This window comes from Bacillus rossius, chromosome 1 (assembly GCF_032445375.1).
Source record: "Bacillus rossius redtenbacheri isolate Brsri chromosome 1, Brsri_v3, whole genome shotgun sequence".
Taxonomy (NCBI): domain Eukaryota; kingdom Metazoa; phylum Arthropoda; class Insecta; order Phasmatodea; family Bacillidae; genus Bacillus; species Bacillus rossius.
In genome coordinates this window covers 228,236,564-228,308,652 of record NC_086330.1, presented here as the reverse complement: position 1 = coordinate 228,308,652, position 72,089 = coordinate 228,236,564, and the positions used below count along the sequence as shown (strand labels likewise).

The window sequence follows — 72,089 nt, the reverse complement described above, 5'->3', positions numbered from 1 at the left end:
TTCTTAACAGATTGATCATTTAAGGCCTCACAGTAAACAATGTTTCCTTAAAGTTTTATACTCCAAAGCATGAGGGAAAACAGCTATGCCAGAATACTTGAGAAAACGTAAGGCTATTAATTAGTTAACATTAACACATTTTTCAACCTCAAAGCCAGGCAAAAAAAGAATATTTACATTACTATTTAACAAGTATATACAAAAGATTATTCAATATTGATTATCTACAAACTTACGGACAATTATCCATAAAAAAATATAAAATGTCTTATGACTGAAGGCAGGCCAAAATCCGCCGTACACCGTGGTAAATCTTTAGGAGGTTATCAACGGAACACACCGCCGGCCAATGTTGTTCCAATGCTGAATATCGCAGCAAGTGCCATGAGTTGCTCCTCCGGGTTGTTGTCTTCTCCCGGGGCCTCGTACGTCGAGGTGGTGCCTGCTCCAGCGAGTCTCCGCGACAGGAACAGCGATCACGGCGCTTCCAACAAGTAGAGGAGCCAGTTCGCCGCTCGCAAATACCGGCGACCCAACCCGGCACACTAGTTCCTCGAAACAACACCTCCCTACAGGTTCACAAGACTCGATACGAAGTCAAGCCTTGAAACTACTATGTAAGTCTCTGTCACCTGCAAATTCTACTCGCTGTCTGCGGCTATACCGAGGCGTAAATGTTACCGAATACAAAAGACGTATTTCGTTTGTTGCCTGCACCTCCGCCGGGAACAATGCTGAATCCGACAAGGTCTGTTGTGGTTTGATAGCCTGCACCTCGTGAATCTCACCACCGCCGCCAGCCACTCGTTACCTCAAACTACGTAGTCACTGAAGCACTTGGAGGTTTGGTAAACGAGTTTAAATTACCACTCGTTCCTCCTTACTTCCCACAGGCTCCAAAATTCTTAGTCGTTTCTCCCACTAATCACGACCAGTCTATTTGTTTAACTCAAGCAAAGTGTAGGCGACGAGGCTCACCGGAGTCACCGGAGTCACCGGAGTCACCGGAGGGGCGGCGACAGCGAGGAGCTTGTTGACGGTGTAGCTCGCGAGGAGCTTGTTGACGGTGTAGCTCGCGAGGCGTCCCGTGTCCTCCCTGGGCGCCTCCTGCTGAACGAGCTGACGAGGGGTTTATAGCTCGTCGACACATCCAGACCAACCTAGACAGTCGCCATTTCAGCTTCCGATGTTTTTTTCCTAACCTAACTAAAACTAAGTGTATTTTGGAGGGTCCGGGTTAGGGGAGGGACCTAGGTGCGTCTCAGGCCGAAGCCTATACGCCTAGTCATGCTGGGATCAACCATGCAGAGAGAGGGTCTCATGCATCGTGTGCTAGGAGGGGGTTGGCCAGTCATGGCAGCGATTAATGCCATGACAAACTCCCCTCACTCATAAATCTAGGATATAACTAGAGATAGATTGGGCTCAGGTAAAACCTGCATAGACACAGGGAAATCCCCGAGCACAGCCATGCGGGGTGCAAGTTTGCATGCAGTAAGTATAGGAGTAAACAGGAGACAGAGGATGGTCTCGATGAAGAGTTGGACAGAAAAGAAAAGAGTCTGCCATGCGGGGGTTGGACACATGGACTCGTGGTCCGCTTTATGTTTTGTCCAGTTCTAGGTTTCGTAACCAGGGGCGCGAGCGCTCCTGGTGGTGAGTGGTTACACTGACCACTCACTCTGCTGCCAGTCAGCACCTAAAACTAGAGAATAAGAAAGATAAGTACAACTTACACTTCACTGGGCGGGAGTTCCGAGGATTGTCGATGTTCCCCGAGCCCCGACGAGGCGACGGCCGCTGCAACAAAATAGCCCGCGCGCTCCGTGCACGGCAGGACAGTAGCACAGGTTAGCAGGGACTCACACTTATTACCCGTGACATAACTGTCAAAGCGGTGAGTGGTTGATATTTCCTGACTAGTGGATTTAAATATGTCCTGCGTCCAATTACGTATTCACACGTAGTACTTAAAAAAAAAAAAAAAGTGTAGGCCTATATAATATGAAAGAAAGCTTGTTGACATAAGATGTGGCCGATAGTTCTGAAAGCATATATTAATCTGATGTTAGCTTCAAGCGTATAAGTCAAGACGAGGTCAATGATATAGTAACTTTATGCACAAGCCAAGGTATTCAAAAAGCTTAAAATCCTCGATAAAATTTTACATAACATAAAACTTTTATAACTAATAAAAATGTATTTGGAACCAAACAAAACCAAACCGCCTCTCTTAGAATATAAATTAATAAATAAAAAATTAGAATCATATAATCTTATAAACAAGTAATTTAGAACATTCATTGCTTAGAGTAACATAATTTCAAAATCTCACATGTAAAAAACATATATATAAACTACCTTTATTTATAAATCCATAATTTTAAAACTGTCATTGATTGGGAGCAACGGACTTAAACTATCACAAGCTATAAATACAGTACACAATACAATCGAAATACAGAAGCACAAAGATATAACTAACAGCAGCCTTGGGAATCAAGGCTCGACAGCAGGACAAGGAGTATCGGCTCGCAGCTATTGTGATTCCGGGAAGACCGTTGTTGGTGTTGCCACGCCTCGACGTCAGCGCTAGTCTGGGTCGCGACGGTTCCGGGAACCAGAGGCTAACCCGCGCCTCTCAGAACAGGAATATCTTTCTCCCGCGCTTTCCAGTCCCGTCCATATTTCTTGGTACCGTGACGGCACGAGGTGGCTGTTCAATGAACATTTACATTCTGAGCCTAGCGCTGTGCCAACACCTACGCCATGGTGCCTGCCAACCTACTTCTGCTTTCTTCCCGATAAAGCTTGTGGTCGATTCTGAGACAACATTTAAAATACTAAGTTATTTCCGGGATTTTAGAACGTGTTTCAATTATGTGCGAGACCGGCAGGGGACCATGTTAAATATTTTGAAGTAGTATAGGAATGGGGCCCCGAGCGCACGGCGCTGGCGCGTGGTGCCGGTGCCGGTGTCCGCCATATTGGATTGTGACGTCACGGTGGCCATCTTGGATGGTTGTGACCTTGACCTTTGACCTTGACCTTGAATTTGATCCCCAAAAATCGCCAAAATCCGCCAAAATTGGGCAAAATTTGCCCAAAATTCCTCAAAAATCGCCAAAATTTCCATTTCTGTGAAAAAAGTTCCGCCAAAAATTCGCAAAAAATTCCTCAATTCGAAAATCAGGATTTCGAAAATCCTCAAAAGTCGTTTTGCCCTAGAAAGAACCCTAATTCCTAAAACTGGCTTAAAACTCCTAAGAGATAGCCGCTTATAAGCCATTTCTAGGAATAAGGATACCATGACCGCCATCTTGGATTATGTCGTCACCGATGCATTTTTCGTTACGGCCGCCATCTTTAACTTTTTTATTTATTATCCGATTTAAACGATTTTTTTTTAAATTTATAAAAAAATTCAAATAATAAAATTTTAATAAAATATTTATAAAAATCATACATTAACGACACGGAGTTCGGAGTCCTCGGTTCGAACCCGGTGAGGGCAAAAAAAAATTAAAAATGGCGACAGGCTCCTTCCTTAATGGTGGCTGCAGGCAGACTGACTCCCACCACTTTTCTTAAAGCAGATATATCGTCACCTAGTATGACGTCATGTCCGCCATCTTGTCTTCGTTGCTGGAGACCACCATCTTGTTTTCGTCGGCGAGAGTGCGCAGATGCCATGTTAGTTTAGTTCTTATCCGCTAGAGTGCAGTAATCATTTATTACTAAGGTGCCCGCCATCTTGAAATTCGGACGCCATATTGAAAATCCGTAATTATTTAGCTAGAAATTCGGGAAAAATTTCTAAATTCGTTAAATAAATCACTCATTAATTTACATATTGATTCGATCCACTCCTGTCCTTGGTTCGATACTTGATCGATGCAATAATGTTTAATTTTATGTAAAAAATAATAATTTCAATAAACCATGTTCAACATTCGTAAAGAGACTCTAAATCCTCTACGACCACCATCCTATCAGACATCAAGACCACAATATTGGAAATGCATAATTTTAATGCTAGAGATCCGGGAAAAAGTTCAGAAATCATTAAATAAATTTCCGATCAATAAACTGATTAATTAGATCGACTAAGGTCCTTGGTACGATCCCAGGCCGATACAAAACAACTTTAATATTTTAAAAAAGCACCACTAAAGTGTAAGGTTCGAGGAATTAAACACCGCAAGTTCTTTTACAAACATAATATTTATTACATAATTTCTATTCTACTACAGGATCACTTACGAAAGCCAGCAATCTTATAATCATTTAGTTCCGCAGCGGTGTGAAATGACTAATTCTTAGCTCCAATCGGTTTATACTAGACAGAGTCCAGCCAGAACCTTTACAGACATAGTCCACTTCTTCTTGACAGAGTTTCTGGATACCGTTTTTAACAGTTTGCTTCACATCGTTAGAACTGTAAATTACTGCAGCCGATGTCTTGAATGCACACTTCTTCACTTTGTCATCGAACGGATATGGCTTTCCATATATACAGTCCAACCACAAGTTATATTTCAAAGGTCCGTTTGTTGCTACATCATCAGTAAGCTGATTGATTATCTTCTGTCTGATATCGTCAAGAAAATTACAAATGTCCTTCGACTCACCGAACGTATTTAGATAATAGTAGTCTTTCAAAGTTCCACGAAATGCAGACTGCGCCAAGTAGAAGCCATTATCGTTCACTTGTAATGCTCCGAACACAGTCTTAGGTTTAGTTCCATGTTCAGACGTCATAACAATCGGTTGCTGGGCATCTGTTTTTTTGGTTGTACGCTTTCGTGTCTCCAATCTAAAGCGAGGAGCCGAAATGTCGGCAGGTAGTTCAGCAGTAGGAGCACAGACTCCACCTTTACATTTTTTCGCATGATGTCGCAAACTGTCAATTCGAGTAAACCATTTAAGGCACTCATCACATCGAAACTTCATGCGAGAAGGATTCTTCGTGCATTTGCTCCGCTCATGTCTTCGTGCATCATGGGAAAATGCGAACGACGTATCACAGTAGCTGCAAGGATACCGTGGTGATGAAGACGATCCTTTCAGACCCGATCCAGATACAGACATTGCAACAGTAGTACCATTTCCAGGCATTCTCTTATGCACATTGATGCATCGTTGTTGCGCCGAAACCTTTACTTTCTGCCGCACAGCAGGACCTTTGCATGCCTTCATGTGCGTTTTCATATTATCTTTTCTGGCAAACTGCTTATGACATTTCTCGCAAACAAACATTTTACGATATAGGTTCTTGGCACATTCGCTCCTCTCGTGTCGCCGAGCATTGCTGTTGTTTGAGAAAATCTTGTCGCAGTAACAGCACCGATGTTCGCTAGTTGTCAAATCAGCATCCATTGAAGTCTCCATCGAGGTCGTATCATCGATCGTCGTCGTGGTTTCCTGCACATCCAGCTCAGTAGTCATTAAGCTATCTTCTGCTGGTGGTATCACATCTGTTGAAATCTCCTCCAATGTCGACGTCGTCGTCGTTGCCAACGGGATCTGCTCCACCATTGTCGTCGCTGACGTCAAGGTTCCCGTAGACGATGGTACAACGTCCATCGAGTTCGGCGTTAAAGTCGGTAAAGATGCCATCGAGTTCTCAAGAACAGGTAATTACACGACTTATGCACCAGATGAAATAATCTAGGTGATCCTTACACCGTCGACGACAGTAACAAACTGAGCGACCTGCTGTCTAGGACTCGCTTATATACATGCACCGGATGGAATAATACGCAAGTCAAATCAAGAACCATTTACTATAATACTAGAGTCAAAACAACATTAAAAATAGAAGGACCATCAACGAAAAGGCAGCACATTTGGAAGCACCGACAACGAAAAGGCAGCACATTTGGAAGCACCGACAACGAAAAGGCAGCACATTTGGAAGCACCGACAACGAAAAGGCAGCACATTTGGAAGCTCCATCAACAAAAAAAAAAGGCAAAAAGGAAGCACAAGTTACGAGATCTATGTCTTAGTTAGAAATCAGAATACAAGAAATAAAAACATTAAATTCTTATAATTAAAATTATTTATTTTATCGCTTTACACTATACAAATGTGCTGCCTTTTCGTTGTCGGTGCTTCCAAATGTGCTGCCTTTTCGTTGTCGGTGCTTCCAAATGTGCTGCCTTTTCGTAGTCGGTGCTTCCAAATGTGCTGCCTTTTCGTAGTCGGTGCTTCCAAATGTGCTGCCTTTTCGTAGTCGGTGCTTCCAAATGTGCTGCCTTTTCGTTGTCGGTGCTTCCAAATGTGCTGCCTTTTCGTTGATGGTCCTTCTATTATTTAATGTTGTTTTAACTCTAGTATTATAGTAAATGGTTCTTGATTTGACTTGCGTATTATTCCATCCGGTGCATGTATATAAGCGAGTCCTAGACAGCAGGTCGCTCAGTTTGTTACTGTCGTCGACGGTGTAAGGATCACCTAGATTATTTCATCTGGTGCATAAGTCGTGTAATTACCTGTTCTTGAGAACTCGATGGCATCTTTACCGACTTTAACGCCGAACTCGATGGACGTTGTACCATCGTCTACGGGAACCTTGACGTCAGCGACGACAATGATGGAGCAGATCCCGTTGGCAACGACGACGACGTCGACATTGGAGGAGATTTCAACAGATGTGATACCACCAGCAGAAGATAGCTTAATGACTACTGAGCTGGATGTGCAGGAAACCACGACGATCGACGATACGACCTCGATGGAGACTTCAATGGATGCTGATTTGACAACTAGCGAACATCGGTGCTGTTACTGCGACAAGATTTTCTCAAACAACAGCAATGCTCGGCGACACGAGAGGAGCGAATGTGCCAAGAACCTATATCGTAAAATGTTTGTTTGTGAGAAATGTCATAAGCAGTTTGCAAGACAAGATAATATGAAAACGCACATGAAGACATGCAAAGGTCCTGCTGTGCGACAGAAAGTAAAGGTTTCGGCGCAACAACGATGCATCGATGTGCATAAGAGAATGCCTGGAAATGGTACTACTGTTGCAATGTCTGTATCTGGATCGGGTCTGAAAGGATCGTCTTCATCACCACGGTATCCTTGCAGCTACTGTGATACGTCGTTCGCATTTTCCCATGATGCACGAAGACATGAGCGGAGCAAATGCACGAAGAATCCTTCTCGCATGAAGTTTCGATGTGATGAGTGCCTTAAATGGTTTACTCGAATTGACAGTTTGCGACATCATGCGAAAAAATGTAAAGGTGGAGTCTGTGCTCCTACTGCTGAACTACCTGCCGACATTTCGGCTCCTCGCTTTAGATTGGAGACACGAAAGCGTACAACCAAAAAAACAGATGCCCAGCAACCGATTGTTATGACGTCTGAACATGGAACTAAACCTAAGACTGTGTTCGGAGCATTACAAGTGAACGATAATGGCTTCTACTTGGCGCAGTCTGCATTTCGTGGAACTTTGAAAGACTACTATTATCTAAATACGTTCGGTGAGTCGAAGGACATTTGTAATTTTCTTGACGATATCAGACAGAAGATAATCAATCAGCTTACTGATGATGTAGCAACAAACGGACCTTTGAAATATAACTTGTGGTTGGACTGTATATATGGAAAGCCATATCCGTTCGATGACAAAGTGAAGAAGTGTGCATTCAAGACATCGGCTGCAGTAATTTACAGTTCTAACGATGTGAAGCAAACTGTTAAAAACGGTATCCAGAAACTCTGTCAAGAAGAGGTGGACTATGTCTGTAAAGGTTCTGGCTGGACTCTGTCTAGTATAAACCGATTGGAGCTAAGAATTAGTCATTTCACACCGCTGCGGAACTAAATGATTATAGGATTGCTGGCTTTCGTAAGTGATCCTGTAGTAGAATAGAAATTATGTAATAAATATTATGTTTGTAAAAGAACTTGTGGTGTTTAATTCCTCGAACCTTACACTTTAGTGGTGCTTTTTTAAAATATTAAAGTTGTTTTGTATCGGCCTGGGATCGTACCAAGGACCTTAGTCGATCTAATTAATCAGTTTATTGATCGGAAATTTATTTAATGATTTCTGAACTTTTTCCCGGATCTCTAGCATTAAAATTATGCATTTCCAATATTGTGGTCTTGATGTCTGATAGGATGGTGGTCGTAGAGGATTTAGAGTCTCTTTACGAATGTTGAACATGGTTTATTGAAATTATTATTTTTTACATAAAATTAAACATTATTGCATCGATCAAGTATCGAACCAAGGACAGGAGTGGATCGAATCAATATGTAAATTAATGAGTGATTTATTTAACGAATTTAGAAATTTTTCCCGAATTTCTAGCTAAATAATTACGGATTTTCAATATGGCGTCCAAATTTCAAGATGGCGGGCACCTTAGTAATAAATGATTACTGCACTCTAGCGGATAAGAACTAAACTAACATGGCGTCTGCGCACTCTCGCCGACGAAAACAAGATGGTGGTCTCCAGCAACGAAGACAAGATGGCGGACATGACGTCATACTAGGTGACGATATATCTGCTTTAAGAAAAGTGGTGGGAGTCAGTCTGCCTGCAGCCACCATTAAGGAAGGAGCCTGTCGCCATTTTTAATTTTTTTGCCCTCACCGGGTTCGAACCGAGGACTCCGAACTCCGTGTCGTTAATGTATGATTTTTATAAATATTTTATTAAAATTTTATTATTTGAATTTTTTTATAAATTTTAAAAAAAAATCGTTTAAATCGGATAATAAATAAAAAAGTTAAAGATGGCGGCCGTAACGAAAAATGCATCGGTGACGACATAATCCAAGATGGCGGTCATGGTATCCTTATTCCTAGAAATGGCTTATAAGCGGCTATCTCTTAGGAGTTTTAAGCCAGTTTTAGGAATTAGGGTTCTTTCTAGGGCAAAACGACTTTTGAGGATTTTCGAAATCCTGATTTTCGAATTGAGGAATTTTTTGCGAATTTTTGGCGGAACTTTTTTTCACAGAAATGGAAATTTTGGCGATTTTTGAGGAATTTTGGGCAAATTTTGCCCAATTTTGGCGGATTTTGGCGATTTTTGGGGATCAAATTCAAGGTCAAGGTCAAAGGTCAAGGTCACAACCATCCAAGATGGCCACCGTGACGTCACAATCCAATATGGCGGACACCGGCACCGGCACCACGCGCCAGCGCCGTGCGCTCGGGGCCCCATTCCTATACTACTTTTTGAGATTTATTTTAAATGTTTGAGTTTACCCTGAGAGTAAGACTTTTGTTTTTTGTAACAACTAATTTCTTTTTTATTTGTAAATACATTTTATACAATTTAATAGAATGCCTGATATTGACTGGCTGGAACAAATATATTCCCTTGATAAATGATCTCGAGATTCGGTGTTGAATTCATTTCAAAGAAACAGTACATATATAACAATGATTTTAAATTTGCATTAATGCCTGAATCCGCGAGGGAGTGTTTCGGCTTTTATTTTAATAGTTTTTTTACTATAGACAATTGTAAAATTCGCGCTGTGATTTGGCGACAGAATCACAGACGTGTAGCCTTGGGTTGTGGAGGAGGTGAGGTGGAGGGAGTCCGGAATAACGAAACCTCTTTTCCCGAAATATTTCGAAAATAACAAGTTGTATGATACAAACTCTGTACAAGACTATTAAGTCCACCAAGGATCCCACTCACAAAAAAAAAAACACCGTATTCAACACCCCCCCCCCCCCTCCTTTTTATTCTACCAAAACCGGAAAAAAGCTCAAATCATCTTGGTGGGAAACTATTGAATTGGCAATTTCTTTTTTTTTTGTTTTAATAAAAGGTTTATTTTGTAATTAGTTTTCCTTACCAAAGTGTCAATCTCCTTCCCTTTTTATGACTTTACATTGGCATGTATTTGTTTAATTTGACATTTTTACTGTTTTACTTTTGAGAGGAATTTAAACAGACAAATTCACAGCCATGCCTTACTCGGGACTAGAACCCAGAACGCCTCGTACCGAAAGCCTGTATGCGACCGACTGCACTACAGAGGTTGACTCTCAGACGTGTCCCCCCTCATCTTAGTTTAAATACATACCAGATATTTTATTTATTCCATTATCAATTATTATAAATAATATTTATTTAGTTAACAACAGTTTTTATCGAAATAATTATAATTGAATACAGCAGGCTGAGGTTCAAGGCCCATGCTCAGCCAGAACGACATTACATGCTTTTTAAGAAATAAACATTATTAAAAGTATTCACAACAGCCGAAACTTGATTGGTATGAATGAACAAGGAAGTGATGGGCTACAGAGTGGCACTTGGGCCCAAAAGGCTTGAATGCATGCAGGACCACGAGGCCCGTCTATTGCAGTGATGACAATATGGTTGGTAGCATGGTTTTAGATCGGGAGGGGAGGGTGGGGTGTGTTCAAGAAGCCCCTCACTGAGGGGTCCCGTTTGCGCTTGCAAAATCGTGACTGTGAAACGAGGTTGATAAAAGTAAACGTCATAACTATATTTTATGTAAAGTTTTCTGTATATTTTAAAGTTGTCTTCTTATTGTATGCATGTATGGGCAGTATACAACATACAAGCACCTTCTCCAGAGATGACTTGTGTCGCGACTCTCGGGCCGCGCGGGTCCTGCAGATTGGCGCTCCTGGTCGGTAGCACACCACGCAGAGGCAGGCGTTGGCTCACGAAGTGACCAGTCACAACTCCCCAAACATTAACAACGACCGAGAGAAAAAAAAACTATCTTGGCTTTCGAAGTTGAGAGCCGCAGTAGTGGTAGATTATACCGACGTTTCGATCTGCGTGCAGCAGGCATCCTCAAGAGACAATCAGCATTGGTTACAGATTGTCCATGGTTCTTCGTTAACCTACGGATAGGTATATTTGTAATTGTACGGGTATTGAGTTCACTTACTCTCGACATGAACTCGCAGAATGCATTTTGGAGATAGAATAAAAACCTACCAAAGCTTGTTAAGTCTACATAAATACCCTCTTCATCCTCCACATGCTCGCTTACTTCTTTCCTTGTTTAAAAAGGCACAGAACGCAGTGTGTTTCTACGAGGAAACGGTTATTTGGAATTATGAAGAGCCTTCGTGTATATGAACAGCTTTCATAATTGGAAAATCCGTTTATTTATTGTAATTTTTTAACAGTGTACCACTTCAACGCCTCTTAACCTGGAAAACCAAAAATTTTAATTGGAAAATGGCCTCTAAAGGCAAGACAGAAATAAAGCGAACCCAGTGTCGCTGTGGAGGCGCCGGGCAGTGCTCTGAGGACTTCCGGGTCGTACAAATGGCAGGTCGGAGAGAAGTAATGGTGCACTTGGTCTGTTTGCAAAGTATTCCTACATATAGCGTAACTGTTTGCAATGTGGTTCAATTATTGCCCTGCCAAATCCCGTGATTTTTGCTCATGTCAGAGTAAGAATTATGGTTATTGTTTGGTAAACATGCTACATATGTAGATTGTTAAAAATTGCAGTAAATCAACCCACTTTTCCTAAAACAATGCACCGGAAATAATGAATAGTTTTTCGTATATCCAGAGGGAAGGATATTCATTGAAACTACACTTTAAACTTTTACCTAGTTCTGAATTCCATCCAAGACTGATTAAACATGCTCAGTGATAAAATAGCTGTTTCAATTTTTTTTTTTTTTACTGTAGAATAAGTAACATTTCGTGATAATACTCCAAGATGATATTTGTGCGTGTATGTTTCGAACAAATAATTTCAGTTTCCTTAAACTTACAAAATATACTATTATACTTAAGCAGATTCATGGATAATTTATAAGATTGGTTTTTCGTAATTTTAAGGTGATAATGTCTAACAGTGTACCCTTAGATTTGATGTTATTTTTATATGCCTCTATGGATTCTGACAATAGCTTTACATATTATGCTTATTTTAAGGTTATGAGTTTCCCAATTTCCTCATGGTGAAAGTCATATTCTGACAATTATCGCGGATAAAAGATCGAGCCGAGACCACTTCAAGGCCAAGTGAAATCCCGCTAAAGTTCATCTGATAAATTACTTCTGTTTCCATGCCGCAAGCAAAGAACTAACTACACGTGGCTGCTACCACTTTGAGTTACCTTATCTTCTAGGCAGTCGCCACCAGTTTAATTATCGTACCATGCACTCTATTACGGTTCCTGCCATAGAAAAGCATGCGTGCCAAATAAAGTAAGACAGCCAAACTGTCAAGCCTTTGCTATAGGCCATAACCAAAACTTTTGTTCCACACACGATCAGTCCAGCTCGCGGTTCCGACGGCTCAGTGTGAACTGACATTTTGGGTTGAATTGATGCCCTTTGCACAGTTCGAACTGACAGTTTGGGCAGAACTGAAGCCTTCCCCACTCACGATCTTAATCTGGAGTCAAAATCAGGCCCCAATCTTCATATAAGCAAACTGGGCATTTGTCCAGAGCGCCAATTTTAGAGGGGCGGGAGAATTTGAGGTGTGAGTAAAATAGGACAAAAAAAGAGGGACTGGAATAATAAGTTTTTTTAAAAATGTACGGTAATGATTTGATTGTCAAAAAACATGTAAAATACTACAACTTAAAAAAACAACAGAAAGGCACGAAATATCCTCGCATTTGCCTTAGAACACATAACACGTTGCAGGTTGATAACCTGATTTTTTTGGTGGTTGGTCGTTGAGGGGGTTTAATGGTCGGGGTAAGCCAGGCGAGTGGAGCAGGGAGGGGAATGGCAGGGCGGACAGCGTGGTGAGTTGTTGCAGTGGAGCGGTAAACACAAACGTCTCTGTCTCATTCCCACCCTGTCTCAGTCCCTCTTCTTTAAATTCTGTTCCTCTGTTCTAGTTCCGACGCGTGTCGCATGTGTGCTTTATTTGTTGTACTCTCGTTACAAGTTTTATTGATTTCGAGTCTGTTTTAATGGGTAAACGGTAAGTGGTCCTGAATAGTTTTTTTTTTACTTCGAGTTTGACTCGTTCAAACTCATACTTTGAGTGTCAGGACGCCTCACTGAGACCATCGACTTCGTCACCGACCCCGTTGAACTTTGCACAAGAAGACCTGCTAGGGACACAGACTGACCAATATTGCGTTAGTGTAAACATTGATGACGAGCCTGAAGTTGTCCAACAACAGCAGTACGGAAGTAACTCACATTTAAAGGCAGAAGTGGACCTACCGGGTACCTATTTAATTTTTTATAGATGATCCTGCTACTTGGAATATCAAGTCAAACATAGTCATTGACTAGTCTTAAAAAAGTCCAAAACAAAACTTAATGATGAATTTCTCGAAATCTCGGCCAACTTACAATGACGACAAAAGAACTTTGTCTCGAGCTATGTTTAAAAGCACTCATCCTAATAGGTACCCTACGTAGTTTTAAGAGTATGATTGTTAAACTCACATTCAACTGGTAACATATTATGTACTCTGTGCTGTATAAATCAACCATTCAATGCAAAAACACATTTTTCCACCGGTTTCTATGACTGGAAGCACAGCTACAAACACACCCATAACAGTCACATGACCATAAGCGTAATATTCTTACGTACATCATGGTACAAAAAGAATGAATGCAAGTATATAAAATTCTGATTACACAGTTCGAAGAAGTTAACTACAGGCGAAGTGTATTAACAAGAATAGTTTCTGTTGTTTAATTTTTGGCAGTTGGTGGTTTACCATTCCAAGGAGATAATGAAAATTAAAATTTTTGATCAACATCAAACGGTTTATTTCTTGGATGCCTTGTTAATTAGTGAATATGACACATTCCAAAACCAGTAGATTGGGAAGTATTGTAATAAGAATTAAGGGCACACCTAATACCCGTATTCTCAAAAATGTACAAAATTTATGGAAATTATGGGTAACTGTGTGCTTACAACTGTAGTTGAGGAAGTGGAAGAAGGTAAATACTAAATTGGACATAGATATTTGGACACCTGATTGTTCTCAACATTGGCCAGTTGATTATCTTATGCTATAAATCTCAAACGACTCAAACAGAACCAAAACGTGTAGGAAGACTTATTAAGCTTCTGCCTGTAATATCGCATACATATTCCAGCATAGAAAAAGCTACAGTTGGCTGTCTTGACAGTTTTGATATCAATATCGAGAATTGTAGAGGCCAAAGTTTGACAATGCCACCAACACAATTAGGACCCTATTCAGACCTTTAGGCCCGAATATAGCAGCACTGTTCCCTTGCTGAATACATACTGTGTGCTGCACAGTCTTTTAAATATTGTTGTCTCAGCTGCCGCAGAATGCTGCACTGCTACAGAAGTATTCTTTGGTTTTGTCCAGAAATTGTGTTATTACATTTTCATTCATAGGCGTGCGCACGGTAGGTGCCACAGGTGCCTTGGCACCACCATTAGGGTTAACGTTATTTTGTTTTTTACAAGCAGAAATAATACATACTTACAAAAATCCGTATTATTTCCAAAAAAAAAAAATGTTTTCCAATCGTGTCGAGTTACAGATGTGTGCTCGTCTTCAGAAAACATATAAGTACGGTTTTTCAAAGCCACCAGCATGAATTCCGTGCAAACAATTTGTGCAATTTACTTTATGGCTCAACAAAGCTTAAAACTGTAAATAGTTTAGTAGTTTTCCTGGTGATTATAACGTTCAAAGCCATAATTTGTCATAAAGAATGTTAAAATTTTTACATCTGTGTATTTAATGTTTTTTGTTCGGAAACACCTTAAATAGCACCATTTTCCGCTTTCAAATCCAAATTTTTCCGGGGGAGGACCCCCCCCACCTACCGCTTTAGGCTCGGGGCCGTGAATGATAGAGCTGTTGTGTAATCTGGCACCACCAATACTAAAGTCCTGCGCACACCTATGATTTTCATGTCGACGTACAGATGAAATATTTTGAAATAATACTTGGCAAAAAACCGTAAACCTGTGGTAAAATCCTTGTCAGAAACAAGATGGTCTGCAAGAGCAGATGCTCTATCTTTAGTAAATGATTACGAGATACGAGAATCATTGAGGCAGCTATCTGAAGACCCCAGTGTAAAACCTGCTTTTTGACTTGAAGCACAAAACCTTGAACGAAAGTTTCAGTATTTCGAGAAACAATCACGGAAAAAATCTTCTTTGTAATGTTAAGAATTACTGTTATATGTAGAGGATTTCAAATGAAGTTTTAGGCACTGAACTGGTCCTAAAATAAGTATTTTCAATGTTAACTTGGAGATTTCTGCAAATAACTTCTTTATAACTCTTAACATCCCAAGTTATATTCAAATCAACATTCATATGTTACTTTCATTATTTGCGCTTCAAATATTATTTATTTACTCTCCACATATTTTTAAAACAACTAGAATACTTTATTTTATATTTTAGTGTCACACTATATATGAACTTTTGCATAGTTGTTTATTTTATTTTTAACCTACAAAAATGATCTTTTTTCAATGGAGTTTAGAATAAATACAAACAAAAATGTCGTCATTTCTTTTAGAAAACATTTGCATAAACAAAAAAAAAAATATTTTTTTTCATTTTGTTTTCTATTTTTTGACGTGACGTCTAATAAATCGATGAACGCCGGCTGCACGCACGAAAAAGTGTCAGTTACGCACATTGTTCCGTTAAGCTGTGTCCCGTTACGCTCAATGTACGCTTGCGCCGCATCTATCTCTCTTCCACTCGAATGTTTATAAAGTGAAGTGAAAAGTTAATGTGGTTTTCATTGCTTATTACAACAATTTCGGCAATAAAGGTTAATTATTCTTGCATTTTAAAAATCTGATTACTAGTATAATTTCAAGTATTTATTCTTTTATTATTAAAATAAAAATGATTCAAATTTTCATAAAGTATGCAATCATTTCATCAATGTTTTGTTATGACGTCACGTTAAACTATCATCCGTAAACCGACTTTACAGACAACCAATTTTTTTTGTAAAAAATTAAATTTGTTAGCCTAGAACAGCCGATGTCTTTGAAAAACCTTAGTATTTTGTTGCATAACGTGGTTTTAAAACTTATAATAAATAAGCTTATATTTGTAAAATTGTGGATACTTCAGGGGAACTGGAAAGGAAGGGGGCGGCTAAAGATTATCTGCCCAGAGCGCTGGCCACCTGGAATCGGGGCCTGGCCACCATGCCACGTCAGACACGACAAATCCGAACGGACGTCGTACATCGTTCCAGCACAACAGAGCGTATGGTCATAACACGACGAACTCTAATATGACTGTCGGCAAATCTTCCAAAGCCAAATACGTCCATAAAAAGCAGTATAGAATGTGTTAAAACAGTGTAGGCCCTGTAGGATGTTCTTTCCTGTTCACAGTTGAAGTGCATAAAAACGCAACATTTAGTTGCTTCTAGTACGAAATGGGCAAATATTTTTTTTTTTTTTAGACACAAAGAATAAAGCTATAGATATGTTAATAAGTAACAGGAAAAAAAAGAGTCCTGCAGTTAGTTATGCAAAGGATAAAAAATTAAATCTTGTTTGAATGTAGAATAATAACGTTAACCATAAACCCGACGATAGCCTTTTACATAAACAGTTGAACGCGTATTACAAAAGGTTAAGTGTAACCACACAAAAGCGAAATTTCGTTTTTCAGCATTAGGATTTACAAAGTAGGTAATTTTTTTAAGTTTAGTTCTGTAATGTTTCCGTTTTGATTTCCGTCGTGCGGCACGACGCGACGAAAATAATAACATAATCTACTTCTTGCAGGCCGTCGGGGCACGTTTCATTGCCTTCATTGCGTTGTCACAGCGACCTTGTGATTCCTTGGCCACTGGGCGTGTCGTTTCCATCGTGACATTGTGACTCCAGCTTTATGGCTGCTGTTTCGTTTCATCGTTGAATATGGTAGAAACTTTGGATATCGCAGTTTAAAAAAAAAGGGGGGGGGGGGGGTTAGTAAAGTAACCAGAGTATCAAAAAAGATGTCTAACACAACACTAAGCTGATGAACTGATAGTTTGGACTAGCAAGATGCTGTTCCCACACCTGGCAGTTCAGACCGAGTGCTCTCGACCCCACGGTCCGATTTTATGGGAAGACATTAGTTCCGACTTATCAGTCTACCGCCTTTGCTCTCACAGACTGATCGTTTGTGGAAACTTTATTCGCGCATTAACTTTTAAATATTCGTTCTAAGAAAAAAAAGCTCCCAATGCTCGATTTTGAAGTATAATTTCAATTAAAACTATAAAGTTTTTGATACTGTACATATGAAGGGACATGGTGCTTCCCAAGTGGGGAGGTGCTAGCACACTTGAATCCACTAAAATCCACACAAATTGAAAAACCTGAGATTAGCCTACTTGAATAAGGCAAAAACAATTTATCTTCTTACTTCAGCTTCTTTGGGTGGTAGCTGAATAGAATACACATTTCAAGAGAAACGCTCGGCGCAAATTGCTTTCCGTCAACGAAGCGGGAATCCCCAAGTCGTAGTCTACGTTCCTGTAAACATATTCAGGCTAGTGATAAGAGACGAACATTGCATACCATCACTACCCAAATATACTGCTCTGCAACACAGCAATATTTGCTCTCTGCAGGTAAGATGCTAACAGCTGCGAGTGTATAAATGTCAAACTCAATGAAGCTTGCGTTTCGCAGTTACTTCCGAGAGTTCGGACAGGACAACCGCCCCTCACACGCCTCTAGTGATTACGGCCATCCGGGCCTAATATTCACTTTAACTCCTTACACGCCAGAGTTTAAATTCTCGTCTGGAGATATAAAATTTACTCTCAAGACACTCAAGTTACCAATCAAAATCATGAAACACCTAAGGAACCCATGTAAATATGGTCGAAAGGCTTCTAATTCTTGAAGACTTAATTTTAATAACAATTTGCATGGGTATGCCTAAACGAAATAAAAAAAATATAAATATGGGACTGTACTTTGGCAGCAGGTACGTAGCCCGTGGGGAGATCTATGGGGGCCTCACCCCTCCCTTCAAGGATTATAATTAAAAAAAAATAAATTAGTGAAGTAAAGAAAATACAGGAACTTATTTACATAATATTACAAAGAGCTTTATTTTGAAGGATTATTTGCAATCCTTATAGTGGGCTACAATAAGTGCATTTCCTCCCACATCTAGCTAACATTCCTCACAGAAAACAGCAAGTATTGTTTGCAAGAAATGCCTGTCCGCACACATGTTAAGTTGCAAGCATGTATTTCATACAAACATGATGTTTCATGTATTATAAATGACTTGTTTTAACCTAATTTGACTTCAGAATTACGTACTACACACACTAATAAAAACCAAAATATAAAACTTTCATTTTCTCAAGAAAAATCATTTAAATTTACTGTGTAAACATGGACATCTAAAAGTCTACTTTTCCCCGAGATTTGTGACCAATTTCTTTTAAACTTAACTAAAAAGAAAACATACTCATTAAATATTTTAATGATTATACAAGGCCCCTCCTTTCCAAATTCCTGGCCACAGCCTTGATTGCAAGTCAAGAAATCACCGCCATTCAATTTTTGGTATTCATGCAGTATTGTAGAATACATGGGTAAAAGCAGAATGCCTGAAATAAATGGTAAATGAATATTTATAAATTGCATATAGATCCCAACTGGGCTAAAATAACTTAATTTTCTGAAGACATCCTTTTATTATCATTAGTAACATTATTTAGCATGTGCCTTTGACAGTCATGGATGTTTGCAACTTCTCAATTTTCTTTCCTACCAGTGTCAAATTTATGCCAAATCACTTTATTGGTGTTGTCACCACATGGGCATATCCAGACAATGTCCAAGGGCCAAATTAAATTTTACAATTCTATTTAAGCACTTTAGAATTGAAATATTAATACATTTTATTTGTAGTACAAAAAGTCCTATTATCTATATCACTGCAGTAAACTAATACGTCAGTAAATTAGGACAACTATGATTAGGAATTAGGAAAAATAATGAAAATTATTCAGGGATCAGGGAGGGGTCATGCCCCCTCATTGTGGATCCACTAATGTCTCAAGAGGAACATTTCTGTGTCGTAGAAGGTTTCCTGAGAGTACTAGCTTCATCTTTTAAAGTCCTCATTCCTAAAGTTTAAAAACAGTGAGCTCTCTACATTGTAGCATATAACACTCTTTGCTGCCTCAATAAAAAAAAGAACTTTCGGCACATGGATCACATAAAAATAATCACTTATGCCAAGAAAGTTCAAATCTAAAATAGGATAAAAACACTCCAGCTCAAATATGTAGAACATGAATGTTATTCATATGTAGCAAAGAAATTACAATAACAAGATTATGTACCCTGCTGTTTGATGCTGTCAAAAATTGAGACATGTAGGTGTATGCATTTTAAAGAACTGATCACAAACCAAATTTATAGAGAAATGGTTCTTTTTTAATTCTTTATTGGCCCAATTGAAATAAAATTTAATTACAGACTAGCATATCTACTTCAAATTAAAATAACAAAAGTCTCGGGTTTAAAAAAACAACGGGAAATAAAAAATTAAATAAAAAATCAGTTTTGAAATGTATTTACTGTCAACACACAAAAATGATAAAATTTTACAGTATTCCAAATGATTTTGTATTTTACTTCTCCCAAGTAACAATTCTAACCAAAGAAATTTAATTACATCAAAATACATAGTAACAAATTAGTTATACATTTATTTTTGGATGATATAATGTTTAGATTAATTCAATTTGGTTGAATATTTGACCCACGTTTTTTGATGTCAAAATACATATAAAAAGAGATAAGTTAATTCAACAAAACTTATATTCAGCAAATTTACAATGCAATTTTTTTTATTTTAACCATTCATTTAATTTCTACAGCACCTTGATTTTGCTGTACAAGATAATAATTATTCTGTGATAATATATTCTCAATTCATCAATATAAATTTAGGTTACACACGCAATAAAATAAGCGCTGCAAGTCCAATTACCAGATTACACCAATTATAGTTAATGCTTTATGATCACAGGCCAGAAATAATGTTAATAATGCACTAATTTCTACGTAGGCCAATAGATACACAAAATTTAGTTGCATACTTTTAAAATGAACAAAAATAAAAGGAGAGAGATTAGTCACTATCTTTTTTTCTTTACGGTTAACACAACAATTGTCCCCAAAAGATTGGCCAAAAATATGTTTCTGTATTACAATTCTAAATATCAAAAGAACTACAAATTAAAAATACCTCCAAAATAAGATACTTCTCCACAAAATTAACTGCTAATAACCAGACTTCCTTACAGCACACATTATATTTTGTAGGAAACATGTGTAACAAAGGTATCCAAAACCATTGAGGCAAGTGGTCGCAGTAAACAAAATTTGAAAGGAACAATGAAAATAAAAATATTTACATATGATACAACGGACTAACACAAAATATACAAAAATTGGAAAAACAAAGTGTCCATATAAGAAGGCTGTTTAACAAGAATAGCAAAACTAATTAAGCTTCTTCATCGAAGCATACAAAAAATACAAGATGTCTAACTGCAGAGTATTTAGACAAAACCAATATTGTCAACTTTAGAAACCTTTTCAAAATTCAGGAAATTGTTCTGGAACACACCTTGTAGCCTGAAGTTGAAAACTCACTAATGAAGGCAATATTTAATATATGAAAGGCTGCAACTTTTCTACAGTCCTGGCTATCTTCAATAGCAGTTCAACTTGAGCAAATAAACACTATCACTCTGAACTTTGGCTTACAGCATTTCCAACAAAAAAAAAATTGTTTACTCACCTAGTACAACTGTTGTATAAGTAACAAATAGTTTCTCACTTAGTCACATACTGTAAAAGTAACATGTTGTAAAAGTAACAAACAAATAGCAAACTTGTCATTCGCAGCAATGCTGTAAAAAGGTTTCAAGGCAGCAATTACAGCAACAGTCCACCTAAAACATTTCAGTTTAAACGTCAACTGATAAAAGCATGAGGGAATCTCATCAGTTCCAACACGTGACATGTTTCAAGGAAGTATATATACTTTTAAGAGCTGGGTAAACGGTAGATTACGAAATCAAGTCCCACGATAATATAACTTCAAGAGGCTCAGGGAAGCAAACCGATATGAATTGGGGTAACGTTAGACGAAAACGCCAAGTCCCAAGGAAAGTCCACAAGGTTGCTCGATGGCCCTCTACTCCTTGGGGCGGCGGCCCCTCTTGGCCGGGGGCCGGCGAGTCACGTGGTGCCGCAGGCTCCTGAGGGACTCTGCAGGGATGTCGTGCAGCGCCCGCTGGTGCATGCTCTGCAGCTTGCTGTTGACGCGCAGCAGCTCCTGCTTGTAGGCGGCCAGCTGCGCCGCCTCCACCTGCAGCTGGCGGCAGTAGTCGGCCGCCTCGCGCAGCACCACGATGCGCGGCGCGCGCTCCTTCTCGCTGATGGACGGCACCAGCTGGCGCACAGAGCGCACCAGGTTCGACAGGTCGATGCGCCGCTGCCGCTCCAGGTTGTTGTGCAGGCTGCGCTTGTAGCTCGGCACCCGGCCGCGCTTGCTGCAGTCGCCGTCGTCAGAGTAGTCCTCGTCGGAGGGCTCGGCGGAGCGCACCCTCTTGGGCCTGCCGCGCCGGTGGTGGCGGTGGTGGCGGTGGTGGCGGCGGCGGTGGTGGCGGTGGTGGTGGCGGCGCCGCCCGCGACGACACACGGCGTCCGCCACGGTCTGCTGCAGCTCGTGGCGGTCCCGCACGCTGGGGTTGGTGGGCAGCGCGCGCGCCTTGTCCACGGCCACCGACACCACGTCTATTTCCTCCTCGTCGTCCTCTGCAACACCACCACACCACACCTCAGTCTCTCGCAAGCTCGCGGCTAGGATACCCGCGGAGACCTTCGACACTAAACATTCCACGTAACTGAAAATACCATAAAAATTTTTATTCTCTACAAAAAGAAAAGCAGCAAGAGTCTTCTAACAATTATAAAAACTTATGGCCCTATAAAAGGTGCTACAGAAGCTTGAGTAAACAGGTTAATAGTAGTTATTATCCTCAAGCACCTAGGCCTATTAATAAAGAGTCAAGTAATCTGTACGCAAGTAAGCTGCAAGCACCATAAATTCTCAAGTGTCATTGGTTACCATAAATTCTGCGATATAATGTTACAATTAGTTCATATGCAAAAATTAAGCTGGTAATGGTTGTATGCATTACCCAAATGCAAATATGAAAAACTAATAACTTCCTAATTACTGGCGACAAGTTACAGTGGAAAATTTTATTCACGAACACATTCCCTTATTATTATTATTTATTATCTCGTTAAGCAGTCAAATATGCAACTAGCGCAATTCTTACAAGGTGACTACCGTAGAATTCGGGTCTAATACAAAAAAAGACATGGCCGAACACAGAGGATGCGGCCGAACCATAAGTCTTCCGGATCATTATTTTAAAAACACAATAAAACTTTTAGACTTTTTGAGCAACTAGATTCCACATAAATGTGTGTATGTATGTGTTCACTCAGACACACACACACATTACATTATTGTTGCATGATAAGCTGCCAAAGTTATATTTCTTTATGTATTTTTCAGCGCCGATAAGGAGAATGAAAATTATCACAGAATTTAATAAACTGGAAATTTTTAGGTTTGAAGGCAATGATATTGGAATGATTTCAATTACTTTCTAAAAAAAAAAAAATTAAAATTACATAGCAGTCCAAATACTATTAGCATCCTAGTCAGCACTGCTTATAATCTAAAATCTTTTAGTTCTAGAGTCCAGTAAGTTTCCTGTTCGTTCGATACCGCACAAAACGTACAAAATCGTAACTTTCGCAGCTAACATAAAGGTGTGTGTGTTGGTGTGTGTGTGTGTGTGTGTTGGTGTGTGTGTGTGTATATACACACACACACACACGCGCGCGCGCGAGTTTTGTTAAAGGGGAACAACTTATCAAGCAACAGTGTCTGTAACAAATGATCTGAAATGGATCATACACACACAGAAAATAAAATACAATCAAGAAACCCGTTCTCGAAACTACGCAACTGCAGTGTTCCTCAGTGCTGTCGTCGTGTCCAGTTTTCCAAACTTTTTTTTTAGTTTCATCGATGATTTCGTCCGTTTGTACTGTTATTTCCAATGTGGTTGTATTTACTGTTCTTTTTGCAAATATATTGTCGGTGTCAGTTTACTGTTCAGTCTTTTTTTTCCCCCCCAATTTCTCTGACAGTTCCTTACACGGAACCCCGATGCTGTCTAGGCATTTGAAATCAGCTCATTTTGGCTTCTTCTCCGTGTGTTTATGTATCCATCCCTGTGGTTAATATTTGATTTTTTTCAATGACGACCAGTGTTAATTGGGTACGTCCATGTAATGAACCTTCCCCACGGCAAGAAGCCGTGATAGACGAGCACGAGGCTTCGGCCGCACGGCAACAATGCCAACAGTGGCGAGATCACACTATCGCGCGTGCAACATTTATTCGCATTTAAAGCCTTTCTAATAAAATTAGAACCATTTGGTATTATATTAATCTTTAAAGGACTACATTTTAACATGTTCTCTCTTAATTTGTTTATAGAAATTAAAATGAAATATATAAATAATCAAGAGGGAGATTTCAAGCGCTATCGCGGGTGCAACAAAATTGGTCCTACCTTTACATAGTATAGTATAGGAACACAAAAGTCTGATAATTGTGAAATATTTATTATAATATGTATTCATATTTTAAAGAACATAAATCAAGTAACCAAAGTAATCAAAAGGTTTAAACAAAAATAATCAATAAATTATTCACTTTTTAAGTAATCGCGAGGGGAACGCCTAATTAACGCGAGTGCAACGTGTCTTAAATACAGTGAATATAAACGTCATAATAGGGTCATAAATGAAATATCAAAATAATGTATATTACTAATACGTACACTACTTTGTCACTTAAGTTAATTATTTTTCAAATACGTATTTATTCGCAGAAAATTATGTTAATATTTTATGCCATTAATTTTCTTCTCTGGCGTTTCCAATATTGCGAAAATGTCTTAGAATTGAGTGTCTGGCTCTGCTATGTCATTCACGATTTTAAGGAAACGTTTACCATCAATTGTCTTTAGAAGTTGAACTGTAACTTCTCCATCTTCATCTATATATCGTTCTAGCAAAACCCCCACATATCAATATTGTGTAAATTTTTCCCTGGACTTGCAGAACAGCTGTATGAGCACATACGAACCAGCGCAAATACCTTTTGATGAGAAAGCACCAGTTTTAGTTCATGCTTCTGCTGATAACCTCGGGGGTTCAAGATACATCGGTGTAAAAATCGGAAATGCGCAATTTTGTCCTACATGGTATAAAAGATTATATTCTATTTCCGCGACTTAACAGCGATCCATACTGATCTTTCGACACTTCTCCGATACCACCGACGGCACCTTTGCCATGAGAGGCAGCGAAGAAGTTCCCTTCGAGGTGAGCGAATCCCTGTTCTGTTTTTAGTGCTTTCATGCTTGCCAGTATATACAGATTCTTGAATTGAACCGCGAAATTATCTCTTAAGACGTATATAGATGTAATATTATCACTTATTGACCTGATGTACTGAAAAATTTCTTGCAGAAAGAGATGCACAGTGGAGTTTGTCGGTAGTCCAAATACAGCACGTGAACAGCGTGACTTACACATGAGACCAATGTACCGATTATATTTCATCTTGACTGATCAACTGATAGTACTCGGCAAAATCTGTTTGCCCCAATGACTTTTTCGCTAATCAGGTCTTGTTTTGCATTTTGAAAGTAATCGGACTGAACATTCTTAACAAAAAATTCAGCTTGAATTTTGCAGTACTGTCACGCAGTTCATCTAGCGATTCATCTAAAGGCTTGCCAACTATAATCTTTTCTGGTCTCTGCTGCTGAAAAATCCAGGCATTCCAATAAACAAGGGGATTTTAATCTAGGGTAATATCCCAAAGGTTTGATTCTCTGCATACATCGCAACTGTTAGACATGCAATCTTCATTATCCAAACTACACGATACCTGGTTCAGCAGTGTTCAATGCATTTTTGGAAAATCTGTCATACGTTTCGAAATGGCCAGGAAATGATTCATGAAGTTTGAAAGTGTTGTACATACAAAAACATTATGAGGAGCATCTGATGGACAGAACGTAAGCAGGCCTTTCTTGATAAATGAAAGTCTTACGAACAGATGTTTTAAAAAGTTCGAAGGCTTCGCGGATGCTCATAATCTTTGTTCTCTACTGGATTCTCAAATTCGTTCCCGTATTTGACTTTATTGACTTACATATTTTATCCCAGGCATTTATTTGTCTACTAATATCGTCCCTATTATAGAAATCACGAATCTGATTTTTTACTATATTCATCAGTTTTCAAGGCATTGCTTAGCGGAGTCATTTTCGTCGGATACAGCAACTTGGAATTCAATAGCTGATCGTTTTACAATCGTTTTAACCGTTATTCACTGCTTTAGTGGTACTAGAAGGCTGATTACACTTCACTTTTGTCACGGCCTTTCCCAATGTCCGAGGACTGTGGTATCTAGCGTTTGTTCTTTAAGACACTTTATAAGTCACCTGCATTCTTTCTTTTGATCTGATTCTGACCGACCAGTGTTCTTAAATCATCTGCTACATTTTTTTTTCCGTTACTTCTCTTTGTTTCGAATCACGAGCCCTTTTTCGACGAAGATGGCCTACATAGAGTTCAACATTTTATTTCAGTTTTCTCCTATATTTCTGTGAAGCAGGCTCTTTCCATTTTCTGTCATTTTTGCCGATCGGTCTAAATAAATGTGTGAAATTTTAACACAAACACCTATTAAATATAAATCACCAATCACACACAGCATATATTATAATGCAAGGTTTAAAAATCACGATAAATGACAATTTTAAAAGGCAATAATGTTGCACCCGCGAATCGAATGTGTTCACAGGTGCAACCAATGTGAGTAAATGTTTATTTCAATTATACTTACAACGTAATCCTAATTACGATTGATTTAAGTTTTCCTTTGATTCTTCTCACTTTTTCAAAGTTTTAAAATGTTAGCTCTTTATTTATGTAAGAAAACTTAACTTTCATATCTTTTATATCGCTGCCGCAACAAGCTAACAGTTTTTTTTGCAGTCAATATAACGAGAACTTCCATGTTTTTGCAGGAACGAATACTCGAATGTTATCACAACGAAATTAACCAGTAAAACCACCTCAAACTAACAGTAACAGCTGTTTTGCGGGAGTGTTGGTATGAGTACCAATTTTTAGTTTGTACTCTACCTTCGAATGTAGATGTTTCTAAGTATGTCAAAATTTTAAATATGAACTTAGGCACAAAAATAGTTTATTAAATTTAGATGTATTTTTCTTTGTATTAGCAAAAAAAAAAAAAAGTAACTAATGCAGCGATTTATGAATTGATGTCGAGAATCGGCCCGTGGCAACCGGCAAGCGAGGCGGAGGTGGTGACGCCAGGTTGCGCAACAGCCCGCGGTTCATTCACACCGCTCAGTCGGCCAGTGGCTCGCGCGCCGATAACACCCCTCCCCCTTCCCCTCTCCCGCTGCATGCGCCCCGCAGTTCGCCACGGGCTGACGGTCCTGCTATCTGGACACTGCACTGCTGGGGCTTTCAAACACCACACTGTGCATGTCACGGTGAATCACTGCTACACATGAAAAACCACGAAACATAATAATTGATGATATATAACTTTTTAAAACTTCTTTGCAGATTGTGTAAATAGAGCCGTTTACATCAAAGCATAACGAAAAGTATGATGTTCAGGAGTGGGGCCTCGATGACGGAATGTGGTAAACGATAAGGAACAATGTATGACGTAGAGTCAAGACACATTAAGACTTCGCAAGGTTTTCGTCGCGATGTTTGTTAAAAATGTGAACCTACAGTGTGAACCTTCAGGGTGCTTTGGGTATCGTTCGAGTGGATTACTAAGAGTGAAGTTTCACTTCCAACGAGTGTGGCGGCCATGAATAAATTTTTTTAATATTATTACGAAACACAAACATGAAACGTTTTCATTCGCAGTGCAGGGTGCGGTTTTTCTTTGGGAAGAGACTTAGAAGGATGGCTGGAGTCGTGCCTTAGACGCAGAGCTATTCAGCACATGAACGGGCACCCGCCAGGCAAGCAGGGATGGAGCCGCGACGGAATGCACCCGAGGATCGGGAGCACCTCGAGAGAACACCAGTCGACAGCAACGTCCTCGCCCTCCAATATCGAGTGCGAATCACAGCAATTTTACGAACGTTCACCCGCCACTGAACCGCGACATGTTACCAAAATAATCACGTTTACTGGCCCTGTTCGGAGAGAACCTGTGCTGCTCCTTGCCTCTCGTGGTAGTGCCCAAGACACGGAGGGTTGCCTGATTACCTACTGCATGTACATACCACCATAACAGGCGTTAACAGGATATTGCAATTAAAAAAAAAAACTACTATTCTAACCCTCGCCTCCAAAACCCTCCAAAAGAAAATACCTAGCTTTATATCCATTTCACATATTCAGACTTTCGTTTTATAAAAGCTTCTTGCTAACCACATAAAGTATTGTATCACTTATTGCCCTAGAACAGAATTCCGTAACTTTTCCAGGTCTTTTATAGTTTTCACTGACCAAAAACGTGCAATGTTAACATATAAAACAGACTCTCTATCTCTCTCTTATATATATATAAATATATATAATATTCTTACTAATGCTGCCATAGACACAATGTATAACAACACATTATTTCATTTCGTGAAAAAATTTATCAACCCGTAACAAAAGTCAGGAAATTATGTACGCAGTGATAGGGATGCGTGTTGTATACTTCCCTTATTTCGAAAAGAAAAAAAATCAATTTTCACATGTTTAGTAAGTTTTAAAGAGCAGTACAGCTTATGTTTTCGTAATTATCATACTATAAAGATTTAATAAAATAATTCCTGGACGTAACATTATTCGCAAGCAGATATGCCTATTCTTCATTCAAACCTCACCCTTCACTCACTTGGCTGTTCCCCTCTCGAACTGAGACTTCAGGTTTGGCTATGCGCTACTTGTTGAGTAAATTCTGTATATTAGCTACCACCATATCCTGTCTCATTAATGTCAGAATATTAATCTGAGCTCCTTATACATATTTATATATAAACCGTTTAAACAAAACTTTATTAAACACTACCAAAAATTTTAATTTTATAGTCAGGCAGCCAGTATCGTACAGGCCTATCTTAAAACCAACCATTTAAAACTCATTATGACCTACAGTTTGTTTACGACTGAAAGATGGCTCCCAAAAAGAGGTGGGCGTACTGTCAGCGGCGCATCTAGCTTCGAGTTGCGGGGAGAGCGGATGGTCGAAGGGTTTTGGGTAGTCCGAATGTAGATAATTAATATAAAGGTTTTACAGAATCACGCAGTACAGGAACCTTAAAAATGTAAGATCATACCCGTTTATAAAGAACTAAGTTACAAGACAGGTGGTGACGAGTAGGGGCAAAGCAGAACCCTCGCACAGGATCGCCACCAAGTGAGCAGCCAGTGCACATCCCAGCTCGCTACTCAAGAGTTGGGACGATCAACCTACGGTAGAATGAACAGAGGCGGTGCGCGGGCGAGGTGGATAATATTAACGCCCATATTAACAGATTCTTGAAGGCATTTGCTTTACACCCGTACCTTCATTTCTATGCCATTTAATGTTACGGTCACCGCTCAAATTTCATAATTGTCCTATGGAAGAGAAGACTGCGCGCCAGTTCAAAGCCATGCGCTTCGAGGCGATACCGCGCTAGAAACACCAACGCGCATCGCACTAATATCCCCCCTCACTCACACACACGCTCCGACTAGACGGGCTCGTACCTACTGACAGGTTGTACTCGCAGCGGCGCGCCCAGACGCCATCGACCCGCCGGCGGGGTCATCAAGCCCCGGCGTGACCCCGACACTCCACCCCCCCCCCCCCCCCCCGCTACATCCCAACAAACCGCCAGACAGGTCACGCGGCTTCACCACTGCTCATTTCATTTACAAGTATTTTACGGCAGCTTTTCCTTAAAATTTTATCACGAAGCTCTCTGTCATTTTATGGTTAGTCTCAAATCTCAAATATCACTACATTATATACCAAATGATAAATAATAATGGTAAAACGTCACGCATTTAATAATTACAATCACTCGCGTGATAATTTACAGCTACAAAATAAGGTGTTTTATTTAAATTACTGGTGAGAAAATTTGTTAACTCGCAGATAAATGCAAGAGCGCTGTCTGAATAAATTTAGCCTGAGCCAATTGAAAAATTATTTCAATTACGTAGAACAATTTTTAATGACTTAATTTATATAATATTGATAATTATATAATTTTTAAAGACTTTTTGTGTCATGGTGTCGTCTAGGATTCGTGTATTTTTGGAGTATTTCACGAATATCAATTCATGTTTAATTTACTACTTAGATTGATAGGGTATCCTCCCCCCCTACACACAAAAAAAAAAGCACGCACACACACACCTCTAAATAAAATACGCTTCAATCAGCGCTTTTACGAAGAGATCTGAACAAACGACAAAGAACACGCACATTTAACCCATACAAACACACATTGTTGCAGATACGTAAGGTAGGGGAAAGTGGTGAAACACCGCACAGGTGGGCAATACCGCACAGCCCCTTTTTTGTGTTAACTGTAGGCTGAGCGCCGCCTTGTACATGGCACGCTCTAGCGGGAGAGTGGGTGAACTAAGTAGTAAGAGACTATTTTGGTAGTAGCCGTATGAGTGTCGCGACCTGCTCCGAAAGTTTTTTTAACATTTCCTTCTTATTTTGTTGTTTCTTATTTAAGAGGTAAGTACTATTTATATTCAATTTAAGTTTAATTCATATAACTGGTTGGATTCGGCATTTTTTTACGGTAACCTGCTAAATATATCGTTTGAATAACGAACTTTGTTTCTTGTTTAGAGGAGCTAAAATGGCGGAACACATCGTGGGGTATTACCGCACAAGTAGGGTGGGTAATGGCGTACACTGTGCGGTATTGCCCCTTTGTTGTGGTTTTATGACTAAATATAATTTTTAAATCAATTTTTCCAGATAGAAAACGTAATTTATCATAAAGAATTCCGGTAAAATTTTAAACAGTAATTTATTTAAAATAGACTAACAGAAATCATGTGTAGGTGCAAAACATTATTTTTAAGCAACTTTGTGTTGCCTGTCAATAAAGGTGAATAATAAAATACAATACATGAACAATATTTTTGCTTATTTTTCATATGTTTATGCAGCAATTTTTTTGATAAATTTGGTGTATAAATATTGTCAAGACCCTTATAAAACTACCTGGCATGGTCTTATAAGCTAATTTGGTCGGCTCTTTTAGGCCAACTGTAAGGATTTGTTTTCATACAGTTGTATGTTACGATACAATGTTACATAATGGATATGACTCCTACAAGTATTCTTTTAAAACTGTTTTCACAGATGGCAAGGAAGAGAGTGAGAACCACAAATAGAGCGAAATGGACTGCAGAGAGTATGAAGGAATCATTGAATGCCATGGCAATGGGTCGAGGGCTTAGGGAAGCAGCAAGATCTTTTGGGATTCCTGTATCCACTCTAAAAGATCGGTACAAATCTGGACACTCACATGAAGCTAGCTTAGGTAGAAACTCCGTCTTCTCAGCAGCCCAAGAAAAGGAACTAACCAATCATATAATAACGATGGCTAGAATGTTTCATGAAATCACGCCTGTAGATTTGCGCCGAATTGATTTCGAATTCGCTGAGAAAAATTCTATCCGGAATGATTTTAATGCAAGTTCTCGAACAGCTGGAAAAGACTGGCTTCGAGGGTTTCTTAAGCGAAATACACAAGTCAGCCTTCGCAAGCCAGAAGCAACGAGTTTGAATAGAGTTATTGGGTTCAGTGAAGCTGCTGTAAAAGAGTTTTTTTCAAACCTTGAAACAGTGATGACGAAACACAAATTTGAGGGGTCAAGAATATTCAATATGGATGAGACAGGAATATCTGTTGTTCAGACTCCAAGTAAAAATGTTGGCGCCCAAATGCAAAACAAGTTTGTATCACTAACAAGCCTGGACAGAGGCAAAAACATAACTGTCTGCATGGCTATGAGTGCAAGTGGGTCATACATACCACCGATGTTTGTTTTCCCAAGAGTGAGGATGAGTCCAACTTTGAAGAAGGGAGGTCCTGAAGGGGCAATATATGACTGCTCTAAGAATGGGTGGATCAACGAAGATCTTTTCATTAAATGGCTGGAGCATTTTTAAGCACATGCTAAGCCAACAAAAGAAGACCCAGTGCTGTTGATCACCGATAACCATAACTCTCACAATACATTAAATGCATTCAATTTTTGTCGAGATCATGGTATTGTTATGATAACGATTCCTCCTCACACCTCGCATCGTCTCCAACCACTGGACTTAACATTCTTTGGTCCCTTAAAAAATGCCTACAACAGAGAGTGCGACTTGTTTATTAAGGTAAATGCATTTAAAAGGATAAATGCAGTCGATGTTGCAATGTTGTTCAACAAAGCATTTATGAGGGTTGCGACTATTGAGAAAGGAGTTTCTGGATTCTCTGCTGCAGGAATTTATCCCATGAATCTTGATAAATTCACAAAGGATGATTTTACATTCCCTACCACTCAGATAAGTTCCAGGCGTACGTCTGACCTTGTAACTGTTTCTGATGATGTCGCAGAAAGAAGTGAAGTCGAGAATAGTCATGATCATATGGTTAGGCCTACAGTCAGTGAAAATGAAAACATTCAGGAAGAAAATGTTGTAAATGAATCGAGTGAAAACGCTGAATGTTACCAGCAAACTGTCATTAGGCCTACTGAAAAGGATTTATCTACTGCTACAACTTCCATTAGGTTTTCTGATGTAAATCCTATTCCTTGTCTTAGACCTACAGCTGGACCTTCAGAGGCAACACCTAGGCATCGGTCTAGGCAGCATTCGGTAATTTTCACTGCAACTCCAACTAAAGTCGTACTTGAAGAAGCTATGAAGAAAAAACAAGCAAAGAACATAAAAAAAAACCTAAAAGCTAAGAAAAGAGAAGCGAATCCTGACAGGCGTATGATCACCAGCAATAATAAATTGAAGCTTGAGAAGACAGTAAAAAATAGTAAGAAAATAAGCAAATTTGGTCCAAAGAAGAAACTTTTTGACACTGCCAGTTCCGATGAAGCAAGTGATGCAGATTCTTTTGCACATTTATGCGATGACAATGATATTGACGATCTTGACCAATTATTTAACCAAATTGCAACTACGCCTACACCTGATTCAAGTGACACGTGCATGTTTTGTAGGGAGTTTGGCAGAAATAAGAAGTTGTGGTTCAGATGTGTTTTTTGTTCGGGATGGGTACATGCTGACTGTAGCGCATCTGACACAGCAGAAAATGTTGTGTGTGACTTTTGCAAAGCATTTGGTGGACTGTGAGAGTAAAACATAAAAAAATTAATACTTACTTATTATGTAGAAATAATTCTAATGTGCAATTTTTTGGCCTGATATACATGTCTTAGTTTTATATTGTTCCCAAAGGTCTAAATGTAATACCAAGTTTAAATGAAGTGTGTAATTTATGCTACATAGTCGGTAGTTAGTTTATGATGTGGTGCTTGTACATAATAATATGGTGTGCGACATTGCCCCATGGTGTGTGCGGTATTGCCCCATGGGGTGGGAAATACCGCACAATTGCATCATTTTGTTTTGTTGTAAAATGTAAATAAACTTATTAGTTTTTTGCAGATTATATTATAGAGATGCAAAAGGTATAGATCTAGGTTCGTATAATTAGTCAGCATATTTTTAAATAAATAATAAATTTCAATTTATAGCACTTATTCCTTAAGTGTGCGGTATTTCCCCACTTTCCCCTACCCGCCTAGTCAGGAGTGTATCTGTGTTCGTGAGACGGGATGATGAGTGCGACGCTCGCTGGTGCTTCCAACACGGAATCGCCTCTAACAGGGCCGCAACTAGTCTCTGGCACCCGGGGCATGAATAGATTCATGCCCCCCCCCCCCCCCTCTTTTTTGCACATACCACACCAATAAAGCGGGGGGTCCGGGGGCACTCCCACGGAAAAATGGTGTTATTTAAGCATTTTCCATACCTACATGTAACAGTTTCTGTGCTACTGTAACTTCCATGCATTGACCCACTATGTCCATAAAATAGTCCGTATAATCACTAGACTTGTTCATTAAATTGTCGTCATAAATGTTTTTTAAAGATTCAAATTCAACTTGCGAGACCTTTTTGCAGCAAAGATTTTGATGATATCATAGCAAGTAGAGGATGCTCTCTTGTGTTCTATGGAAATAATGCTCAAATTTGAGTGTCTTGCCTCATACTATTTCTTAAATAATTTGTTACAATTTTCAATTTGCTGAAACTTCTTTTGCCTGAAGAAACTGTTACAGGAAGAGTAAGAAATATCTTTGTTGAGACGTTATATTGTAAATCAGTTTAGACATTCCTGGCATGCAAGTTAAAAAACTTTTTACCAGTTACCAGTTGTAGTAGGAATTACAATGCAAGCGATTTCGGCGCCCCCACAGCTTTGCGCCCGGGGCATATGACCCGCTTGCCCCCCCCCCCCCCCCCCCCCCCCAGTTGCGGCCCTGGCCTCTAAGCGCAAGGCTGTGAACTCTCTCGTCGTGCGTAGGACAGCGATGAGATTTCGGCGGTAAAGCAAGCCCCATACGATACCCATTTCCTTAGCAGTTTTCAAGCGACAAGAGTGGAGGGGTGGGGCTGGCACTACCTGTGGATATGCCCCAGAACTAATGTTCGCCATTCGCGAGAAGAAAGGAATTATAGCTATCAATGGCTTAAAACTCTAGTAAATCCAGATTGTTTTTATCAGTATTCACAAAAAAGAGGCGCAGGCCAAAGGCACTACGTAACTCTGTGTTTGTAAAATATTTTCTATAAAAATATACGCTTATGAAATCAAATTTTATGTTACGTGTTGGTTGATTGTCATAAATACTTTTACAGGAAAGGCGCACGTAACTTGGGGAGTTTAACTGCAGGAATATCATCCAATGCAAGCTCTTCCGAGAATTTGGAGTCGCCAATGAATGTACACCAGGAAACCTATCTGATACCATCAGAAGAATTTCCTGCATATGTACCATACTTGTTTACATAAAAAATACATAACAATTAAGGTAACAAATCATTATTAAATTTAATGTATGCTTTTGTTTGTATATGAATACAATTTATAAGATATTGTTAGGGACTGTAAAAATTCGCGGATTTGATGACCTTCAGGATGGTCTACAGTTTTCTGTTCAACAAGCTGAATGGAAACATGTTGCTGTGTGGAAGTCCACTGCGCAGGACCCTCGGGCAGACAGAGAACTCTGCGACATCTCAAGTTAAGTGTGTTCGCACACGATCACAACTTGTGTAACGCTGGCTACCCTAGAACCACCCCACTAGTGTTAGCCAAATCTCAAGATGGCGAAAGTTATCGTTATAAAATGCGATACACTGTAACACGTTATCAGCCTCCTGTGAATGACCCAATTAGATAACGACAAAGTCACAACTCTTCAGCGGTTATATTTTCATGATGGCCTTCGGAAATTCTAATCTCTACACTTTCCCAACTTATGCACAGACTTTGCGAGTGGCAACTATGTATTAGTGAAGTACTTTGCCCGGATTGCGTAATAACAAGTCATTTGGAAGGATGGCCAACTGATAAAGAGCCCTGGCGACAGTTATCGAGGCTTTTGCGACTTCAGCGTCCCATCCACAGCGAATACACTAGTTCTATTTTTGGCAACAACGATGAGTTGTGTGCGGGGCTATATCCGCGCGAAGAGCAAGACCCGCCAGTGTCGCTAGCAGATCGCAACTTACACTCCGCCAATAAGGTTTTCTGGGGAAATCTGAGGGAAACAACAGTTTTTGAACACAAGAATGGGCACGGAAAGGTTTTCGACACTCCTAAATTTCAGAGCAGCAGCAAAAATAAAAAATACTAACTTACCCTGGAACATATTAAATCAATACATTAATTGTACCTTGCATCGTTGATCATCTGATTTATACAAGTTACCCTGCATACACAATTAAATTTTTCTTCTTCTAAATAACTAAACTAACAAATTGTGGAACGTGAATAGCTTATTGGATTTACAGTGTTTTCACAGATATTTGTTTTCAATACAGTGGAGTAGTAATCCTATCCTACAAGGAACAAAACCACTTTTGAATGAGTTATTGATAAGTCATGAATAAATTCAAAATCCAAACTCTGAAAATCAAATACAAAACTGCACAGTTTAAGTGACACACATTGAATTCCCCATACTTCTTGCGGCATAAAAAATATACATTAAGGGCGGTATTCCAAGGAGTTCGGGTAAGATAGCGAGTAAGTACTGCCTTGTTCGGATACAACCGTTAAGTAACTCGCAGGCCGTATTCCAGACCGAATCCCAAGAAGGAAACAGATCGGCAAACATCCATACCATTTTCGAAAAAAATACTAGAGATAGCAGCATCATCGCACAATAATAGAACCATCTTTATAATTTTCTCAGTTTTTTTTTAAAGTTGCGATTATTTATTGTTATGACCATTAAAGTGTACAAAATATATTGTAGGATAGTTTACTCAATGTATTACGAATTTAATTACTTTAAACAACTTCTACATGTACCTAATTGCTTCATAAAATTGCCTTCAATAAGAATAACACGAATTAAAATCATTTTGAATTAAAAATCCGTAACAAAAAAATAATTAAAAACAAACTCGAGTCTAATTGCAGGTGTATGTTGTTCAGATCAGCAATAAAAACCATTGGCACTGGGTTATCGAATAATTATACTATCATTGAGCCAGTTTCTTCCTAATTTACTACAAGACACACACCATTCGAAAATATTTCTTTCTGACGTCATTGTAGTGCAAATCGACATGTAGTCTCCTGCCCGACGCAGGGTCGACGCGGATGGAATGGGACTGACTCATTGGAGCCGGCCAGCCATGAGGCAAGATGGGGCACAGGTGTAGCATGTTCAACACAAACACTATGGATTGTCTTGGAACACCGGCCTGAAACCAGACATCCACTGAAAGAGGGGAAACGGGAGTACCCCGAGAGTGCCCACTGCAACGCCGCTAGTTTCCCACCAGCGAGAATCCGGGCTTGACCCCGGCGGGAATCGAACACCGGTCGCCTTGGAGGGAGGTGAGTGCTCTGATCTCGCAACCACAGACATTTCTGTGCAGTGTAAAAATTAAATTAATAATACTGTTACAATGCAGCCAGCCCGTCAACCCCCGCCCTCCCCTAGCGACGTGACTGCCCCCTGAGCAGTGGCGTGCGGCTCGTGCGTCATTGGCTCGCCGATAGCGCCACAGCCCTCGCCCTCTGACGCAATGCAGTCTGCAGGTTGCCAGAGATGGCTGGCTGTAGCGGACCCTGAGAGATACCGCACGAGTTATCTGCAGTGACACTGGGGAGAACGTGCAGCCGCTGACTTCTCCGCTCTCCATACTTCGCGTTGCTAGGCGAATTAGGCGTCAAGACTAGACATCCATGATCATGGATACGTTACTAAAAAACTTCAGAGCTTGCAGCGTCTCCTTCACAACGGGATTACAAGAAATACGCATGTATACAAATTACGTATGTTTACACGCGAGTAAGGTCGGTAAGATTGCAACACTCGTGTCTCGCCGCACGGGCCTGCTGCGACACGTCAGGGTCAGCATGGATACGAGACAAGTCTCGAACCACGCGAGACAGACCCAGCCAGCTCGAGACATGCAAGAGCGTGGGGAAGCTCTAGGAGGTGCGACGTTGCCACACGTCACTTATGCATCCGACTTCATTCATTGTTAAGTTTATTGATTTACAGCAGTAATTTTTATCTCAAATACACGCAGTAAGTACCCCAGCTAAATAAATATCTTGTAACAAGCCGAACTGGTTACTTCATCTTCGTGTAATAGTATTAAATGATTTTTTCTGTAAATTATAAACAGATCTATTGAAATTGTTGCTGGGTTAAAAAAAACGTCCTGACCAGATCTTAACTACAAGTTATTTTTTCCGTTGTGGTCACGCAATATATCATAGTTGACAATTGCATGACGTTTTACCGCTATTAGATGATCATTATACAAGTTCTGTTGAGAAAACTTTAAACGTGTATTAAGAAAATGTTTAACAGAGCCATCAGAATAAAAACAAATTTAGTACTCACTTTCAGTACTCGCCAGTGATGTGTAAACATCAACCTCGGTAAAGAGTAAATTCATGTCATACCAAAACTTCGATATGAGAATCGCACACATTGTCTGCGCCCGCCACTAGAATTCGCCGCCCGAAACGAAAAAGTTGCTTGCCACCATCAAGCACAGATAGAAGCACGGCTCCGATAAGACTTGAAAAAATACCAAACCCCAGCTTTGAACTATTTTCGACAAGGAATTTTATTACACAGCTTGTTAGAAATCACTAAACAGTTAATGTTATAAAGTTTCCGCACACGTTAGAAGTTACACTTCTGTCATTACTAAAATATTAACCTGAAACATTTTAAATACATTTATTACAAATGCTTTAATATTTGTTTTTGCTTAAACGACTGAAATCAATCTGTACATACGTTTACTATGTCTATTTTAGTTTACTAAATATATTCCAGGGTAGTTTCATAAACAAAGTTTCATTTGGCATACCAATACGTTTGGTTATGTCTCCTAATATTTATGAAAGTGATTATATACGGGTCTATGTCGACGCGTGTGTCCGCCATCTCGTGTCTCATTTACGTTCATCGACTTGCGTTCAATTTTCACGAAATTACTTCCACCAAATGCCGTATAGCCAAAGCTAAAAAAAAAAAAGGGGGGGGGGGGGACCCGTAACGAGACGAGAACTAAACCGCCAACTCGGCGGGTGACACCGATGATCTACTTACTGGTTGTTACATTTTCCTCCTTGCTACTGTGCACAGGGTTATCTGTGACCGCGCCGGGTCAAGGGCCAGCGAGAGTGTACTATCACAGGGAGAGGAGGGGGAGGGGGAGCCGTGACGCAACAAGGCCGGCAGTGCTCAAGGTCGTGGCCATTCACGAGCAGCCGCGGCCATCCAAGCGCCGGGTTCTGGCAACAGGGCGGCCCCTCGTCCACCATTTTCATTTTCATTTTCATTTTACCCGGTTGTATAGTACCCTGCTAAAATATGGACATTTATGACAAAAGAAAAATTAAAATTTTAATAGTATGTAAGCTAAAGTGCTGGTTAGTACAAACTTTAATTCATGCCACGTATAATTACGTTAATTGCACAGGAATTTGATTGCTAGATTTTCCGCTATCAGACAAGAATACCAAAATTTCTTGAGATAAATGATTAAAACCAAAGCAGAAATTTATGTGACTGGTTGGTTTGAAAGAGTTCATTTGTCATTCTCCTGGAGAGGGTCTCGCAGAGGCCAGGACTGCCCCTGCTGACCCAGCGGCGAGAACTACTGCAGCAACACCGCTCAGCTAGTGACTCGCAACGAACAGGTCCGACCAGCGCTACTGGCGAGCTACCGCAGGTTCGTATCTCCCAAAGGGCAGGCCATTCGCGCACTACTGCATGGACGCTACGTAGAGCTACTTCATGTCCAGCTGGTTCATTACAAACACCATGTACAGCCATGACAACGAGGCCTCCCTCACACTTAATACTGGTGCTAACATCTTATATGCCACAATTTGGATGAATCAAAAATTGATTACGATCAGAATAAAATTCTTGATTGAAATTTCTTAAACTCACATTCATACTGGGCCGACGAAAATAAAAACATTCAGAAGTATCCACAGAATAAAGTGCGAAACACTGGCTTTTTACTTACTCAAGTATTTATTATCTTCAACTTAACTTAAGTTTGTTGGCAGATCTCATGTTACTTTAATCTCCCTTAAAAACTATTAAATAGACCTGTTAGAATTGATCAACATTAGATCTATGTTTATCAGGCAATATCATTTAACCCCCTTGGTATCACAGTAAGTGTATCACAGATTGTAGTGTTCAGATCATAGTGTGAACCTAACCAAAGTGTATACCAAATGTTATTCTGTGATAATACTTACTGTGATACCAAGAGGGATAAATGATTTTGCTTGGTAAGCATAGATTTACTGTTTTGGTCAATTTTATGCATGTCTCGTAATAGTTATTAAGGGAGGATAAAGTAACATGGGATCTGCCAAAAAATTTAAAGAGGTTAAATTGGAGATAATAAATGCCTCAATAAGTAAAAAGGAGAAGAAGCTGCTTAAGTGCTTACAGGAGCACCGGTGCAGGGAAATAGCATTTTTATTCTCTAAGTGTTTAGTGTTTGGGTTGAAGCTATTAATGTTGGTGATACAGGCATGAAATGGCGCTTCCTGTATGTCCTGCTGTGTAGTGAACTGGCTCTACCCCCTCCCCTTTTTTTGTTGTAAGATAATCTTATTTGAGTCAATTTGTGATTACATAATTCAAAGACTTGTAATGTATTTTGAAGATCAACATTTTAACCCCTTGTTGTGAGTTGATTATAATTAACTTTTATGAATTATTTGCTAAACATAAAGAGAATAAAACTTATTTTCTTTAATGTTACTTACTGCCTTCAGCATTGTCCCTGGATGGTGATTTCTGATAAGGTGTAATGTGTAAAAAAAAAGGCTTTGAAAATAGACTATGTTATGATGGAGCAGGTACTGCTTTAATATAGTGTAAACCATACCTTTGTCTGCAGTTATCGGCAAGTTTTTTTTAATATTCCAAGATAGTACAGCAAACATCACTTAACCCACTCAATCTCAAAGAGAGGAAATGATACCTAAATTTCAGCAAACCTTTTTCCAAAAAACAGAACAATTTTGACTAACCATAATAATTTTTTTTAAATTTTAACACCTGGTTAAATTTTTAGTTCTTAACACAATGATGTCATTTACATAATTATTAATTTTGACATCACCTATTTAAAATCTGACTACAGTGAATCGTTCAACAGCGATATCAGCAAATTGAGAAAATAATTTTGCACAGCACATTCCATCTTTCAATAGCCTGAGGAAAGTCAGTAATGAGAAACTTTCTACGACTTTGCAACCCGGTTCTAATATCCGGGCAGCTTTCCAATCTTACATCATGATATGCTGCTTGATCAGCAACCCATTTCATCTTTTCATCCATCAACTTTAAATGGCTATGGTCTGTGTGACAAGACTGACAGTCAGAGCCAAGAAATATTTGAGAGTAGTGTATATACTTCCTCCTTGAATTCTGTATGATAAGCTACAAAGAAAAACTCAGACACAAGGGCGCCCATATGATAATTTGTAGGGGGGGGCCAGACTTAGGGGTATGAAGTATTTTTAATATTTTGGAAGACAACTGCGGCTTGTTACTAGCCATAAAATAGTTCCAGTTCTGACCCTATTAAAATTTTTTGTCCTGTTACTAAAATACTAGACTACAGTACTCATTCGCCATAAAAAATCTATATTGGCTTTTTTATTAATTAATTATTAACTATTTAATTGAAACAAATGAATTTTTAGCAACAAAAATGCAGGAATACAGTCCTTATACTTTTACAGCGTCTCGGGTACACGGATATCAAGAATACAGTCCTTCAACTAATTGCTCTCTTTACCCATAAATAAATGTCGCGTACAAATTAAATTAAAATAATTATAAAGTTTAAAAAATGTTGGTCAAAAGATTCAACTTTGGGAGAGAAGCGATTTAAATATGTTATCACAGTCAGAAAACAGTTGTTTTTAAATGTAAGACCTGAACTACGCTTATAATTATAGTCAAAAATTGTTTCACAATTAAATGTATATTACTATGTTTCGATATGAATCATAATTGCTTATCATTTAGAATTAGCACAGATGGATTCAGTAGTCGAGGACTATAAGTTTATTTAGTGATAGAAAAGCGCAGAAAAAATTAGTTTATTATTTAACTAGACAATTTAACCAAACAGTATTTAGAGGTTAAGGAATTAAGTGACACCAAAACCAATGAAAATAATCGAAAATTTCTAAATGCTGACATAACTCATATATCAGCTTTCCACAGAAGAGTTTAGTTCGGCGCAATTAATCCACACAAAACAACTGGACACTATGTCGACGCATATTTTAAGAATATAAGAAGATCCACGTCGCAGTATAATTTTTTTTTTCGTGTCGTGTGGTGCGGGCCCCCATTTGTGGTGCGGGCCCATAGGCTACAGCCTAGATAGCCTGCGCGTAAATACGGCCCTGATAAACCCTTAAATAACATGTTCAGTACTTAACTTCAGAATTAAGAGTACATTAGAACCTCGATTTTACGGAGCCCGGACTCAACGAAGCCGCGATTTTACGAATACATTTTTCAGGAACCATCTAAAATTCGGAAAATTTGACACCAAAATATATTTAATAAAAAATTAAAAAAACACAATGAAAACATATAAAAATATTAATTTTAATGCACAGCGTATTCATATTTTTAAGCTAATACTACATCCATTTACCGTTAGTGAATATTGTATACGTTATTGCGTCATCAAACTCAAAATCGAAAAGAAAAAAATGGACTAGGTACACTATTTGTCGCAAAGTTCGAAATTTCTTCGATTGAAAAATTATGTCAAGGCTGTAAAAATATTAATTTTACCGCAAATGAACTATACTCAACATTCCTTACCCATTCCAACATTTCCAGCTCGTGAGCATAGCAACTGAGCTTCAAACCTTGTGAAGCGTGAGAGAAAGAAACGATATTGAGTACCTAGCTACTTCCTCTCCTTTCCGCTAATATCCAGCAACCCATGCCATTAGGCATTATCTTGACATGTGTCGCATTCATTACCTTCGCTGCATCGGTTTCCCAGTAAAAAACGCTCAAAAATGGTATAAGTGACGCAGCAAGTAGACGTGACGAGCGGGTTTTTAACTAAGCTTTTTTTAACTTACTATACAAACAAATAATTCCCTATGGCTATCACAAATTCAAGGGCTTCTCGCACTAAAATGTACTGTGTTTTTAATGGATGTCTGTCGTTACAGAGCAGCGTTTTTCTTCACCAAATAAGCCTATGATTAGAGACCGTAAATATTCGTGGATTCCTTTCAAGACAGGCTGGAATCCAAACTCGTTTAGCTTAATGCTGCGTCAGTGATTGGACCGCAATTTACCTGAAGGACTCTGAGCCAATGGCAAACACTCAACAAAAGAAGTATCGAATCATAATAATCGCAATAAACAGGTGTCCCGAGTCGGTAGCCAATAGCCAGGTGATATTTGCCCGAGTACATAGAGAATCGTGGAGTATATCCTAGTGGTCATTGAAACCGCGAATTTTTCCAATCCCTACCTATGATCACTTTTATGAAACAATACAGGTGTACACTGAACTGTGTGCTTGTTCTCCTCGATTATGTTACTAAAAGTGCGTTCATTAATATTTTTCAAGCCGATCTGTTAAAGATTAACTGATAAATATGATAAGGTGAAGTCCATAAAAATGCAAGGCAGGGAATTCTTCCAGCTCATCAACCCTACCCTGGATAGTCTCGTCTGTGTTCAGTCGTCTCTGGCAAGGAGTGGACAAGTTTGCAAACTCAAATATAAATTTATTTTAGTAGCACGCGTCTTACGAAAAGGAAAGATATCCAAGAAAGGCATGTCGGACAACCTACTGTCACCACACAAAAGTTAACATGATGCAATGCGTGGTGCAACTGTGTTTAGTCGCTGTGATGTCACTTTTATATCACTCGTGCAATGAGGCAAGTTGTGGAATGCTAAAAAAAATAAGGGGAACGCAGGGGAGGGTAGAGGGCAGACGGCAGTCATTGTTTTTACTATTTTATATTATATATATATTCCGTTCAATAAATTATAACATGTATCTTCACGGGGTGGGGTGTTTAAAATTTTATGAAGATAACGATTTTACGAATGCAATCCAAGCGACCGTGAGCGTACGTAAAATCGAGATTCCAGTGTAAATTGCTTCCGAGTCTACTGAAGGTAGCGGAATCCTTATCCCTTTAAACACTTTTGAAGGGGAAAAAGTGGTTTTCCTCTAAATTCAAAATTCCAACATAAATTTTACGTTGTAGACTTTTCTGAACAATAATTCTTATTTGAGTAACTTTAAAGGTGTTAGCTTACCTTAAAAATTGTGAATATTCTGAGCGGATGTGACGAATGAGGAAAACTAAGAAACACTACATAATAACAATGGTTTTTATCTTTACACTTTTCACTGATTTATTTACACTTAAGTTATCTTTACTGACTGAATACACTAAACTAAATCTAGACCAGATGCATAAAACTGTAGACCTAAAGACTATTGAAAAATCTCTGTTTTGAGATGTTATTTGTGAAAATACACATTATTATGACGAAAAAGTAGCAAAACATTTTGCCGTCTACAAGTACATGTCAACTGTCGCGTCGTCTAACTCTGACTTGTCTAAATCTGTTGCGTTGTGTTATCGAGTGAGCTTGGGCAGGATTACGAAGGGGAATGACTCGCCACGGGCGTTGCGCTTGAACAGCGTTTTCTCCCTGTTCACAACACCTTATATCGCAGCAGCAGAAACTAATGCTTCAACTAACATAAAAAATGAAGTAGACATGTAAAAAACGATATACAATAATATCTTCGTGTTGAACCACTTCTACATAATACCGAATTTAAATAATTTTCTTTAAAGTAAAACACCTGACTACACTATATTTTTTTTCCTTCCCTGAAAGCTAGGGGGGGGCCACGGCCCCCCCCTGCCCCCGGGTATGGGCGCCCTTGCTCAGACAGGAAGCAGCAGTATTATGGTAATACTGTTGTGATAGATACCATGGTTTTTTGACAAAGAACATAGCTTGACAACTAAAATGGCCACATAAATCTTCATTTGTTGAAGATTATAAATTGTGATGTAACTATATAAAACATGAAAACACCTCCGTTAATGTATGTGCTATGTTAAAAAAAAAGATAAGGGCTGAAACCAGCAGCAGTACTCACCAGATTCAGACTTGGGACAGCGACTTTCGGAATCACTGACAGATTTTTTAACAGGTCGCAGCTCAGTCGCCACTGAAATTGGTTGAGAAACCACTACTTCAGTAAACGTTCATGGAAAATTGAAAACTTAGACATAAATGAACTATTTTGTAAATGTAAAAGAAACAATGAATCATCTTACAACATTTGTTTCGGTGGCTGACCAATGTTACTATCTAAAACACCAGACACCCTTGGCTTACCCAAAAGTCTAAATAAGTATTTCTGGATTATAAGCTTTGACACCAAACAAAAAACAAAAATGATAAATGAAAAGATTGTGGATAGCAGGAAACCCAATATCACAACAGCAATCAGTGTATCAGCAACACCACTGTGGATACAGCACTTTTCCTAACTGTGGAGGACTATTTACCCACAGAAACTGCACAATGTACAATCAAGTGTACACTCAAAGATAACACAGTAAAATGAATGGGTAGGGGAGGAGTGGATGCCACCCAACACTAACTCAGATTCTCTAATATATACTAATGATAATGATGCCACCTGCAAGCAATGAAGACATTCACCCAAAAATTAATAAGATTATTGAGATTAGGTACATTACTGCTGCACATGAACTTAATTACCTACATCGTTTTGCTGCACACATAAAACATTTAAAGACATATTTAAAAACATGTTCATGAAATCAGTGTTACACTGTATATTCGGTCAGTGTCGCACCTTTTCAAAACATCAAATCACATTGTTAATAAATACCTTTTACTAGCTTATTTAGCTAAGTAATGGTAGTTGCACTACAATAATTAAAAAATAAAAAAACCTTAAAAGCATTGTTTACAAGTGCATTAAGATGGCAAGTAACCAACAGCTAGCAATAGGACCAACAAAAGCTTCTTAAGTGGAAAAAGGTAAATTATTGCAGAACTTAATTTTGTTCTGATTAATCAAGTTCAATCAAGCATGCATGCATGTTGACACTTACCCGTCTCTGCAATGTCCTTGAAAACACTCTCTGGGCCAAAGAAGTCAACATCTTCAGGATCTAAAAATTACAATCAATGCATAAGAACCATAAAAAATATTAAGTTTAAGAGACTAAGTAAATTTGATCAAAAAGAAAATGTGTAGTTATTTAAATATTAAAAATATATTTTTAACATCTTCACTTAATGCTTCTGAACAATGTGATGGTGAAAAGGCTACTTGCAAGTCCAAGGTGGAACCAACCCACAATCTCACAAGTCAATTACATTGACAAGTACACAGGCAAGTAAATACTAAATGATTGCTTATCACCCTAGAAAACATTACTTAAACACATTTTCTCCAGCGTAATATTAAAAGCCTAAGCTTAATAAAGGATGCTAGTGTCTCACTAGCAGTTTACAATGCCCAAAGGCAGTAGTTATATAAACCTACCTAACACTAAGAAAATATTTCTACATTAAAAAAATGCTATGCAAATTTGATGCTGACTTCCTTGACTGTTTCAAACAATCTACATTATTTTACAATTTACTGAAAGAAATTCAGACAATTGAACCTTTACCATCCCCATAGTTGGTCTAGCTCTCCTTCCATTCCATTTTCTTTTTATATTTAACAGAAGCGTACTTAGCCCATTTTATAGTTTTCATGGATATACACTGCCATACGATTTGAAAAAAAAAATCTTCGGCAATCATAGTGATTGCAGACTGGAATATGACATTCTCCCAACACATTCCTGTTACTGTGGAATATCAATGACTTTTCCCGGATTCCAGGAGATTCCCTGACTTCCCAGAATGTAGACAACCTTGATATATTAGTAGTTTCAACCACGCCGTCATTTTAATAAAAAATCATAAATTAACCATAGACCACTATGATGCGTGTGATATACTTTCAAGGAAAAGTTTAAAAAAAAATAAAAGGTAGCGTTTTATTTCACGCAGTTACGCTCTTACAAAGATCAGCTTATACTGGTTCCGAATCACTAGTTCGAGATATCGTTTTATATATTTCATTCAACCGATATTATTTTTATTTGCGTTACTCGTGTTTTTATTTACCGTTACGGTCTATATGTTCTGACTTAGTGGCTTTACGCGCGCCACTCTCGACGCCAGTACAGGGACGCTAAGAGAGCATAGCGGGCTGGCAACCTTGGACCGCGCGCGAGTAGACCTGCCCGTCTGCCGCGTAGGACTCCTCGGGTTCAAATAACATTCTTCCTAACGGTACCAAGAAAGAGAGAAAAAGAGGCAGAGACAAAGAGAAAAAGAGAGAGAGACAGAGAGAGAGTGTGTGTAGATACAAGCAACTACACAGGTAAGCGCTTAAACAACCAGAGATATGTGGGAGGAGCATGTGACCACTCCCACTGCGCACTACTTGTATTTATAACTGTATCTACAAACTGACGGAATGTGCAAGAAAAAAAATGTTACATGTGAAAATTGTAACAGCGAACATTTTATTAATTCATACATTGTAATATTACTGTTTGTGGACAGATTAAAAAAATCTTTGTTAATAATGGTAAAAATACTTACGGCTGGCTGTAAGTAGCGCACGTTAGCTAATTCACATTTTGAATCTACCTCTGACAAGGCTTGCCGCCACTGCAACATAGGCTGCCTGCATTGTATTTTTTAAAACACAAATCTCACATTAGAGGCTATTAGAGCCTCTGGTAACATTTATATCATGGTTCGCACGATAAATTTAGTTTTAGTTGATAGTACACACATGTATGAAGGAATCTAAATATCTGACAATTTTAAAAGTGAGAAAGTTAATCTTACTGAGTAGGTTTTGCGACAGAGACCACGGAAATCAACAATTTGAGTGATTTTGAGCCTCTGGTAAAATGTGTTTAATGGTGACGACGCACTATGACAAGTCGTTTCACCCTCGAATGGGGCTGGTTGAGTGTCAGATCTCCGAGCTGTCTGGGCGAGATTCCCGTGGGTTCAAACCCGGTATCACCACCGGTGGGAAACGGGGCGGACGTTACTTTACCCCCACTCTTTGCCTTCAGTACCTCGTCTCTCTAATGGGCCGGATGGCGCAATCCATTCTAACCCACGGTGTGCAGCAAAATCCACAATAATTATTCCCTAACTTTTACACAGTATCTCTACAGTATTTTTGCGATACTTCTTAACACGGCCATGTCACTGCGTACTTACGCATTATTGAGTGTCGTTGCAAAACTATTGGACCAGTAACAATCCCGTAAACAATAAAAAGAAAACGTTTCTCACATCACACCATAGCACTATCCCAAGCCTCATGAGTCAACCATGTCGTTTAGTTAAATTTCCCCGAACCCACACATGTTCCCCGCCAGACGCAGGAACATGCAGTGGCGGGACTGGACTACTCACCCAGGTCGGGCAGCTCCACGATCTCGTCCTCGAAGAAGTCTTCGTCCGTGCCTGCAACAGACGAGGCTGCGGTCACGCCCTGGCAGCGGTGGCTGCCCTCATGCGCCCTCATGCGGGCGGGGCACGCGCACATTCATGTCTCATGAACACGAGCGGAGGGGGAGAGGGTTGCAACCATTTTGCCCGCTGCTTGCTTTCAAATTATTTCCCTTGTTGGTGCGAATGATAGATTTATTAGGACTGCGTGGGATCCCCCTCCGCCCGCGTTAGCCATTGCTCGGGCACAGAAGCCGCGCACTGTCACCCGTGTGAACGAAGTGTCGGGGTGTTGGCGTGTGTTTGATCTTCAGTCGTGAGTTCGCCTCCTCCAGTGCAAGAAGGCAACAAGTGGCACGACGAAAATGTGTACAATAAAATTGCAAGACATTGAAAACTGCGGGGTTTATTTAAATGTAAGTTAAGTAAACAATTTGTGTATGATACAAACATCAGACCTGCCAACATTCAAATTTAAAAAATCGTGAGGTCCTCGATAAAAATTTTCAGGCCCATAAATACAGGTTAAATATAAAAAACAACAAATGAGAATCTTTAAATTTAAGTGATATACCTGTACACATGTTACATGGTCTCTGCTTCCAAATTTATTTCAACAATTTATAAGTTGTAGATTTAATTTAGTTGAACATAATTTAGTGCTGTCGTGTAGTGATCATGCAGGGCCGCAACTAAAAAAAGATGTAAAATAAAATTCTGCTCGTGTAACACTATTATCACTGTTCACAGCAAAATTAATTTTTTTTATTGGAAGCAATACACTTCACGTGTTAGTTGTGTATTTTTGTAGCGACATGTTTCACAATGTCTCCTCCTCTTCCACTATGCAAGATAGAAAAATCATCACGGCACACGCTACAAAACGCAAAATTGCTTCCTTTACGTGACTCGAGTATTGATGGAAACTCGTTACTGTAAGCTTTCGTAAAACTTGTTTTGTAACTTTTACAAACAAAATCTTGGGGCCCCGAAAAATCGTGAGGAAACACTATTTTGGCGTGAGGGCGTGAGACGGACCTTAAAATCGTGAGCCTCACACCAAAATCGTGAGAGTTGGCAGGTCTGAAACATTGAAGAATACAGAGACCGAGATTTGAGAATGGCAACGGCTGAAAGAATTTCTGGTATGCTCAAAATTCCTGGATTTGGACTGACAGAAGTTATTTCAAAATTTAAAAACTTGAGTTCATGTTGTGAGGAGTTGAAAATAGCTGATGAGCGGTTGGCGCCGCATTGAGGACGTCTGCAAACAGTATTTAGGTGCGAGATCAATTCCTTTATTCGCTCATTCGTGCACTAACAACCTATTTTCGCATTGGTTTCTTGTATGCAAAAAAAAACCACTTGTATAAGATTATACATAATAGTACATTGGACAATATATAAGTATACATATATATTTTAAAACGACAAAGTTTCACACAATATACATCAGTCATGTTACCATTCAATATATTTTGCAGTTTCTCCCGTGGCTCGATTACGTAGTCATCTGAAAATTTGTTTTTGCACTTACTGCTAATCGCCAATTTCTATCTAATTTGGAATTATGTAGTGACTTGTTCCAGAAAGTAGTCAAATTGGCCTTCAGACAACACTATTTTTTTTAATAACCAGGTTAAATATTTCTTAGTTCTATGTCAACCAAATTTAGTGCTCGCGAATTCCTTTCAAGTATCTACTTTCTAAACCCAGCATCGTCTTTCTTCCAGTTCGCACGACAGATAAAGCAGCACCATAAACTGAACTCGCCACAACAAAACTCTCGATGGTCGGCGCTCCACGCCTACGTCAGCACTACGGTGCGTGTAAACTGCTCACGACACACGCCTGGCGTGGTCACTCCAGCACATTGTTGTAGATATGGCGACGATTGTTTTTTATCCGCATAACTGAAACCTAGTAGGCTACCTATTCATCGAACTAACATCACCACTGATGATGTAACATCACATCGTTAGTCTCCCACCAGGCACACACAACCGGTGAAGGTGATCCGACGGGTTTTCTCGGAGTGCTCCCGTTTCCCACCACCACACTCGCCACCATCTCCATGAGACGTTTATCCCCTTTATTATTCAGTTAATTATGTCTGAAATTTAGTTTTTTGCGCGTAACGAAACACACAAATGTTGCCAGTTTACAAAATCACCGCGTTTAAATTTTGGAAATCAGTGTCTGAAAATTTTAAATCGTTAAATAATGAAACGCTTCAAATATATGTCAATAGTTTTTAATAACTAAACTAGTGTGTTGTTGGTACGTAAAAGCGGATTGGTAAATTTGTAATTTGTGATATAGTAACATTAAGATGCGGGAAATATACAATATCTTAAATATAGTTTAGCAGTTAAAGTTTCGTACTGTAAATGATTAAATAATCATCTCAAAGGGTGCAAAAAACTAAACTAAAAAAAAAAAACAATTGTTACACATAGCCATTCAAATAATAGTGAAAATTGTGAAATATCTCAGCATCCAATCTATATAATTTACTTTGATCGCAGCATCTAAATAATAAGTTCAAAATAAGCCTATAAAATACGTGTTTTTAAGCCTGAATAAGCCAACTGTAGCTTGACGAGGGGTTGGTGGACACACCTAGGACGCCACAGGAGTATTTGCATACCAGAGCACCTTCCCCCTACCCCCTCCCTGCCCAGGAACCGAACAATGCCGTCTACGCAGGCTTTTCCCACAGGCCCGACCAGCCGAACAGCACGTGCAGTTGGCATACCTGCCGCCAGGGGGTGGAGAAGCAGGGTCGTGGCTGGGCAGGATACGAACCGACACGAAATCTGTCAAACGGCGCAAAGTTTAACACGCGCGGTTTAAAAACTGCTCAAGGTTTCACAGTGGCTTGTGTTTACATAAAGCATTCAAGACTACGTCTACGCGAGGCAGTGTCTGGCTGGCAGCCCTATCACTGCACTGAGTACAAGCGTCGGTCCCATTACTTAAGTGTGCTAATCAAATATTGATACATGTTTGATGCCTGTTTCTATGCATTCAAGAATGTTCATACACTTCAATTATTTATTTCGACTTTAGTTTGGCGCGGGTGTACGCCTTCTCTTAAATTCAATCATGGCAATATATAAGTTATATCCAAGAATAAAACCAACTAAAATACTAACAAATTACAGCAATTACTTTTGAATCATCTACCAACATAAATATACTAACACAAATCATTTTAAAAGAATGTATGAAATATCATGAAATTAATTCAATAATATCCTAAAACATTAGGCTAAATGTGGTTTTAAATATAAAAACATTAAAATATAATTCTAATTTTATGATACCTTCACACACACACATTCATTTACTATTTCTTTGGTTACCTATCTGTAAATTCAAAGTGCCAATTTTTTTAGATTTTTTTTTTTTGTTAATATCTTGGTAGACTGTTGGTGTCTAGGCCGAGGCTGCTCCAGATGCGAGATGCAGAAACTGTTAAGAATTTCGTCATAACGTTGCTTTATTATATCCGAAATACATTTTTTATGTGTAAAATACTTATCTCTCGATATACTGCATTTGGTAGGAGTAATTTCGTGATGGAAAGGAAATGTGTAACCAAGGTGCTGCCGTATGTGGGAAGGCGAGAACCAAAGTTCAAAAATACAAAAGGAAACGCTATAGTATTAACTGTTTAATGAATTTCAACTAGGGCAGTATTTTAATAAAATTCGTCTAAAATTAGGTCCAAAGACGGGGTTTAGTATTTTTTCAAGTTTTTTTTGTTTTTATCAGAGCAGTTTCATTACATATTGTAACCTTTCTCCCTGTAAATCTAATGATTAGACCGTCGACGTAGCTGCTGCGGCAGTTAATTCTAGCGGCGGGTGTGGAAACTACCTATTATTGGCGTCGAGAAATGTAGTAAAAAACGCATTTCCGTACATTTTTCACGGTATGCATTATTTTTAAGAACTCTACGTTAAATTCATGTTTTTAGTATAAATCATGTATAACATGAGAACACGTGAATTTGCTCTTTACGGAGGTTATCGCCGTCTTTATTAGTGAAGTTAACCACATGTTCTGATATTATTATCTCATACAAAGAAAAATAATTAGCATAGCATTAAAGGAATATACGATAAAATGCTTAATTAGATAGACAGCAGAATTAGGCTTTAACCAAATGTTCAAAGATAAGAGGTAATTACAAAATCACTGTAGAGTAGTGAAAGACTCCCTCGTTTATTTTTTCTTCTTGCAGGTTACACTTGGTTTAATGGCGAGACAACCTTCCACAGATCGTCTCACTATGACAAACATTCTTCGATCAAAACAATATATATATATTTTTTCCTTTGGTGATGCAGCTGTAAATGTTTACGACTTCTGACTCTGGGGTCACGGGTCGAGACCCATCTCGGACATGCTTATTTTCTTCTTTGAATGCGTACTGAGAGCTCTTTGGCACAGAGGACACTTGGATGGACATCGTACCGAAGCTTGCACACTGAGGATTGGGTGGTGGGGGGAGGGGGGGGACAGCCCTCGTGCGGGTCACGTGAACAGACGTCCGCGCGCCAGGGGTGCCAATCTTACAGCACGAGCCTCCACGCGTGCAGCTGCCCAGCTCGCATGCGGGTACCGCGGTAAATTAATGTACATTTGCTAAGATTTCAAAACGCAAGAAAAATTGTAAACTTGGCGACATAGCAAAATTTTCAATTAAACAATGTATATAACACAACATAGTCAAGCCAATATAAGCTACTTGCCAAATATGTTCCAATTATATTTGATTTAAGGCTGAATTAAACATTAAAATGTTAGTATGATTTAAGCACATTACTCTGGGAGCTCGTCATTACGAAATTCATGGTGGCCACTCACAGTCACCAAAAATATTCCCTGATTTTTCCCTGATTTCCCTGATTAAAAATTCAATATTTCCCTGATATTTACAATTACAAAAAAAACATACTTTTGATGAAAAATATATTATAGAAAGAGATTACTCATATTTTAGCACCCTGCTGTATTTTCTTCATTATATACATACGGAAGTTCGTTAAATAACAAATACATTTTAAATATGTCACTTTACATTATAGCGTCCCGTTCAATGACATGCAGTCTGTGTTTTGTTTTATGTAATGGGGTATTTCAGTGGCGAGTGCTCAAACATTTTTTCACACAACTTTTGATAATTGTTCTTTAATTCATTTTTGAAGTGTAATATTTCTAGTTGTGAAACAACTAATTGATAAATCTTCACTGCATTACAATCAGTACTCCCATCTGTAGCTAAAGCAAATGGTCCACTTACTAAAGATTCAACAGTTTCAATTTAGTTTCACCAGCCATATACTCCACTAAAGCAGATGTTTTTGCTCTCGCACAGCTGTATTTCTGTGCAATTTTTGAGTCCGGAAACATAGCTCTATACAAATTATCCGAATGATCGGCTACTGCTATCGGTAAATTGTGTTCTACCAAAAAACTTGTAAACAATAACTCTGCGTTTGTTACTTTCGTTTCTTCAGATGTAGCGAAAAACGACGATATAGATTTATTGCTCGTCACGGCTTTAAAATGTTCTGCATGTTTCTTTGATTCAATATGCCGTCCTCAGTCATCCCTTCCACCATGCGCAATCGAAAAGTCCCACGTGCATACATTACAAAAAGCGTGGCGTTCCAAAACATTTGAAGATGACAAGCATGGCCATTCTTTTATATAGTTTGGTCGAAAGTTCTGAAGAATAACGTTTTTTTTTGACCCAGATACACATTGTTCTGTCACACGCTTCATTTCTACAACCGGCACTGAAGAACACAACACTATCGAACAACATAAAAAGGTTTCACGTCTGTACACACGACAAAAATACTTTGATGGAAAAAATAGCTTTCAAGAAAGTAAATAACACAAGACAGGTTAGCCAAAGTACCGTACAAAAATTATCGTGATGTAAGTAGCTAACAGACGAAAAGTCCGAGAATATGTACTAGTTGTATCGTACAACGGACGTAATACCGTACCATTTCTATTACAAAACACAACAATTAATCTACTTATTTCGACAGTACATGCGCACATTTATCAGTTCCGTTATCTGCGCAACCACGTGATGTATTCGAACTGCGTTCACGAAACACGCACACCAGAAACGGAATTTTTTTTTCCGTTACCCAGCAGCACAAAGCCTCGTTTCCGTAATAAACCAGCGATGTTCCGTAATTCCGTAATATTGTGTTAAATCCGTAATAATTACGGAAAATCCGTAATGGTTGGCAGGGAAATATACATGACACAAAAAATTCCCGGTTATTAAAAAAATTCCCTGACATTTCCCTGATAATTCCCGATCAACGTGATTTCCCTGATAAATCCCGGTTTTCCCGGTGAGTGGCCACCCTGGAAATTATAAAAATATATGGTGCTTGTAGTTATTTACTTAATTATAAAAATAATAATATTGATTCCCTAAAAATTACTAGGTGACACTGTTCAAATTTGGTCAAACGAAAAAACAACACACAGCAAGATATAGTTTCGCAGCAGTAATGCATATACTTCCCGTAACTAAAACTTAAATAATTTAAACATACATAACGTAGTTCTGACTATTCGGAACTATTGGGGGGCGTCAATATTAACTATTAGCCTAACTACTCACACGTAAAAAGTATGTTTAGTGTTAAGTCAATTTAAATCCGATGTTAAGTAAACATGATACCGTTTAAGTATTACAAGATAAGCTTGTGTAAAGGACCTACATATTACAATCGTTCATGAACTCAATTTTAACCACGCAGACACGTAAACTAACTCGACGGTTACTTTACCCAGCGAGTGAAGTTTGAAACTCTTCTCGCTAGCCCTAACTGTGTTTGATAGTCGATTTAAGTGGTTTGAAGGATTTTGAAGATGAAGGTATAAAAAAACCGTAAAATGGATTCCCATTACTAAACAATAGAAAAAAAAACTTAAATGTACAAGGGCGAGTGTAAACTCGCGCTGTGTACTGTAGACTCTCTGAACTAGCGGTAAAGCCTCTCACGTGGGTAAATTCTCGCTAGTGAATCGGTTATAAAAATAGCCTAGGAAAAATGATGTTCCAAAACTAGTCATCCGTTTTTACAAGCCGATATCATTTACATGATCAAAGATACACGCTTCGGGTTAGTATTAATATAAATACAAATAACAATACAGAGTTATTTCATTGACCTTCCACAAAACAAACTGCTGGCGCCAGCGTCGAATGCTCCGAGCGCTAGCATGTTCACGCCGTCATGTCGACAGACATGGACAGGAGAACACGTGGGCCAAGTCGCCTCGCAGGGGGAAGGGGGGGGGGGAAGTCGACCCCGCAGCAGCGGACTTTGTATTGTTCAATGTGTAAGATTCACTGAACCATTTCCAACTACCTGTATGGTAGGCGCAGTACATCTAAAAGCCTGGTGGACAATTGAATTCATTCTTTAGGTGTATTGTATGTTTCGTTCCCGGTTTACGTTTAATACTTAAAACTTTTAGACTGAGAGATTGAAATTAAAAAATACATATATACATATATATACATATATATATATACATATACATATATATATAGTGCATATTTTTCGTTTAATTAAGCTGGCAACGTTATTTTTAAGTGATATGGTTTTAAAACTCTATCAGAAAATTTCATTTCATTTTAGATAGCCTTCTAAAATCATACAAATTCTCATGATTTTTAACAGCAGGTAAAATTAAATAATATTTTCTGAAATAAATTAAACCATATAACATAGTAGCAGAGAAATTACTTTAAACCTAAAAAGTTCAAGTTTTGTATTCTTTCATCTCATTATTCATGCTGCACAAAAATGTTAGAAATGCAACTTTTGTCAGCTAATTATGCAACAAGTATACGATATATCATTTTTTTTTTTTTTTTATTTTGTGAACGTTCAGCCATTAAAAAGTCTGCAAGTTTAACAGTGTGGAACGTAACCTGGAACGGGACATACAAAGGAAATATCGCGGTTTGGGTAGGGGGGGGCAATGTTTGCACGCGTGGCTAACCGCCCGTCATCTCTGGACACGGTGCTTCATGTTGTACACTGTTCATATTTTGGCCTACATGCACGCAATATGCAGAATACTTTAGAATGTACAGAAAGTTTTCCATAAACCCCGTTTCAGTCACACTTTAGCAAGCGCCAGCGGCCCCTTAGTGAGGGCTTGTCCCCCCCCCCTCTCCCAGGATCAACGCCATTGCTGAAGGAATGTATATTTTAATCGGTAATGTAGACAGACGGGAAAAGGCGCAAGCTACATTACTGCATTGAACACCTGGCTCAGTACAAGTAGGAACTCAGATTAAAGAGTTAACACCTGGCAATGTTATATCATAGCGCCACTAGCGGCTTATCGGGCAAACAGCCAGACTCCTGTGCTGATAAGCATCAAACAGGCCACGCTTGTCATTTAGCTTACATTATGTTAACTCATAAATGGATATAAAAAATCCTCGTAATCAATAGCTTTTATTTCATTAATAGTATTACGTGCTGGCGGCGCGATAGGTGAAGCAGAAACTGCGGGGTCGATGAATTACGGTGAAAAATAATCCTATCATGATACGAATCATACATGTAAAGTTTTATGGATTTAAAACCACAAACACAAAACTTATGCACAGCTTCAATTCAGCGTTTACAAAGCAGCACCTAAGTCTACACTCTTAAGGGGCTGGCAGCGGCGGCATTACACCTGCACTCACATAATTTAGAGATTACCCTGCAAATTTATTTAGTCAGTGGTCTTGCATTTGTTTTTGAAGTTTTCAATTTTCTCACAAGATATTTTATAAACCATATTTTAGACATGTAAGAGGTCACGCAAGTGATCTAATTAAGAACATTTGCGCGACCTGTTACTGCTATTACGCTATTAGATATACTTGGTAAATAATCGTTACGAAAAGGCATAGAGAAACGCACACTGCAAGAGAGCTATCGCGATAACTTGGCAAGGGTGTATCAAGCAATGGCACTGACAACACTGCGTGCTGTGACGACAGTTCTAGGCAAGCGACGGTCCTATGGCGTGTGAGCGAAGGCAGAAGTGGGCGACGTGATTGTGGGTCTTCACGCGTCTCAACGCCCAGACCTGGGCTCGCCCTCCCCGGGGTTGCCAACCTAGCCGACATCGCACTGGTCCTCGCGAATTAGAGCGGTTATGCCAAGACGTACGGGTAACATAGCTGCCTTGTTGGGATACAACCCGCGGGCAGTATTAAAGAGCGTGTCCAAAACTAATCACGCTAAGGAAACAGATGCCCACCGTTTTAATAAAACGATGCCCTGCGCAAGGTTAGAAACTGGTTTTAACGCATTGTAGGAGAATTTTGGCAACAAATGATACAATTGTTACGGGGGGGGGGGGGGGATATTATAGATAGCATCACCATCGCTCTAAAATAGAACCGCCTTTCCAATTTTTTCAAGTACTTTTTGAAGTTGCGATTATTAGTTATAAACATTAAAGTATACAAAAGGTATTCCAGGATAGTTTCGCTATCATAACGTTTCATGTGACAAACCAACATGATTGGTACGCCCCCCGATGATCAAAAAATTGACCATACGAGCGTTAACGGTGCCACACGCAGGTCCGCCGACTGGGAGAAATCAACGTAAACGTGAGCTCTGCGCATACGCACTTCGCGACTTACCTACTGTTCCAATGTGGGAGAACGTTATACATCATATTGACAACAGATGACTTTTAACCTTTACTTAGATTTCAGCAGGTGTCTATGCCAATCTAGAGTTGAATACAAATCAGTTTTATGTTTATATTTTATCTTTAGTTCACATTCAAGTTTATTTTTTATAAAGTACTATTTTCTAAGCTTTATTATTTTATTTTGTAACATGCAATGCTAATCTAGAGAAATGTTTAATGTGGTTCAGTAAGAAAATGCGTATCGCCTTAACTTCGCCACCAATAAAGACAATAAATAAATGCTCCCTTAAAATAACGGACTGGCCGTGTCCTATCGTGCACTAGGAATACGGCTAGGGTAAGGGTGTAACATATTCAACATCTAAACCCTTATTTATGTGTCTTGGAATACCGGCCTATTGAGCACTGTTCAACAATGAAACGGAAGTGGAGACAATGCCCAGCAATCCCGTTTAAGACCAAAAAAAAGCCGTGGTGGTAGCCATATTTGTTTACGTTTTAAATACGTTAAAAATAGTTTTCAGGTGCAATAATATCTATGAGTTCTATCATAACTGTGTTTTTTTTTTAATCGCAAATGTATATCCTGTAACATTTATGTTCTCATATATCCAAATTTGTTCATTCAAAATAACTTTCGTACTCGTCGATTGAATCTCAATGCCTGCAATTTGTTAAATTTCTGTGCATTGTGGAAGCAGACGGATAGCGAAACGTAACCGTTTCCGTTCTTACGTTCCGCGTCATCGTGGAGCAGGCCTGGCAGACACCGAACCAGATTTACCTTGGCTATCGAACCTAGTGCCTGCAACACGGGATTGCCAGCTGTGTACATCTTGCAGGAGGACATAGACAATAAACATACATTTGCCTAACAAGGGAGTTTTGTAATATTTCCAAGCAACTACAAACAACCACAATCCGCAGACTTAAATAGCAGAGAACTTTTTAAGGAATATTTTGAAGTAGAATGTGAAGAAAATGAGAATTCAAAAGAACTTACGCACGCACATGGTCAAAATAATATCACCCCAGCTACAGGCAACCACCACAAGTGAAAGGTAAAACACAAGTATGGCAAGGAATCAAAAGTGCCCGCATGAAGAAAAAAAGTTTTAAACGATAAACACAGGAAGGGTATGCGACATTTTGATGTTTCTATTTATATGACTAAAATTACAACAAAAAATAGATTTTATTTACCATTTACATATAACACAATCAATAGAAAACATACGACGAATGTATTTCGCATAAAAAATATAGTAACATTTAACATATTTGCATCACAGCAATGTACCGGAATTTTATAACCACGGAACCACGCTAAGATTTCCCACGTCGGAACAGTCTTCAACTGCGTTACATACACACCAAAACACAATCTCACACAGAGAGAGAGAAAGTTTTCTTCCGTCGAGAACAGAATATTTAACTGTGTGAGAACCATTCGACCAATGTAACCGTCTCCTTTACGGCGCAGTATTCAATTGGCTCAATTAGTCTTTTTGTTAATTTATTGCGTATTAAATTTCAATTCGTATTCACTTAACTTTCACAATCTCATAATTACATTGAGGTACGTATACGGGTTTAAAGATGGTCAAGAAACAATCCCGAGTCTCAAACCAACTCAACTAAAAACATTTAATCGCCAAATGTTTTCACAACTCTAATAGTAAAAATATTAATGCCCAAGTATCACTGTTAACTACATATTAGAAGCAATATAGCAGACATAACACAAAAAAGGTTTTCATTGCAAGCTTAAAACCAACATGTTGACTTAACTGAGTTTTGTTACAAATAAAGAACACGTCACGCGACTATCTTGCCAATACGAAGTGCCCGATTAGTTCTGAATTCACAAATGTCCTCACGTGACGACATTAAGCCCACTCACAATCGATAACACCCATGCATGCATCGGCAAACCAGATGATTTTAAAGTATATACACTGACAAACAGTTAACTGGGCTATTATAATGCTTATTTAACCACGAACAATTAATAGAGTCATTCCAAAGAATAACACACCAGTGAATAAAATCATTAAAAAACTTTTGTCACATAAAATTCAATTTTCTGAAAATGTACCTATTCAGTACACAATTTTATCACTTCACTAAAATAACTAAATGAGGAATGTTCAACGTTCGAATCGGTCAACACTATATCGACTTTAGTTTGTGTTTAGCAGGCTAATACCGTGGCTTTTAAGTGTGGCGCCCGGTAACAGGATTAGAATAAGTAAAGCAACTTAAAATCACGTTAAATGTAGCAGAAAATAATACCAAGGCCTGCCAATATTTAAAATATAATTACGCTTGCAAGATAATACAACGAACTACGGTTCGTATAAGATTCACAAAAACAAGACTTTAAACGCCCGACGAGGTCCCCTTTAAGGTTTAAACGGCGCCGGCCGGCGTGGCGGCCATGTTTGCCACGGCCCACGAACACGTCGGAGAAAGGAGAAGGAACGACGGGCCCCGGAGTGAGCATTAGCGGAGCGATTTCCCGCGCTTTTTCGCCCTCCCCTCCGTCGGAGCCAGGGCCCGCCAAAGAGGTTGCGCAATGAGCCAAGGGCGTGACGTCTTCCCCTCCAAGCAATGACCGAAGGGGAAATGTGAACAGCCGCAGACGAGGCCGCATACCAACTCGTCTGGTATTTCCGTGTGCGACAAGACGCTGTTGCTAAGGGGGAAACGGCAACATTCCTTACGAACGCTCCACAGCGATCCTGACTAACAGGAGACGCATACAGCTGGACCATTAAATCTAAGCAATGAGCCTCGTAAGAAACCCTTTCACGGATTCGATCACCTCGCACGAAATTATTTGTACTTCACATTTGCTCTTTAGGCATAATATAATCTGTCACAAGTAATAGATTATCGCACACCTATACGATGGCTTACTTCACGCGAACACACACGATGCATGAGTGGGTAGGAACTCTTGTCAACAGGAATTGCAAGTACGTTATCAACCAGAGTAAACAGTCCCGCATCTATGAGCTGCAGAAAAATTTTATTTTTTAGAAAACGCCTGAGGTACATGGTTGAAAAAATTTTAACCCATACGCTAATAATATTACTTTAAAAGTACATTTACGATCTTGTGCTCTATACTTGCATGAACTAGTATGCTGCCTCACAGGAATGCGAACTGAAGGCCGCACGGACACTCACCCGAGTCGGACGGCGTCTGCACGCCCAGGTGCTCCAGGCTGATGGGGCAGTCGTGGCGCGCGAGCGTCAGGTGGTAGCTGTGGTCCTCGTGCACCTGCAGCACCGAGGTCACGGGCGGCGGCGGCGGAGGCGGCGGAGGCGGCGCGGGGGCGGGGAACGCCGTCCACCGCACGTCGCACACCACGTCGCGCATGCTCACCCACACCATCTCCTGCTCGCAGTCGCCCGCCCCCGGCGGCGGCGGGGACGGCGGCGGCGACGGCTGCTGCGCGCGCAGCAACACGCTCGACTTGAGCAGGCTCTGGCCGGCCCTGGGGGCGGCGGGCGGGGGCGGCGAGGGAGGCGCCCTGGGGGCGGCGGCGCAGTGGTCGTGCGAGCCGCAGCGCCCGCCCCACATGCAGTTGCGCCACACGGGGGCGGCGGGCGGCGGCGCCTCCTCCCACACGGGCGGCGGCGAGCCGGGCGCCTCGGTCTTCACGCCCAGGTCCAGGTGGTCCCACACCTTGCAGTCGTCGACGGCGCCGCACGCGCCCTCCAGGTCGGACAGCAGCCACTTGATCATGTCTGCGCCACACACAGCCGCTTGATCATGTCTGCGCCACACACAGCCGCCCCGCATCATGCGTGCTCAGCGCTCTTTCACGTGTTTACACTGATTCGCTAGACCACCATTCTCCTGTAATACAACTCTTTAAAATAACTTTGAAAATAGGAAGACACATCAGTTGCTTAAAATTTATTATGAAATACTGTAGCAAGAAAAACCGGACACCATCACAATACTAATTAACAAAACATGAATATATATATTTTATCTTGGACCTGTAGCATTCTAATTGATGTAAAAATTCATAAAAAAACACTTAATGGAATTGAATAGCAGAGGCCATATACCACCTGTAATGATTAATTAAATCATTACTAGTTCTTTGTCATTCAGGGGTGGTAAACAAAAAAAACAGCACGGGCCCAATACTTGTGCATAGCAACACTTTAAACTTACTAAGCAATTGTAAATTTTTAGAGCCAATGATTTATGTATCAATATTGCGTAAGATAAAAATATATAAATTTATAAATAGTGTAACTAAAATAAAGCCCCTTTCGGCACAACCTACGTGCGTAGGTAGAATTCGAAGTTATAGGCCTATATATGTATTTTTTGCAAACTTCTATGAACTCCTGGAACATTTTAAAGAACTTAATGTACTTAATAAACCCTATTATGTTAATCAATATTCAAAAAAGATCGATTTAACAATTTCTCATATTCTATGCAGTGAAAATATATTTAACGTATTTTAGCTTAATACATCCAGCATTTAATGTCTTAACGAATTTCATAATATGCCTTGTAAGGTAGTCATGCAACTATCTTTGAACTGAAAACACTATTTTTCATCCTATGCACTAATACGTGGATGCATCAATTTTTTTTGGACAAAGGTTTAAGTTAGTATAAAGATAGTTATTAATTAATTCCGACGACTTTTATACAAAAACAGTTTTTTTTTTAAATTTCAAACAGTAATAATTCGTTTCATACAAAATTGATCCAGCCAAAGGTTTTAGATTAAGTTTATGCGTTTTACAATCAATTGTAATGGAAATGAAAGTAAAATTATTTAAAAAAAAAAAAAAAACTTTTTCTACCCTCTTTTCCACCCATTGCAGTAATGGTTTGTATTATCAAAAATTGAGACAGAAGTTCTAGATAAAAATGATAAGATTTACAAACAATTTGAACGGATTTGATTGCTTACTAAAGGAGTTATGAAATTCTTGTCTTTCAACCCTGTTTATTCTACCCCTTACAGTAATGGTAGGTCGTATAAAAAATATTTCCGACAAAATTTGTAGATAATTCAAGATTTTACAATAAATGAGTGGTTTTGTTGGTTTTAAAAAAAACCTTTCCCATTTTTACTCCTTTGGTCGGATATTGCCCATTAACAAACTCGACCGAGATTTTCTAATACTGGATTTGATGTATCCGTTTGGAAATGATATGTGAAAAATTGCGACAGTTATCCTGTACACAAATATTATATATATATATTTATATATATAAATACATACACACATAAATAAACTTTTGAGTTGACGGTTTTGGAATCTAGGCCTATAAACCATGAAACGAAAACTATATAAAAATTTTTCCTAAAGTCGCACCAAGGTAATGGCCAAAATAGGTAGTATTTCTTTTAAATCTAACTTTAAAATACATGCACTTGACATACGTATACCTATGTTGTTGATATAAACTGTGATTACTATATTTTTTTTCCAAATAAGGGACAAATAAATATGTCTACATGTATTTTTCTGCGGCTGTAAAAAAACCTATTACAAATGTAATCGCAGGCAGCTTTTAACAAGGGGAAAAAATTATGATTTACGCAAGTTAGAATAATAGGTACCTACCTACATATTCAACCAAATAATAAAATGTGTTAATTTGGGGGTTGAATGATTTCATTGAGCAGTGTTCCAATATAAGTAACGCACAATTGCGTACACAAAAAAAACTCATCCCGAAATTCTTAAAAAAATAAAATAATCTTATTCCCACCGTAAGATGCCAACACATTAAGAAACAGGTGAATATTTTTGCGACAAAAATTATTAACCTCGACTCTACAGCCGCATATCCAATACAACATAATACATAAATCACCAAGTTAACAATAGATAAGGCCACCAGACCGACGCGCCGTGTTATTATTCAACCGCAACATAACACTGTTTAGTCACAGCAACCATACGGTTAAAAAACGCTAGGTTCTTTAACTTCTAAACACCGTGTACAGCGAAGCACACAGTCATTCCCCTGACTAGGAATATGTATATAATCAATTGGTGCAAATATTTTCTTTCACAATGGATCAGCAATAATATTGATACAATCGCACAATTCTTGAAATCAACAATGAAAGTTATAAAATCTATAATGGTGAATCGATGAATTTTTTTTTTCGTTGGACGAAAAAATATTAAAAAAACTTAGGTATAAATATCTTTAAGAAATGTTTAAAAATATGTATTTCAAAGCAGATATTTTTTATATTATATAAATCATGTATAAAAGATTACTTAATTAAATTACTGTACACAAAAGAAAAATAAGTACACTCATTCTACAGTATGAGAAAACATCAGACTTTAGCAATGTATATTTATCAATATTTAACTCTCATGGGTGTTAGGTCTAATAAGAACGTTTAAAAACTACAAAAACACGTACTAAGATTACGGGGGAGAAGGGTGTAAGTGGAGAACAGTGAACGAAAGCTGCGTAGGACTGCCGCATCGGGGCAGGGCGGGGGCTGGATATATTGAACGCCACGTTGCCAAGGGCGGAGGAAAAGGCGCAGAGGCCGGCTACATTTCGTGTGACATACAAGCAGACATCGTATATCTGCCAGAAGCAAGAGGCTAAGAGTAGCGGCTCGCCAAGGACAGCCACGTAGCACGTCGCACGCCCGAGCCATATGGCGCGAAGCAGCGCCGGCTCTCGCCACGCACGGCGTGAACCACGCCTAGACCACACACCTGTTAGTTGTCGCAGTCAACTGCCACTGCGGGCCTCAGTATCTCCAGCAACCGTGTGCAGCTCGATCACTCTCCCGGCGACCGGCTTCCACACCTGCCGCAGCAAACGTGGCACTCAACGTTATAAAAAAACACCACCTAGCGGGGACTTTCACTTCACTTCGCTAAAACAAGCAGTGCTTTTCCGACGAGTCGTCACTCTGCCCACACTGCGACAGGAAAACACGTACGACCACACGCGTACACTGGTTACACCACGGCAATGCATTTCCCTGAGGACGAGGGAATAGGCACACGAGCAAACGCGGACACGTCAAGCCTGCGGGGCGCGCACGAAGCGACTGAACCGGTCGCAGCCGGCGAGCCGGTTCGCGCCAACTCACCAGCCGGCGTATCCCTCCGCGCCGGCGATGTGGGTCAGCCACGTCCGCGCCGGCCACGAGACAGCGCCCGCGTGGTACGCCACGCTCGTCGAATGGAGCGCGGGTATTTGCGGCCTCGTGCGACGACGCGTAGTGTTTTTCCTGCGCGAGAACGCCGGCCGGCCGGCTCGCCGGGTGGGACTACTTTCCGACGCGGAGCGCTCCACGCCGCGGTCGGGGGCCCCGGAGCGAGCGTGGCGCAGCGCGCCCCACGCCTCGGCGACGGAGGGGTGGCCAAGCCAAGGCCGCGCTTTCCGGGAAGACGTGAGTCAGTGAGTTTCAGATTGTCCGCAGAGTAGGAACAAAAACTGATACTCCCTCGCTCGTGGGGCATGTTCAAGCTAACCGTGGTGTCCTCTGACTCACCGCCTGCTCGATAACTGGCTTGCAGTCGCCACAGCCGCATGCTCGAGTCTTGCATTTCTCGTTATAAGGCTTCCCGAGAAATCCTTTAAAAGGATTTGAGGAACTGCAGGTTTCCGCGAATATCGTGTATCACCCGCGCCTTCCAAATATTTATTAAAGAATAAAAAAAATTATAAAAAAACATTTATGATCATTCTGCAAATATATTCGTGAGAGGGCGAATGTTTCTATTAACTAATTTTTGTTTCGGATACATAGAGCCGATTTTCTCTCAATTGGAAGACGTGGCTGACGTTTTCGTAATTCGATTGGTTTTCTCGTCGTACTCCCGTTTCTCCCACCCCTTCATTCTGTCATCGCTCTATTCTCATCTCATCTCCTCACCCCTCGCCATAATCGTCTTGAATGACCGCGATGTCGACCACACGTTAAGCCATTATAGTTATTTCATTTGTCTACATATTACCATAAAAACCAGACCATTAGTTTGGTTTTATTTAACTTATTTTAAAATCATTTCCCTCCCATTTTTCTTTTAGCTAATCAAAAACAATATTTATTTTTTTCGTTGTAATTTTTTTTAGTAACAGTTCGAGGATATGAAATGCGCCCGAAACTCCCACCATTTAGATTTACAATATGTAATACGAAGTGGACTATGTAGTCATTCCCTACTTACAAAAAAAAAATCAAATTTTAACAATTTATTTTCTTGTAGAAATTCAAAAAGGTCATTGTTGTAAGTATGTGCCACTTCTGATGTTATGTTTTATTCACACGCTGGACTATGGTGTGAGCAAAGCCGGCGGAGGGTTGCAGAAAACAATGATGACACTTTCCGAGTTAAGATGGCTGGTCGCCGAACGGCGGGAATAACTCCAGGTGTTAGAGCGCCATTTACAAATCGCTCAAAATTTATTGTCTGATTACAAATAGCATTTAAGTGCCATTGCATGTGCTTACACAAGTTTCGTTCAATGGTTTCGTCTACAACGTGTATTTTTTGGAGAATTAAAAAAAAGCTAAAACGAGTGTTTTCACTGACATTTTTAGGTATGAAAAATTCTACGCAAATTATTTTAAGTGGTATAAGGACTTTCACCATAAAATGATAAGAGTCACCGCTGCAAGTCCCACAGTCCCCTTCGCGTTACCAAAGCGAAGACTGCGCGCCATTTCCGTGCCTGGCGCGAAGAGGCGAAAGGCCCCCACACGATCAATCCAGCTGTTACTGATGGACATAGCCGCAAATCTGTAGGATTCGCAAGGGGGACCCGCGGAAATTCACTTGTGGTGGTGGATGGCGAAGGAGGGGGGGGGGTTCGGTGAGTTAGTTTTGCGCGTGGGTTTTAACATGCAAAAGTCATCTCTTGATAACTGCCCATATGATAGCCTATATGAATTCAATAAGCAGAAAACTTTATAATATAAAGAAAATTTTCCATAAAACATAGTTTACGATTACATTACCAAACCCATTTCACGAAAGCAAAAATAAGCCTCATCAGTGAGGGGCTTAACTCCAAGAGCGCCCCCCTCCCTCCGGATCCATACCGATGATGTTGGATGTATCGTTTCATCACAGGATATGGAAGAAACTTTTGGATGTTGCAATTGCAGTTGCACTTTTATTTAGAAAAATAAAAATTAGCAAAGCAACCGAAGAGTATAAACAAAGATGTCTGCCGCGACACACAGCTGATGGACTGATGGACTGATTATTTAGAATGACGGGTTTGAACTGGCGAGACGCTGTATCCACACACGGCAGTTCTGACTGTTCAGTTCCAACTGATCAGTTTGAACTGTCAACTCGTGCGCACGACCAAACGATGTTTCTTTTTCAGCTACAAACCCCTCGCCTAATGCTCCAGAGAAAACAGAAATAAAAATTAGATAAATATTTGTTGGTTTATTATTCAGAGACAAAGGGACAACTACAAATTAAAATAGTATATTATATATATTGTATTACATGTTGGTACAAATTAAGAGAACGAAATCCAGGAGCATGGGTTTGAATCGCAATGGAAGGAGTTTCAATAGGTATTATTGTTACGAGGCTGCTGGAGACGAGGCCGGCCAATGCCCCGCCCCTCCTGGAACGGGCTTGACACAGGTAGCACCTCCCCATCCCCCTATTACTACCACTAAATGGAACCACCCGCCATTAGCAAGTCTGTCTCTCTGGAGTGGTCTGCAGGTTCTGAGAGCACCATAACCTGAAGTAGCGTAACTAGGACGCCATTGTTCTCACAGATTCTAGTGTTAGTGATACTTCGGAGGGCTACGAGACCTTCACATGGGTACCGCCGGCAGGTCTATGAGGCGGGGCGAGAGAGAGGCTGGTGGCGATACTGTCAATCCTCGAAGCAATGCAAGAGTGAAGTGCCGAGGGTGATTGAGCTCCTTGGTGAGCGATAGCGGGCGACGAGCGACGGGCATCGCATGTGAAGATCGTAGGACATAAAAAAGGTGTTGCGGCGCGGCGGACGTGTGAGTAGTGCGAGGCAGTCTGTTGATCCCCAGGTTCGTCTCAAGAACTAACAACAGAGAGAGAGTGTGTGTGTGTGTGTGATAGAGAGACTCTGTCGAGCCGAGCTCTAGTGGGCGAAGTAAATAATGCACTTATATAAGTGTGATTAGTTTGGAGACAGTCGATCAGATTGTCATAACCTAGGAAGAAGTGTAAATAATAGTTCATTAATTATAATTAATTAATTTGGGCTATCCTTTCAGGACCTGTAATCCCGGCACGTAACAGTACTTACAGCATCGCCAGCGCTTTTATTGTTAGTGTTGCAAATTGAATTTGCCGAATATGTGTAGTTGGTTGTGCAGATTATGTACAATATTGTTCAGCTGAGTGAATGAGTGCCGTGTGGTTGAAGATGAACGACGGTGATCTGAGCTGGACGCGCCGTGCGCCGGGCCCGAGTCCCCCTCGCGGCGAGCGTCATGCACTTACAACATAAACAAATATAATACAATAATAAAAACAATAAAAATATAATTATTTAATGTTGAAAGCAAATAACATTGCCAAGCAAAATAAAAAAGGTTTATCAAAATATAATGAACTGCAGTCCATCAATTCTAAATGAATAAAAAATCATTTCATTATAAAACCAAAAATAAAAATCACCACAAGCCACAAAAACCAAGAAATTAAAACCCTAAAACAGTTCAGATCCCCGTGCTGATGGTCCAAGCTGGAACGCCTCAACTATAAGTCAGACAGGTTGACCACTATACCGCCGGGACTTGTACCTCCTGTACAACGATGAGGTACTCCATCTCACTCGACACCAGCACTGATCTGTGTACGGCGGCGAGCAAGGCTCTCACTACATAGGGACTACGATTGTACACTAAAGATTCGTCTGTACCAACACCAGAATGTCAGTCACATTCAGAGCTGAATTATAAGTAATTATTAATAATGTGACCTGTGAACAAAACGTGATTTTACTTTCTTAGTATGATTATTTTTACTCGTACAATATTTTAATGTTTAGAAAACCGAACAAATTTATTTTAAAATAAAGGTGCTAATGTTTCACAGTGTGTTCAAGTCGTTTTTTTTAATTCTGCTCATCAAAAGATCGTTGTGTTTTGCATATTCCTGTCTGATGTATTTAAAACAATAAATAGGGTACATGACTATTAAGTAATTTTTAACGCCTAAATGTAAAGGAAATTGGAGACAGATAAAATTTTATGTTTAAATACTTACATTTATGTTAATTTGTTTGTGCCCATGTGTGTTTGAATGTATCAGTTCATTCTTGAAGGCAGTAGTTAATTGTTCATTCCTTTTTGCGTATTTGCTTTATTTAAAGCTACCACTTTCAAGAGCAATATTAATATCACGAATTTAATAGCCAAAGATGGTTAGGTATTGTAAAACAACTAGGTTAACCAAACATACTTTTTTATCATCAGCAAACACCACCACCCGTCTCTAACAAAGTCTTATGAAAATCCTTAATTTTTATGTCATGAATATCAAGACACGAAAGTACAAGTACGACGATATTTTATTAAAACGTATAACTGTATTGAAGACATCTAGATTATGAACACAAATAATTCGGTAAATATCCTGGATTCTGATATCGTCCGGGACGAAACTAAATTTCTTTAGTTTTATTCTGTGTGGTTGGAAGTGTTATAATAGTTGGTGACTGATTTCAGAGAATAAAATAAGAAACTATGTTTAACCTGGAAGTGAAATCTCTGTTTACTTTTGTACTCCTTGGGGTGAGACTAGATTCTGTCCCCGCACCAAAAGAGGGGCTGAGAGGGGTTCCCACCCCCATCCACCTCTTCTGCAAGCCTTTGTGTCACGTGGTAGTCGCTCGGAGGCTGAGCTATTGCTAACCTGCTTCCGGAATGCTCAAGTGCAGATTCAGTAACTTAGTTTACAAGCTGTCGCCCAATTGGCCGCGCGCATACAGGTCGCAGGCATTAATTGGCCGTCCAAATAAAAGAACACTACAGGCGCTGATCTGGCATCACGCCCGCGCCCTTGGCTCTGGTATGCTCCAACACGAATCACATTTGCCTCCAAGTGCCGCGACTGCGACAGACACTTCAAATAACATTCAGTTTATACAATAATAGTGCGGAAAAAAAGATAGGTCTGCAATTTATACGAACATAAAATAAGTGACCAGTTCAGTATGAAACTATATTTAATTCTAGCCATGGCTTCTTCTCTCGCGCAAAGATTGTGACTTTGCAAGAAAGGTGTGCGGTGAGTTTCAAACATCCGTGAGAAAAGAAATAAACACAGTAAAATGTCAAGACTATATTACAAGCATTCAGTGCTGAACACTAGATATACAGACTTTACAAACGTCTCATAGGTGGTGTAAAGCATATAGAGTATGATCATTTAGGAACTCATTCGGATATATTTGGCTAATATACAATTAACTTAATATGTTTTTAAGTATGTTGTAGAGTCTCTTAGTGAGGGCGTCGAGCATGTCAATATATCCAACACTAGGCTGTGAGGTTTAGACAAGCATGAGTTAATATGATTGTATTGCTCCTATTTAGGCTACTGTGGTTCGGAGCCTTTCGTCCACAGGTGTTTAATGGACCTTACTATATGGATGCTTAAAGCTCCAAGGTCTGGAAGTTCTGGATCTATAGGCTTAAAGCGTATCATGTATGACCCTATGGCATGTGTAATCCACACCAGGCATGGCTGGCTCTATGGTAGGTGATAGTGTGCAGCCAAGAGTATAACTAAATGTGTCTTCTGTGTAGCCAGGTGCTGAAGGTTACATGGTTCAGAGATTCTTGGTCCTGTATTAAGTGTAATTACTACAGTATGACTGCTGTAAAGCTCTCTTTTCGAATAGAATTCATGAAAAATCATATTATTGTCTGTAGTTTTGGCACTGTAATTCGTAAATATTTGTCCTATATGCTTGTAATACGCTTTATAGTAATCGTAAAGAATATCAGGTATCTTTGCACAGTAGGCCTTTCTGGTTAGGAGGTGCTTAGACCATAGGATACCTAATGATAGTATAATTAGTTAATTGGGCTGTTTCCTTGAATGCAGTGCTTGTACGTAGTGAGGAACATTAGTATGCTTGTCGGAAACGATTAGGAAGAATGAATTTTTATATATATTTTTTCAAATCTTAGTTACTTTTTCCATTGATCAGTGATCTACCCAGGGACCGCAATCTATCGAATCAATCAATATTTTGTTAAGTATATTTTAATATTTTTTTTTTAATTTTTCGGAAATTTTGGTGTTAATTACGGTTTTCTAATATTGCTGTCAAGATGGTCTATGATGCCTTTTTGGTGTTTGGCACTAGTGCGATCTAACGGATAATAAGTGAAGAAATATAGCAACCAACACTAACACACTCTGAAAAAAAACATGGCTATATCCAATATGGCTGCTGTAACGTCACACTGGTTGGAGTATTTTGTGTGTTGATAGCAGTTGCGGGTCAGTCTGCTGTGTGTATCATAAAGGATGCGTGGGCACGTTTTCACAATTATTGTATTAATACGGAATCGAATCGAGGACTCCAACGTCCATGTCGTAAGTTTTTATTTAAATGTTTTAGTTAGATTATTATAATGTTTTAATTATTATTTTTTTACATAATTACTTTTTATCCTCTTCGGATTCAAACCAATACCTCCGAAGCCCGTGACGTTAGTCCTTTATATTCAATTTTTTTTTATATTTAAACATTAAAAAGTATTTTTATATATTTTTCTAATCCAAGGTTGTTGGCCAAGATGGCGTCTGTGGCTTACCGGTGGCTGGCAGGGTGAATTTTAAGCTACTTTTGATAATTTTTAATTTCTAGATATTTTTATGGGAATTATTTGTTTCGAAAGGGGAATTTTTCCTTGCAAAATGTTTTTTTTTTTTTGCTTATGTGGAATATTGAGTTTTATTTTTTGGTAGGAATCGGGACATTTTTAAGGTCAAATGGCTGAATGCAAGATGGCGGACCTGCCAAACTCAATCCACCTCCTGACTCCGGACGACGGTCCAGCCAATATATACAACTCGTGTTTTATAATTCTTCTTAATCCTCTGGAGGGCGTCGTGTGTTTGAGCCCAGCCCCTGGTATGACCTGCAACTGGTGATCACCGAGCCCTCTGTGACCTTGGAGGGAGCGTCTCTGTGCGTAACCACGTTCCACGTAAAAACACTCTTCAACCCGCACATTTTCAAGGTCAAGTTCGGAAAAACGCCAAAGTTCGTGAACATGTCAGCTCCTAGAAGTCATTCTTTGAATTGCCATGTTATTTGAAGTGCAATGCTTTATTTGGTGTCCACTGAAATCCATTAACTTATTTTGCTTCTATAAGTTCTTTCCTTTTCTCATGATTTAAAATACATTTATAACATAACTATCGTTTACTGTTTATTAAATATTTTATCAATTTAGTGTTTTTACATGTTTTTGTATAAACTCAATCCTAGCATTAACCATGAACATTTATTTGTGTGTTAAAACAGTTTGTAACTAAAAGTTTATATGTATACATTTTTATGATATATTTAATAAAGTAATTTTGTTTGGTTTTTATATATTATTTTTTAACCATTTTTATTTACGAATAGGGAAACGAAAAAAAAAATAGTTTTAAGATACAGGTTACATAAAAAAAGTTATTTCAAAACTGCATACCAGACGATCACTTGATCTTAGTCTGTTCAAGGATTAAAATATTTTCG

The 72,089-nt window shown here is 39.3% G+C and overlaps 1 protein-coding gene across 3 annotated transcripts; it reads right to left on the bottom strand.

The window, feature by feature from the left end:
* Positions 1-19,534: 19,534 nt before the first annotated feature.
* LOC134527340 (myc proto-oncogene protein-like) lies at positions 19,535-64,587 on the bottom strand. 3 transcript variants are annotated; one of them, XM_063359932.1, is made up of 6 exons: positions 64,450-64,587; positions 60,515-61,078; positions 47,555-47,605; positions 45,163-45,222; positions 44,172-44,243; positions 19,535-21,808 (listed from the first exon to the last, which is right to left on the bottom strand). In XM_063359932.1, the coding sequence occupies exons 2-6, from the start codon at positions 61,074-61,076 to the stop codon at positions 21,186-21,188; spliced, it is 1,368 nt and encodes a 455-aa protein (XP_063216002.1). In that variant the 5' UTR covers positions 61,077-61,078; positions 64,450-64,587; the 3' UTR covers positions 19,535-21,185. The 3 variants fall into 3 exon arrangements, with proteins under 3 accessions (XP_063216002.1, XP_063216001.1, XP_063216000.1); XM_063359931.1 differs by lacking the exon at positions 64,450-64,587 and adding an exon at positions 64,067-64,436 and having other exon boundaries at positions 60,515-61,107; XM_063359930.1 differs by lacking the exon at positions 64,450-64,587 and adding an exon at positions 64,067-64,435.
* Positions 64,588-72,089: the final 7,502 nt, after the last annotated feature.

Coding starts and splice junctions, on each gene's coding strand:
- LOC134527340 (XM_063359932.1), bottom strand. CDS start 61,076: ATGATCAAGTGGCTGCTGTCCGACCTGGAGGGCGCGTGCGGCGCCGTC. Junction 47,606..60,514: donor GCAGACGCCGTCCGACTCGG/GTGAGTGTCCGT, acceptor CGTCTGTTGCAG/GCACGGACGAAGACTTCTTC. Junction 21,809..44,171: donor CTGTCCCAAGTCTGAATCTG/GTGAGTACTGCT, acceptor GTGGTGTTGCAG/AGGACGACGAGGAGGAAATA.